Genomic DNA, 72,089 nt, shown 5'->3' on the forward strand with positions numbered 1-72,089 from the left:
CTTAGGCCTAGGTTTGGATTTGGTGGGTTCTTGTTTCTTAGGAACAGAAGGTATGCTCTTGAACTTAAGGTTGGGCTCCACAATTAGTTTTGAATTAGCACAAGGCTTAGGATCAGCAACGGGAGGGGAAATGTTAAGAGTAGATGGGTAGAAGTATTTGGAATGAACTTGTCTTCCTTACCAATATCTCCTTCTTGATCATCAAGATATACCACAACCTCTTTTCCTTCTAGAATCTCAGGTGTTGACACTTCATGTTCAATGAACACATCCATAAGACAATTGTTTTTCTTAGCAAAGAAACACATCTCCCTTAACTCTCCATCATTGTTTAATTTCCTCAGTCCAATCTCTAGACTCCTATCCAGAATAAGCCACCAACATTCCTTCATCTTGTCGTACCCAAGCTCTTTATGGTAATTCCTAATATAGAAAATATCTAATATATCTTCATCAATATCACCCAAATAATTTTTCTTATTAGGAGAATAAACCATCCTTCTTTTTTATTTTTTTCAAAGCTACTCCCGTGATGGAACATGATGTCAAGTAGATTTTTCATCTATATCAGAAATAAAGATTATACAAGTTAACTCAATGATCATGGTGAAATTCCAAAAATCAACAATTTGCATTTCATGTCTGGTAAAAAAAATTAAGCAAAAATAGAGCATTTTTAAAACTCATACCCTAACATAACAATATATGAAACCCTAAACCTTTATCAATGATGAAAACACCCCACCACAAACAAACAGAAAGCCAACTAAACCCTTGGATTAAGTTATAATTACTAAAAAAAATAGCATTGTGTACTTACCTCAATAACAACAACAACGATGCTTTCTCTTGTTCAGATGAACTTAGTGAACTCCACGGCGACACTAGTAGTCCCGTGAAACTGCTAAACTTGCAAATCCTAAACCACCACACTAAGCCTTCACGATTGTCAGAGAAAGAGGAAGACTAAGTGTTTAGTGTTAGAGAAAAGAAGGAGAAGACTGTGAATGATTAAAACACATATGCCTCTAACGTTTTATTTTTTTCATTCACGTAAAATGATGACGTTTTACTCTCAATAGACTCTTAATACCTTAAACGACGTGGTATGGCACATCCACTGTGGCAGTGACTTGCCAGATCAGTATTTCGATTTGCTGACTTAGGTCGAAAATGTGCTTGAGGACTTTTATGGAGCTTGGAGTTCAACCTCGAGGACTAAAATGGTGCAATTGAAAGCTTAGAAGTGAAATTAGTGCAGAGACCCAATCTGAAGGACTATTTTGAGAATTTAATCTAGTTTGAGGTGGACAAAAGTATACACAAAAGATTATAAATATCAAAATACACTTGAAAGATTATTTTGGATAGACAAAAATATCGTACCATTAGTGAATTTGTAAAACCTGAGGTGTACTTTTGTTCTTCGAAATCAATCATCCGAGTGTACTTTTATATTTATGAATTTTGGCATGCACTTTTGTCCATGCCAAACTCTTTTATATATACTTTTATTTATTTACTTTTTATTTTTTTTATATTCACTCTTTCTTAAATTAATTATTTTTTATTGTATAAAATTATTAACAGAAATATTAAATTTTATTAAATATTTATAAATTAAAAGGTAAATATTTTATGATTAATACAAGTATTTTTGTTTAGTTTTTACGTTTAAAGATTAATAAAAGTAAATATTTTATAAAATATTTTTGGTTCACTTTTGAAATTCTACAAAAAATAAACAAAAATATTTTTATTAATCATAAAATATTTTTTAATTTATAGACGTTTAATAAAATTTAATATTTCTTTTAATAATTTTATACAATTAAAAATAATTTATTCAAAAAATAACAAATATAAAATAAAAATTAAATAAACATAATAATAATATTTAATTAAATATTTTAGATTATATATCGGATGTTTTAGATTATATATATTAAATAAAAAATATAATATATGATTATATAATATATTTAAAAGAAAAGCGTAATATATAATAAAAATGGTCAAATATAATTTTGATCTCTAAAGTATAGGTCAAATTTTTTTGTTTCTAACCTTTTTTGTATACGAAATCGTTCATAAAGTTTAAAACCAACTTTTAAAATCGTCATTTTTATTTAAATATTAAAATTTTGGACTAAACTATCCATTACAAAAAATTATAAAATAAAAAAAATAAAAAAAAGAGAGTGTCATGCGAAGGAAAAGGAAAGAAGAAGAAGGGAGAAGGGAAGAAGAAGAAGAAACTGTCAACGATCCACTTTTACTTCTACGTTCACTATCACTTCTGTACGATTTTGGTTTCTAAAGTAAGGATGATTTTAAAACCAAGTTAAACTTCAGGGACGATTTTGTATGTAAAAAAAAATTTAGAAACAAAAAAATTTTCGATCTATACCTTAATGACCAAAACGGTATTTAATCCTAACAAAAAGCAATTTGATTCGGTGGTAGTTAAGATGTTCTTCCTTCTTTAAGTTCTTTATTCAAATCAACTAAAAAAGTTTTTTTTTTTAGTTTTAGAAAATATATAGTATACTTTGAAAAATTTTATTGAAGAGGAAACATGTGTAGTGTGGAGTGACACCCGTATCCAAGATCCAGTCAAGCTTTCAAATCATGTTTAGTTAGAAAAAGGACGTCATATATACTTGCGAATGGTACAAGTACAGTTGGAGTCAAATTTACACTATGAGATAGGAGTTGTTGGTCATGATACTAGAATAAAACCATTAAGCTAAGACTTTTTTTTTTGTCTATCTGAAAATAATCCAATACTAATGAAAAATAGATCCTCTTTATTTTTTTTAACATTTTAAAAAATAAAATATAATCTTTTATTTTTAATTTTATAAGTAAAACAAAAAATAAATTAAAAAAATAAAATATAAGATTAAATATTAGATATCATTTATTTTTTTTCCACCGAAAAAAATCTACTCCTATACTGATGCCGTTCTTTCGTTGAGCTTGATAATTTTGCCGAGTTCACCACTCTCTTTAGCAACTTAGTTGGTGGTGGCAATGTTACTGACAAAAGTATTGTTTGCCTCAAACTTTTTTTGTAGGTGTAGAAGATAACCATTCTTTTAATAATATGCATCTATTGTGTGGTCATTCTTGCCACGGCGTGAATGTCTTTAAAAATTCTACTATATTCTCTTCTTAATCTTCCACCACGCGCTCTTTCTCTCTCTCTATTGTAACTTGTTCAGAGAGTTCAAAATGAAAAAAGAAAAAAAGAAGAGAGTTTAGCAAGAAGTGAAATTTAGAAACTGAGAGAGAGAATTGAAGAATGAGTCTCAAGATCTGAAATTATATCTACAAATTTTATATACATTGTATATTTTTATCTAAGATGCAGATAACTAGCTAAATTAATTTACATAATAATTAATTTTATGCCAGCTTTACAATAATTTAACTAATTTTTTCAATTTGGTTAAGTTTCAGCTTCTAGTTGCTGTGTCTAAATATTATTTGAAAAAGATTTTTTTTAGTTATTATTTTTTATTAAAACATAGTTAAATAAAGAATATATTGAATAAAAAGATGAATATCGACGAATATCATATCTAAAATATATTGAATACACATATATGACAACTCAATAAAATATTTATATTTTATAAATAATAAAAAATTTAATTAGTATTTTTTTAGAAAAAATAATTAGCAAAAATAAAAAATCATATAGGACTTATTTGGACGAGCTTTTAAAAAAAAATTTTTTGAATTAATTTTTTTTAAACAATCTTATGAAAAAATAAAAATAATTTTATATTTAAATATCTTATATAAAATTTTTTTTATTTATCAATTATGTTTGAATATAATGATATAAACGTATTTATTTATTTATTTATTATATAAAAAATATATTTTTAAAAAAATATAAATTATAACTTCTCAAAAAAATAATTTTTTTATTTTTTTAATAATTTTATTTTTACTATTAAAAATTTATCAAATACGTTAAAAAATAAAAAATATTTTATCATTAAAAAAATGTTTTTTATTAAGATAATGGCCATCTTATTCTTATTTAAAAAAAGATTACTCTAAATTCTAAATCAATAAAATCTGAATGGCCGAATCCGCAATGGGAGGCAAGATCGATTTGAGATAGAAAGCATCAGAGTTCAGAGCTGAACCAAGTAAGCATGGCTTCCTCCTCTTCTTCTCGATCGGTAAGTATGAATATGATTATCCTTTTCTTTTTCGTCATAAATCAAAGGCAAAGGCATGGCGAATCGAATTGAATATTGATAATGGATCAGGATCAGGATCAGGAGCGTCCAGGTTTAGGTTTAGGGTTATGTGAAGGAGAAGAAGAGTACGGATCAGAATCGGGTTGGGTGGAAGCTCGAAGTTCATGCGATCATCTGTGTTCCCTCTCCCCTGATCTCAGCCATATTCCAGCCCCTCAGAATACTCCCTGCTACGAGTGAATCACCTTTACCTTCTTTCGTTTTTGCTCGCTCTTCCCTTTTGCAATTAATTAATTAATTAATATTATTTCTGATTTCAGGTGCCAACACCCGTCTGAAAACTGGTTGTGTCTATCGTGTAAGGAGGTGCTGTGCAGCCGTTTTGTGAACAAGCACATGCTGTCCCACTCGCGGCGCACCAACCACTGTGTGGCACTCAGCTTCAGTGATCTATCAGTCTGGTGTTTCTCCTGTGACGCTTACTTGGATGCACAACTCATCCCACAGCTACGCCCCGTTTATCAACTTGCCTATATCTTGAAATTTGGCCAACCTCCGCCACTTCCTCAACACAATTAATACTTCCTCAACTTTTTAATTGTTCATTATTCTCAGTACTGTCTCTGCTTTTAATTTTTTAGTTATCTTTAGCCTCCACTTGGCGTATGCTTCTTGCATTGGATATTTGGAAACTTCAATTCTGTGTATATCTCTAGGATTTAGGTGAATTTTTCCATAAATTTTTAATAAAAAAAAATGAATTCTAGATCTTTTAAGCGATAAAAAATCTAAAATCATGTCATAAAAATACATGAATGAGTATAAGTTTTCTGCTGCATTTCTCTGTGCGTCAATAGCTTTTTATTCTGTAGGTCGACTGCATTTCTCTTCAGCGGCTTGTCATTTCATAGATGATATTTCATGGCCAAAAATCTTGTTAATTATTCCCCTCATAGTTTGCCTCCTGTGTCTCGTTTGCGTAATAAGATACTAATAATTAAGGTAATTTGCATTAATACAGTACAAGATAATGAAGTTTACCCACGAAATTACTAATGAATCATGATCACGAATTAGGACAAAAATATATAATTATTATATTCATTTCAATTACTAAAATTATTCAATTTATAAGGATTTACCAGAGAAAGTATTATCAGCTTGATCAAGTTTTTACAAAGCGATAGACGATAATAATGAATTAATGATCTTCCATAATAAAATCTCAGATCATTTCGTGATCTTGAACGACCAAAAAGGAGAACAATAATTTGAAGGGGTTTTCTCTTTTAAACATATGGTATGTCATATGTTATGGTTGACATACAACTTGGCATTAGAGACCCTTTCATTTAGAACTTGAATAACACTCGTAGAGAAATTTTAGGTAGTAATTTAATAAAGCAGTAAACAAATGGTGATGTATAAGGCCTAGTTCTTGAAAAAATGGGATTTATTTCTGAAGAAACGGAATTTTTTTGGGAATTCACTAAAACAACAAATATCTCCAAACACTTCTATTGCCTTATCAAGCACTTTAATCTATATCATTACTCTATCATCAACAAGCAGGCATTTCTATTAAGTTAAGCTGGTCGATTCAGTCGCGAAAAACCTAGTTTTTGAGCTGCTTTGGCTAGGAATTTTAAAATTCTGATTTTTGTGGTCAGACTCAGTTTAACGAGCCGAACCAAATCTAAAAAAAAAAAAAAAGATATTATAATATTATTATATTATTATTTTATCTGCTTGAGTATTATTATATTATTATTTGACCTGTTTTAATTAAAATAAAAGATAAGATTAATAATATAATAGTTGGACTCAGAATCAACTGGTATAAGTTAATACTAATATTTTCTGATGAATATAGCTATACTAATACTTCATCATATATTTTTTATTCACATGATTATCATGTTACTGGTATTATTTATACTAGCAGCTCATACGTTTATCACTAAATGGGTTGTCACTTGTGTTCTAATAATCTGTAATTATCCGTTTACTGAAATTTTTGCAACAAACTCTGGTGACTAAGCACCTTAGTGACACGGCCTATTGGGAGACATTTCCAGCAGCTTCCACTTTCTTCTTCCAGCCGTGACTTCCTTGGAGAAAAAGAAAGAAAACTTCTATGAAAGCCTAAGCTTCAAGCTTAGATCTTTTACTCTCTTAAACTCCAATAAAAAAAATCCAAACCGATTAAAGTGATCCTCTCTTCCTTATCTTCAAATCCATATCACTTTTCATAGAGCAAAATCAGATATGGTGGTTGTTCTTCCTCCATGTTAAGTTCGGCCAAGGAGCATCATGTTAAACTAGTGCTTTTTTTATGTTTCTTCTTAGATTTCTTGTCGAGTTGACTTGTGAGTCAAGAAATCTCCATTTTCAGCAATATTAAGGTGAGAAAATCCTACTTGACATGCTGCTGAAGGTTTCGTTGGTTATGCATCTTGGTTTTTAAAGTTGTTTTTTATTAAAAACTAGGTGAAAAAGTGAATTAGGAAGATTCTTGGTGCAGCCGGTTTGGAGGCAACAGCAAAGAGGTAAGATTTGGTAAAATTATTTTTGATTAATTTTGTTCTTGTTATGTGATTGCTGGGCTGTTGATTGATACTTGAAATTGAGTGTTATTATGCTTGATTTGTATTGAAAAATTGATGAAAAATGAGCTTAGCAATTTGGTTCACGGAGCAGCATGAAATCCGAATTGTCCAGCCCTGTTTTGATATTATATTTAAGCTGGAATCTTGATGAAAGTGATATGATTTGGCGGCTGAAAAATGGAATTGAAAGTTGAGAAAAATCGATTAACTAAAAAATTGAAAAACTAGTTAAAGATTAAGTGAAAATTTGATGAATTTTGATGTTGTTGGTTCGGTTTCTTGAGGAACAAAAAGCCATCAGCAGCTTTGATTATTCTGAGGTCAAAACATAAATATAAAAAAGTTTGGGACAAATATATTTAAATGAAAATTTGGGAGGCCAAAGTTTAAATTTCAAAAATTAGGTGGTTAAAGTATAATTTTTAAAAAATTTGGGGGTCAAAATAAAAATTTCAAAAGTTTTTAAATGAAATATTATTAAATAAATTTTAATAATAAAATAAAATAGTAAGATATTATTATTTTATTAATAATACTATTTTATTTATAATAATATAATAATAAAGTGATAAAAAGACAAGGTTTTTTAAAAGTCTTAGGAAGACAATTTTATGCTCATAATTTTATATTTCTCTTCATGAAACACTTAAGGAGAGGTAAGAACATGTGAGCAGATAGGAAACGAGTGAGAGTTAGAACATTTAAGGAGAGGTAAAAATAGATTGAGAAAACAAACAAAAGATGACGATAAGAACATTAGTGAGGGGCAAGAACAAAATGAGAAAGTAATGAAGAATAACAGAAAGTGAACGAACATAAAGTATCAATATGAATAATGAGAATAATATGTTAACAATCTATTGCAAGGAGGCAGCCAGATAAATAGTGGTGCGACCACTTCAGATTACTTTCCAGGAATACTAGAAATTTTGTCTTGCCAGTTGAGACTGTAACGTTGCCCACAGAGGTATCATCAGATTACAACACAGTTGTGAATGTTGTTCCTGTAGGACAAAGAAGAATGCCTACAGTTGATTATTATGTTTGGCATACTTTGGCTAGCAAAAGCCTTTCTGTAAGAAAAAAAATGATGCTTGTAGTGGGTATGCTAATTGGAAATCGTATGTAATTATCGGATGTTGTCGAGAGCGGGTGTGTAACTGACAAATGAGCTTAGGACCTACACTAGGACTAGACATGTATGATCTTTATGTGAACATCATTATCTGTTGTGCATTTTTTATGTTTGTGTTCTGCTTCTTGTATTTCTCTGTTTGTACTTTGTTTTTTGTTTTCTCTATGTACCGTATGTTTATGATTCTTGAAATATTTCACTATCTGGTGATAACGACAAAAGCAACTAACTCGGCTAATTGACCTGAGCTTACTAAGAACTCCTAAGTTCTTACTCCTTTTGATAGAAACGGGCATCCTGTTTTACGAGGTTGATCAGCCCTACATATACGAGGACCCAGTGTTTCAAAGCTGCTACACATTAACCTCAGAGCCTCGGATATGACTATACGTACTATGTGACCACCCTTTTCAGCACTCATTAGTTAGTCCTTCCTTTGATCCTGACACTCCTTACGAGTTTTCATTATCATGGCTTTATCCCGATGCACCAGGATATCCATTTCCTGATGGACCCGGACATCCTCACCCAGCACAGCCAGTGAACCAGGCGACACCTAAGCCTGTAGAGTTTGCTGAGCCAATACTAGTTAATGACTATATTCCTGCAATTTCTCCAGAGTGGAATTTCTCTCCATAGCCCATAGTTCCAGATGCACAACCCAACAACCAGCTAGGACTTCCCAAAAAAGTAGTTGCTCCAATATATGCGAACGGATATGTGCTCACCATCAGTCGTGTGAGTAGCGACAGCAGTGCTACTACTGGTAATATTATGGTGATCCCAGATGACGACGAGGAAGAGAATCCGGAGATGGATTTTGAGCAGGAGTTACCATCGTCTAGTAGTGACCAGCCAGTGGGTGAGCCCCATGATAACTTGTCTAATAGTGACACTCTAGCATAGCACTAACTTTTGTATAGACTTTTGTTTGTGTTAGAACACCAGAGAAACTAGGAGCTTTAGTGTTGCTAGGCTAGTGGTGCACGAAATTGTGATCACTACTTTTCACAACTCAAATAATCCCCGATAATGAATCCAAAAACTTGGTGCTCAATACCATGGTATAAACACAACTTCGCACAACTAACCAGCAAGTGCACTGGGTCGTCCAAGTAATAAACCTTACGCGAGTAAGGGTCGATCCCACGGAGATTGTTGGTATGAAGCAAGCTATAGTCACCTTGTAAATCTTAGTCAGGCAGATTCAAATGGTTATGGATGATATATGAATAAAGCATAAAATAAAGATAGAGATACTTATGTAATTCATTGGTGAGAATTTCAGATAAGCGGATGGAGATGCTTTGTCCCTTCCGTCTCTCTGCTTTCCTACTGTCTTCATCCAATCCTTCTTACTCCTTTCCATGGCAAGCTGTATGTTGGGCATCACCGTTGTCAGTGGCTACAGTCCCGTCCTCTCAGTGAAAATGTTCAACGCACCCTATCACGGCACGGCTAATCATCTGTCGGTTCTCAATCAGGTTGGAATAGAATCCATTGATTCTTTTGCGTCTGTCACTAACGCCAAGCCTTCAGGAGTTTGAAGCTCGTCACAGTCATTCAATCATTGAATCCTACTCAGAATACCACAGACAAGGTTTAGACCTTCCGGATTCTCTTGAATGCCGCCATCAATTCTAGCTTATACCACGAAGATTCCGATTAAAGAATCCAAGAGATAAACATTCAAGCCTTGTTTGCTTGTAGAACGGGAGTGGTTGTCAGGCACGCGTTCATAAGTGAGAATGATGATGAGCGTCACATAATCATCACATTCATCAAGTTCTTGAGTGCGAATGAATATCTTGGAATAAGAACAAGCTGAATTGAATAGAAGAACAATAGTAATTGCATTAATACTCGAGGTACAGCAGAGCTCCACACTTAATCTATGGTGTGTAGAAACTCCACCGTTGAAAATACATAAGAACAAGGTTCAAGCATGGCCGAATGGCCAGCCTCCCAATGATCTAAGGACTAGACGTCCAAAGATGATCCTAAGATCGAAAAATGATCCTAAGATACAAAATGATCAAAAGATATATAATACAAAAGCAAAAAGTCCTATTTATAGAGAACTAGTAGCTTAAGGTTTACAAAAATGAGTAAATGACATAAAAATCCACTTTCGGGCCCACTTGGTGTGTGCTTGGGCTGAGCATTGAAGCATTTTCGTGTAGAGACTCTTCTTGGAGTTAAACGCCGGCTTTTGTGCCAGTTTGGGCGTTTAATTCCCATTCTTGTGCCAGTTCCGGCGTTTAACGCCGGGCAGTTTTGAGCTGATTTGGAACGCCGGTTTGGGCCATCAAATCTCGGACAAAGTATGAACTATTATACATTGCTGAAAAGCCCAGGATGTCTACTTTCCAACGCCGTTGAGAGCGCGCCAATTGAGCTTCTGTAGCTCCAGAAAATCCACTTTGAGTGCAGGAAGGTCAGAATCCAACAGCATCTGCAGTCCTTTTTAGTCTCTGAATCAGATTTTTGCTCAGGTCCCTCAATTTCAGCCAGAAAATACCTGAAATCACAGAAAAACACACAAACTCATAGTAAAGTCCAGAAAAGTGAATTTTAACTAAAAACTAATAAAAATATACTAAAAACTATCTAAAACATACTAAAAACATACTAAAAATAATGCCAAAAAGCGTACAAATTATCCGCTCATCACAACACCAAACTTAAATTGTTGCTTGTCCCCAAGCAACTGAAAGCCAAATAAGATAAAAAGAAGAGAGTATGCAATGAATTCCAAAAACATCTATGAAGATCAGTATTAATTAGATGAGCGGGGCTTTTAGCTTTTTGCCTCTGAACAGTTTTGGCATCTCACTTTATCCTTTGAATTTTAGAATGATTGGCTTCTATAGGAACTCAGAATCCAGATAGTGTTATTGATTCTCCTAGTTAAGTATGATGATTCTTGAACACAGCTACTTTATGAGTCTTGGCCGTGGCCCAAAGCACTCTGTCTTCCAGTATTACCACCGGATACATACATGCCACAGACACATAATTGGGTGAACCTTTTCAGATTGTGACTCAGCTTTGCTAGAGTCCCCAATTAGAGGTGTCCAGGGTTCTTAAGCACACTCTTTTTGCCTTGGATCACAACTTTGTTTTTTTCTTTTTCTTTTTCTTATCTTTTTTTTTTTTCGTTTTTCTCCCTTTTTTTTCGCTTATTCTTTTTTTTTTTTTGTATTCACTGCTTTTTCTTGCTTCAAGAATCATTTTTATGATTTTTCAGATCCTCAGTAACATGTCTCCTTTTTCATCATTCTTTCAAGAGCCAATATTCATGAACCACAAATTCAAAAGACATATGCACTGTTTAAGCATACATTCAGAAAACAAAAGTATTGCCACCACATCAAAATAATTAATCTGTTATAAAATTTAAAATTCATGCAATTATTCTCTTTTTCAATTAAGAACATTTTTCATTTAAGAGAGGTGATGGATTCATAGGACATTCATAACTTTAAGGCATAGACACTAAGACACTAATGATCACAAGACACAAACATAGATAAACATAAGCATGATTTTTTGAAAAACAGAAAAATAAAGAACAAGGAAATTAAAGAACGGGTCCACCTTAGTGATGGCGGCTTGTTCTTCCTCTTGAAGATCTTATGGAGTGCTTGAGCTCCTCAATGTCTCTTCCTTGCCTTTGTTGCTCCTCTCTCATGATTCTTTGATCTTCTCTAATTTCATGGAGGAGGATGGAATGTTCTTGGTGCTCCACCCTTAGTTGTCCCATGTTGGAACTCAATTCTCCTAGGGAGGTGTTGATTTGCTCCCAATAGTTTTGTGGAGGAAAGTGCATCCCTTGAGGCATCTCAGGGATTTCATGATGAGTGGGATCTCTTGTTTGCTCCATCCTTTTCTTAATGATGGGCTTGTCCTCATCAATGGGGATGTCTCCCTCTATGTCAACTCCAACTGAATAACAGAGGTGACAAATGAGATGAGGAAAGGCTAACCTTGCCAAGGTAGAGGACTTGTCCGCCACCTTATAAAGTTCTTGGGCTATAACCTCATGAACTTATACTTCTTCTCCAATCATGATGCTATGGATCATGATGGCCCGGTCTAGAGTAACTTCAGACCGGTTGCTAGTGGGAATGATTGAGCGTTGGATAAACTCCAACCATCCCCTAGCCACAGGCTTGAGGTCATGCCTTCTCAGTTGAACCGGCTTTCCTCTTGAATCTCTCTTCCATTGGGCGTCCTCTTCACAGATGTCTATGAGGACTTGGTCCAACCTTTGATCAAAGTTGACCCTTCTAGTGTAAGGGTGTTCATCTCCTTGCATCATGGGCAAGTTAAATGCTAACCTTACATTTTCCGGACTAAAATCTAAGTATTTCTCCCGAACCATTGTAAGCCAATTCTTTGGGTCCGGGTTCACACTTTGATCATGGTTCTTGGTGATCCATGCATTGGCATAGAACTCTTGAACCATTAAGATTCCGACTTATTGAATGGGGTTGGTAAGAACTTCCCAACCTCTTCTTCGAATCTCATGTCGGATCTCCGGATATTCACTCTTTTTGAGTTTGAAAGGGACCTCGGGGATCACCTTCTTCATGGCCACAACTTCATAGAAGTGGTCTTGATGCACCCTTGAGATGAATCTCTCCATCTCCCATGACTCGGAGGTGAAAGATTTTGCCTTTCCTTTCCTCTTTCTAGAGGTTTCTCCGGCCTTGGATGCCATAAATGGTTATGGAAAAACAAAAAGCAATGTTTTTACCACACCAAACTTAAAAGGTTTGCTCGTCCTCGAGCAAAAGAAGAAAGAAGAGAGTAGAAGAAGAAGAAATAGAGGAGATGGAGGTGGCTTTGTGGTTCGGCCAAAGGGGGGAGAAGTAGTGTTTAGGGTGTGTGAAAATGAAGGAGTGAAGATGGGTTTATATAGGGGTGAAGAGAGGGGTAGGGTTCGGCTATGAGAGGGTGGGTTTGGGTGGGAAAGTGGTTTGAATTTGAATGGTGAGGTAGGTGGGATTTTATGAAGGATGGATGTGAGTGGTGAAGAGAAAGATGGGATTTGATAGGTGAAGGGTTTTTGGGGAAGAGGTGTTGAGTTGATTGGTGAATGGGTGAAGAAGAGAGAGAGTGGTGGGGTAGGTGGGGATCCTGTGGGGTCCACAGATCCTGAGGTGTCAAGGAAAAGTCATTCTTGCACCAAGTGGCGAGCAAAATTGCTCTCTGTGCCAATTCTGGCGTTAAACGCCGGGCTGGTGCCCATTTCTGGCGTTTAACGCCAACTTCTTGCCCTTTCCTGGCGTTTAACGCCAGTCTGGTGCCCCTTTCTGGCGTTAAACGCCCAGAATGGTGCCAGACTGGGCGTTAAACGCCCATTTGCTGCTCTTACTGGCGTTTAAACGCCAGCAAGGTCTTCCTCTAGGGTGTGCTATTTTTCTTTCTGTTTTTCATTCTGTTTTTACTTTTTTAATTGATTTTGTGACTTCTCATGATCATCAACCTACAGAAAACATGAAATAACAAAGAAAAATAGATTAAATATAACATTGGGTTGCCTCCCAACAAGCGCTTCTTTAATGTCAGTAGCTTGACAGTGAGCTCTCATGGAGCCTCACAGATATTCAGAGCAATGTTGGAACCTCCCAACATCAAACTTAGAGTTTGAATGTGGGGGTTCAACACCAAACTTAGAAGTTGGTTGTGGCATTCCAACACCAAACTTAGAGTTTGACTGTGGGGGCTCTGTTTGACTCTGTTTTGAGAGAAGCTCTTCATGCTTCCTCTCCATGGTGACAGAGGGATATCCTTGAGTCTTAAACACAAAAGATTTTTCATTCAATTGAATGATCAATTCTCCTCTGTCCACATCAATCACAGCCTTTGCTGTGGCTAAGAAGGGTCTGCCAAGGATGATGGATTCATCCATGCTCTTTCCAGTCTCTAGGACTATGAAATCAGCAGGGATGTAATGGTCTTCAACCTTTACCAGAACATCCTCTACAAGTCCATAAGCTTGTTTCTTTGAATTGTCTGCCATCTCTGGTGAGATTCTTGCAGTTTGTACCTCAAAGATCCCTAGCTTCTCCATTACAGAAAGAGGCATGAGGTTTACACTTGACCCTAAGTCACACAAAGCCTTCTTAAAGGTCATGGTGCCTATGGTGCAAGGTATTGAAAACTTCCCAGGGTCCTGTCTCTTTTGAGGTAATTTCTGTCTAGACAAGTCATCCAGTTCCTTGGTGAGCAAAGGGGATTCATCTTCCCAAGTCTCATTACCAAATAACTTGTCATTTAGCTTCATGATTGCTCCAAGGTATTTAGCAACTTGCTCTTCAGTGACATACTCATCCTCTTCAGAGGAAGAATACTCATCAGAGCTCATGAATGGCAGAAGTAAATCCAATGAAATCTCTATGGTCTCAGTGTGAGCCTCAGATTCCCATGGTTCATCATTAGGGAACTCATTGGAGGTCAGTGGACGCCCATTGAGGTCTTCCTCAGTGGCGTTCACTGCCTCTTCATCCTCTCCAAGTTCGGTCATGTGGGCCATGTTAATGGCCTTGCATTCTCCTTTTGGATTCTCTTCTGTATTGCTTGGAAGAGTACTAGGAGGGAGTTCAGTAATTTTCTTGCTCAGCTGTCCCACTTGTGCCTCCAAATTCCTAATGGAGGACCTTGTTTCGGTCATGAAACTTTGAGTGGTTTTGATTAGATCAGAGACCATGGTTGCTAAGTCAGAGTAGCTCTACTTAGAATTCTCTGTCTGTTGCTGAGAAGATGATGGAAAAGGCTTTGCCATTGCTAAACCTGTTTCTTCCACCATTATTGTTGTTGAAACCTTGTTGAGGTCTCTGTTGATCCTTCCATGAGAAATTTGGATGATTTCTCCATGAAGAATTATAGGTGTTTCCATAGGGTTCTCCCATGTAATTCACCTCTTCCATTGAAGGGTTCTCAGGATCATAAGCTTCTTCTTCAGATGAAGCATCCTTAGTACTGCCTGGTGCAGCTTGCATTCCAGACAGACTTTGAGAAATCAAATTGACTTGCTGAGTCAATATTTTGTTCTGAGCCAATATGGCATTCAGAGTATCAATCTCAAGAACTCATTTCTTCTGATTTGTCCCATTGTTCACAGGATTCCTTTCAGAAGTGTACATGAATTGGTTATTTGCAACCATTTCAATGAGCTCTTGAGCTTCTGTAGGCGTCTTCTTCAGATGAAGAGATCCTCTAGCAGAGCTATCCAAAGACATCTTGGACAGTTCAGACAGACCATCATAGAAAATACCTATGATGCTCCATTCAGAAAGCATGTCAGAGGGGCACTTTCTGATCAATTGTTTGTATCTTTCCCAAGCTTCATAGAGGGATTTACCTTCCTTCTGTCTGAAGGTTTGGACTTCCACTCTAAGCTTACTCAATTTTTGAGGTGGAAAGAACTTTGCCAAGAAGGCATTGACTAGCTTTTCCCAAGAGTTCAGGCTTTCTTTAGGTTGTGAGTCCAACCATATCCTAGCTCTGTCTCTTACAGCAAAAGGGAATAGCATAAGTCTATAGACCTCAGGGTCAACCCCATTAGTCTTGACAGTGTCACAGATTTGCAATAATTCAGCTAAGAACTGATGAGGATCTTCCAATGGAAGTCCATGAAACTTGCAATTCTGTTGCATTAGAGAAACTAATTGAGGTTTAAGCTTAAAATTATTTGCTCCAATGGCAGGGATAGAGATGCTTCTCCCATAGAAGTCGGGAGTAGGTGCAGTAAAGTCACCCAGCACCTTCCTTGCATTGTTGGCATTGTTGTTGTTTTCGGCTGCCATGGGTTCTTCTTCTTTGAAGATTTCTGTTAGGTCCTCTACAGAGATTTGTGCCTTAGCTTCTCTTAGCTTTCGCTTCAAGGTCCTTTCAGGTTCAGGGTCAGCCTCAACAAGAATGCTTTTGTCTTTACTCCTGCTCATATGAAAGAGAAGAGAACAAGAAAATATGGACTCCTCTATGTCATAGTATAGAGATTCCTTGAGGTGTCAGCGGAAAAGAAAAATAGAAGGAAGAAGTAGAAGAATTCGAACTTATCAAGAGAGATAGAGTTCGACTTGTTCCTTGAGGAATAGTGTTAGTCCATAAGTAGAAGGATATGAGAAGAGGGGAAGAAATTTTCGAAAATTAAGTAAAAGATTTTAAAAACATTTTGAAAAACACTAATTAATTTTCGAAAACCAGGAGTGGAAAAGAAATCAAGTGATTTTTGAAAAAGATTTTGAAATTATAAATCAAAAAGATATGATTGAAAAGTTATGGTTTTAAAAAGATGTGATTGAGAAGATATGATTTGAAAAACAATTAAAAAAAGATTTGATTTTTTAAAAATTAATGACTTGGCTAACAAGAAAAGATATGATTCAAACATTAAACCTTTCTCAACAGAAAATGCAACATACTTGAAATGTTGAATCAAATCATTAAATGATAGCAAGTATTTTTGAAAAAGGAAAGAAATTGATTTTGAAAAAGATTTGATTGAAAAGATATGATTTGAAAAAGATTTGATTTTGAAAAATTTTGAAAACTTGAAAAAAAATCTGCATTAAAACAAAATCTTCCCTCTTGTGCCATCCTGGCGTTAAACGCCCAGAATGGTGCACATTCTGGCGTTTAACGCCCAAAGCACTACCCTTTTGGGCGTTAAACGCCCAGCCAGGCACCCTGGCTGGCGTTTAAACGCCAGTTTGCCTTCCTCACTGGGCGTTTTGAACGCCAAGCTTTTTCTGTATAATTCCTCTGCTGTATGTTCTGAATCTTCAATTCTCTGTATTATTGACTTGAAAAGACACAAATAAAAAAAAATTTGGATTTTTTTTTAATAATCAAAATGCAACTGAAATCAAATAACAATGCATGCAAGACACCAAACTTAGAAGTTTGTATACTATTGATACTAACAAATGAGAATGCATATGAGAAACAACAAAACACTCAAGTCAAGAGAATTCAAAAATCAGAGGAAGGCAATCATCAAGAACATCTTGAAGATCACTTAAGACACATGAATGAATGCAAGAAGAACAGAAACATGCAATTGACACCAGACTTAAAATGAGACTCTATACTCAAACAAGAAATATTTTTGGTTTTTATGATTTTGAAATTTTTTTAGTTTTTTTCGAAAATTAAGTGGAAGAAGAAAATAAAGATATCAAAATTCTTAATGAGAATTCCAGGAATCGTGCAATGTTAGTCTAAAGCTTCAGTCTAAAGAAATTAGACATGGCTAGCCAAGCTTCAGCAGGACATTGCATTCAAGAGCTAAATTGATGAGAATCAATCAGCTTTGGTGATGATAAGAACATCACCTTGAAACACTAGAATTCATTCTTAAGAACTCTGAAAAATACCTAATCTAAGCAACAAGATGAACCGTCAGTTGTTCAAACTCAACAATCCCCGGCAACGGCGCCAAAAATTTGGTGCACGAAATTGTGATCACTACTTTTCACAACTCAAATAATCCCCGGTAATGAATCCAAAAACTTGGTGCTCAATACCATGGTATAAACACAACTTCGCACAACTAACCAGCAAGTGCACTGGGTCGTCCAAGTAATAAACCTTACGCGAGTAAGGGTCGATCCCACGGAGATTGTTGGTATGAAGCAAGCTATGGTCACCTTGTAAATCTTAATCAGGCAGATTCAAATGGTTATGGATGATATATGAATAAAGCATAAAATAAAGATAGAGATACTTATGTAATTCATTGGTGAGAATTTCAGATAAGCGTATGGAGATGCTTTGTCCCTTCCATCTCTCTGCTTTCCTACCGTCTTCATCCAATCCTTCTTACTCCTTTCCATGGCAAGCTGTATGTTGGGCATCACCGTTGTCAGTGGCTACAGTCCCGTCCTCTCAGTGAAAATGTTCAACGCACCCTATCACGGCACGGCTAATCATCTGTCGGTTCTCAATCAGGTTGGAATAGAATCCATTGATTCTTTTGCGTCTGTCACTAACGCCCAGCCTTCAGGAGTTTGAAGCTCGTCACAGTCATTCAATCATTGAATCCTACTCAGAATACCACAGACAAGGTTTAGACCTTCCGGATTCTCTTGAATGCCGCCATCAATTCTAGCTTATACCACGAAGATTCCGATTAAAGAATCCAAGAGATAAACATTCAAGCCTTGTTTGCTTGTAGAACGGGAGTGGTTGTCAGGCACGCGTTCATAAGTGAGAATGATGATGAGCGTCACATAATCATCACATTCATCATGTTCTTGAGTGCGAATGAATATCTTGGAATAAGAACAAGCTGAATTGAATAGAAGAACAATAGTAATTGCATTAATACTCGAGGTACAGCAGAGCTCCACACCTTAATCTATGGTTTGTAGAAATTCCACCGTTGAAAATACATAAGAACAAGGTTCAGGCATGGCCGAATGGCCAGCCTCCCAATGATCTAAGGACTAGATGTCCAAAGATGATCCTAAGATCGAAAATGATCCAATCAAAAATGATCCAAAGATACAAAATGATCAAAAGATATATAATACAAAAGCAAAAGGTCCTATTTATAGAGAACTAGTAGCTTAAGGTTTACAAAAATGAGTAAATGACATAAAAATCCACTTCCGGGCCCACTTGGTGTGTGCTTGGGCTGAGCATTGAAGAATTTTCGTGTAGAGACTCTTCTTGGAGTTAAACGCCGGCTTTTGTGCCAGTTTGGGCGTTTAACTCCCATTCTTGTGCCAGTTCCGGCGTTTAACGCCGGGCAGTTTTGAGCTGATTTGGAACGCCGGTTTGGACCATCAAATCTCGGGCAAAGTATGGACTATTATATATTGCTGGAAAGCCCAGGATGTCTACTTTCCAACGCCGTTGAGAGCGCGCCAATTGGGCTTCTGTAGCTCCAGAAAATCCACTTCGAGTGCAGGGAGGTCAGAATCCAACAGCATCTGCAGTCCTTTTCAGTCTCTGAATCAGATTTTTGCTCAGGTCCCTCAATTTCAGCCAGAAAATACCTGAAATCACAGAAAAACACACAAACTCATAGTAAAGTCCAGAAAAGTGAATTTTAACTAAAAACTAATAAAAATATACTAAAAACTAACTAAAACATACTAAAAACATACTAAAAACAATGCCAAAAAGCGTACAAATTATCCGCTCATCAGCTAGCTTGGACGCCAGCTTAGAGACTTTTTATATGAGCCAGACCCTAGAGTGTCGCGTATTATATATGTAAATATTTTTTTAGTAGAGGTTGAAAAAGGGTATACACTGACTAGTTCCTTTGTATAACACTACTTATGATGTATATGATGTATATTATCAATTTGGATATCAGTTACTTCTATTCCTTTATATTTCTGTTCATATATGCTCGGTTATTTATTCTTGTAAACGTTTTAAAAAAATTTACCCATAAAGATAGTGGTGCACGAAATTGCAATCACACTTTTGCAATCCGCACAACTAACCAGCAAGTGCACTGGGTCGTCCAAGTAATACCTTACGTGAGTAAGGGTCGATCCTACAGAGATTATTGGTTTGAAGCAAGCTATGTTTATTTTATTATTCTTAGTCAGGATTTCAATTAAAATTATCAGTTTGAATTATTAGAAAAATAAAAGAGCGTGAATTAATTACTTGTAATGCAGTAATGGAGAATATGTTGGAGTTTTGGAGATGCTTTGTCTTCTGAATTTCTGTAATGTAATATTCCATCCATGGAAAAGTGCAAAGTTCCTTCTATTGCAAGCTGTATGTAGGGTGTCACCATTGTCAGTGGCTACCTCCCATCCTCTCAGTGAAAACGGTTCAGATGCTCTGTCACAGCACGGCTAATCAGCTGTTGGTTCTCGATCATGTTGGAATAGGATCCATTGATCCTTTTGCGTTTGTCATCACGCCCAGCAATCGCGAGTTTGAAGCTCGTCACAGCCATTCAATCCTTGAATCCTACTCGGAATATCATAGACAAGGTTTAGACTTTTCGGATCCTCAAGAGTGGCCGCCATCAATTCTAGCTTATACCATGAAGATTCTGATTAAAGAATCTAAGAGAAGCTCATTCAATCTGATGTAGAACGGAGGTGTTTGTCAGGCACACGTTCATGGGTTGAGGAAGGTGATGAGTGTCACGGATCATCACCCTCTTCATAATTAAGCGCGAATGAACATCTTAGATAGGAACACACACGTTTGAATGGAGAAATAGAAACAATTGCATTAATTCATCGAGACGCTGCAGAGCTCCTCACCCCCAACAATGGAGTTTAGAGACTCATGCCGTCAAAGTGTATAAAATTTAGATCTGAAAATGTCATGAGGTGCAAAATAAGTCTCTAAAAGTTGTTTAAATAGTAAACTAGTAACCTAGGTTTATAGAATATGAGTAAACTAAGATAATTGGTGCAGAAATTCACTTCTGGGGCCCACTTGGTGTGTGCTGGGGCTGAGACTTAAGCCTCTCACGTGCTTGGGCTGTTTCTGGAGTTGAACGCCAGGTTGTAACCTGTTTCTGGCGCTGGACGCCAGACTGCAGCATGGAACTTCCGTTGAACGCCAGTTTACGTCGTCTATATTTGTGCAAAGTATGGACTATTATATATTGCTAAAAAGCCCTGGATGTCTACTTTCTAACCCAATTGAGAGCGCGTCAATTGGACTCCTGTAGCTCCAAAAAATTTATTCCGAGTGCAGGGAGGTCAGGATCCAACAGCATCAGCAGTCCTTTTTCAGCCTAACTCAGATTTTTGCTCAGCTCCCTCAATTTCAGTCAGAAAATACCTGAAATCACAGAAAAACACATAAACTCATAGTAAAGTCCAGAAATATGATTTTTGCCTAAAAACTAATAAAATTATATTAAAAACTAATTAAAACATGCTAAAATCTACATGAAAATACCCCCAAAAAGCGTATAAAATATTCGCTCATCAGATAGCAACACTCTAACATGGTAATAGGCTCATATAATGAATATTAACTATAAATTAAAAAAGTAAGTTGGTGAGCTTCGGCTTTTTGTATGATCATGACATATTAGAAGTTGGGTCGTTACATGATGTCTCTAGTGACTTTAAGGTAGCGTCTGTTTTGAAGTATTGGGACGGGAATTGGGAGACTGGGATTCAGTATCATATTTGTTGGTCTAGAGATTGGTACTAAAATTTTAGTCTTTATCCCAAAAGTTCAGTATTTCAGTACCTCCAAAAAGTGAGGATATAGGGGATTGAAATTTTTTTAAATAGAGACTAAAATTTTAATAATATTTTATATTTAAAATATTTTCATTTCAATTAATTGATTCCAATTTTACTCTTTGTGTAAATTAAATTAGATCTTCATTCTTATTTCAGTTTTTCTCTCATTTTACATTAAAATAATATTGAGATTTATTTCAATTTCTGTCTCTCAGTCCTAATCTCAATCTCTCAGTCTCTGTCCCTTTTCCAAACCCTATCTAAGGGATAGATAGCTAAGGTGGGTAAGATTCATTAACAAATTCGAATTGGACACATGACAAAGTTGGACTTAAATGAATGATAGTTTGACTCAAATAGACATGGTAATTGAACTAATGTCTCACGGTGAAATTTTTGAACCATCAAAAAATGGTAAATAATAATTAACAACTTAAGAGCACGATTGTATCAAAAAGAAGAAATTTTCGAAAATGCAATGCTCGAAAGAGTGCTAGTGTGAAGCCTCAGTGATTAGCTAGGGTTTCATATGTTGTTGGTGGCTAAGTGGCGTAAGACAGTAGGTTGCGATTTCCAGTGTGTAGTTGTCACTGGAACTCTTGCCAGAGCGGCCTCGTTTAGGTTGAAGGGTTGCATTTTTGAAAGGAGCAGAGGAGGAGAACAGACGGTGGTTCAACAAGTTCACAATTGGGGAGAAGAGAAATGTGGGTCGATGGGCGAGAGAAGAAGAGGGGCTACATAGAAGGTGGACAGTGATAAGTGACAACATATGAGTGACGATTAAAGATAAAGGAAAGTTTGGGTAGAGTTGAATGTGGATCGGATTTATGGCCAAAGTTTCGATCCGATCTGCACTAAAAATATAGGATCGGATCTAATATCCGCAGTTTTTAAGTTTGGATCCGATCTGATCCGATCCGCAAATTTGAGGATCGGATTTCGAATATATTCGCAAAACATAAAAATATTTTTAAAAGATTATTTTTATTAAAAAATATCACTAAAATTTATTTTTTCTATTCTTTTAAATATATTTACACTTAAAATAATATTAAACATATTTTTCTTATATAATAAATGAAAATAATACAACATATATGATAATTATTAGTTGAAATAAAACATAAAAAAATATTTATTTCTTTATTTCTTTATTTTTGCGGATACGTGGATATGCGGATACCAACACAAAATTCGCAATCTGATCCTATTCATGCGTAGATCGGATCCGATCCGATCCGATAGCCTTGTAGATCGGATCTATATTCGCAATTTTTGGATCAAATTCAGATAAACATCGCAGATATGCGGATCGGATCTGATCCATGAACACCCCTAAATTTGTGTAACGTATCCTCATTTTTTCCCTTCTAAATAATTATTCTTTCTTTGTCATCTTTTCTCGCAAAACTGTACAAACTAAAATAGGTTTATAATATAGGGTTTTGAGTAATTACCAAAATCAGTTTCCAAGGATTTTAAAAGCGGACATTTTAGTCTCCAAAAAAATTTAATACACAAATCAGTCCCTATAATTTTCCTCCGGCAGACATATCAGTTCCCAGGCTATTTTTCGGCATGACTCACCAACAGAAATTGCTGAATTGGCACGTTAAATCGCACACGTGGCAGTTATAAGTGTCCACGTGTGCGAAGAGGACAACACAGTCCCTGAAGTTTTTGAAAAAATGGCATCGTATTAATACTCCTCTTTCTCGTTCTTCATCATTGAAGGTCGTCCACATGAAACCCTAGTTCGTCATATACCAGTCCCCTGCTTAGTGTATTTATCCAAATTGTTGATTTTGTTTCAAACTTGTCCTTGGCGGGTTGAGATACCATAGATATTGAAAACTAGTTGAAACAGCATATGGTGCAGTAATAGGAGCAAGTGACTGATGGAGAAGTAGTGAGTTAAGGTGCGCAGCACTCCCCTGTTGTCCCATAAAGCTCTGGCCATTAAACTGTGTTGCTTGTGGCATTGGTGAGTGAGACACCATATGGGAAGTAGTGTGGGGACTAGATCCACCATAATCGATGAAGTTCGTGTTTTGTGATAACTGTCCTGTTGGAGCTTGGGGAGCTAAGTGTGAAGGAATAGATGCTATAGATTCTTGTGGCAGGTAGCTCCCACTGTTCATAGCACCATTATACCCATTTTGAGATTGATCAGATGCATGTGGAGCTCTTGAAGTAAAAAATCCATCCTGGGGTGGAATGCACTATACATATGACCATTTGATTGTGCAAGTTGACCACTGATAAACCGCTATTTTACGGTTTATCTTGTGCTTAATTCAGTAGATTTTACCCATTATTCTGACACTTATTCATAGAGATCGCATGTTTTATATTTTCCTTCCTAATTTTGTGTTATGATTGAAAACATGCTTCTTTGGCCTTAAATTTCATATTTTTAATTCTCTCTTATTACCATTCGATGTTGTGATATGTTTGCCGAGTGTTTTCAGGGTTTATAGGACATGAATGGCGTAGAGGATGGAAAGGAAGCATGCAAAAGTGGAAGGAATACAAGAAATTGAAGGAATTGCAAAGTTGTCAAGCCTGACCTCTTCGTATTAAATCGATCATAACTTGAGCTAAAGAGATCCGAATGAGGCGGTTCCAGTTGCATTGGGAACCTAATATCCGGGGCTTCGAAATGATATACAATTTGTTTCAGTTGCCTTGCCGCTAGGCGACGTGTACGTGTGGATGACGCGTACGCGTGGATAGTGTGGCAGACAAGCGACGTGTACGCGTGGGCGACGCGTACACGTGACAGAGTTACGTGCTGTACGTATCAGAAATCATTGAGGGCGATTTCTGGGGTGTTTTTGGCCCAATTTCAAGTCCAAAAACACAGATTAGAGGCTGGGAGTGGAGCAGAATCAAGGATGGACTTCTCCTTATTCACACATTAGATTTTAGATGTAGTTTTCTAGACTCTCCTCTCTCTAGGTTTTAGGTCTTAGTTTTATTCCTTTCCAATTTCTGAATTCTATCTTATTTCAATTTAGTTTTTCTTCTACTTTTAATTGCTCTAGCATTCTAGCTTAATTATTTTCCTTGTTGATTACTTCATGTTGCCAATTTAGTTTATGAATTCTCACGTTAGATTTGATTTCCCTTTTTATGCAATTTGAGGTATTTCATGTTTATTGTTTCTTCCTTTATTTGTTATCATTGATTTTGTAATTATTGGTTTTAGATTTTACATTCTCTTATTGCTTTTCTATGTTTTTATTTTGTGCCCACCAAGTGTTTGATAAAATGCTTGATTGGATTTTAAATTAGCTTTTTATGTTATTAGCTTAGATTGAGTAATTAGAGACTCTTGAATTGTCAAAATTTTTTGTTGGTTGGTGATTGAAACTTGCTAGTTGGCTTGAGCTTCACTAACACTAGTCTTTGACTAGGACTTGTGAACATAAATTAACTTTACTCACTTGACTTTCCTTCATTGTTAGAGGTTAACTAAGTGATGGAAAAAGGTAATTACCATCACAAGTGACTATGATAATAGGGATAGGAATTCTAATTATCAATCCTTGCTAGGACTTTTCTTAATTATTAGTTTATCTTCTTATCATTTACATTTCTTGTTCAACAATTAAAAACCCAAAAAGATACAATCTCATAACCAATTATAAGTACACTTTTCTGCAATTCCTTGAGAGACGATCCGAAGTTTAAATACTTCGGTTGATTTTTATTGGGTTTGCTTAAGTGAAAAATTATTTAAATTTGATTGAGGTTTAATTGTCGGTTTAGATCTATACTTACAACGCGATCAATTTTGTGAAATTCTTTACCCACGATTTTTCCTCCATCAACCACCTTGAGAAGTAAAAGGTGGCAGCATAAAGTGGCTAGTTGATGATGAAAATGCATGCAAATCAGGTTGCTTGGCATGAGATAAAAAGGGTTGTACATATTGACTGGTGGGAGTTGATAAGGTTTGCTGAAAAAATTGATCAGTGGAGACTGAAACAGCATGTGAAGGTTGATTGGGAAAATTTTTGTTCAATATTTGAATGGCATTTTGGTGAATTTGCAAGCACATCCGTAATGTTTTTTTGGATTGAATGGCAGTAAGTTAAAGCAAGTTTTTGCGATATGTATGTTTATTAAAATCAAGAGCAACAAATTGGTTGATGCTATTGAATCATGAGCAATGATTTGGCGTTGAAGTGAGGCTATTAGTAAGGACAAAGGAACGGTGTTGGTTGGACTAAATATGCAATCACAAACATCACGAAAAAAATAAATGGGAACAACATAACACACCGTTGTTTCCAATACTAAGTAAACCACTGTAGATTACATATTTTAGAACTTAGTATAAATGTCTTCAAGAAAACTATTCATGTCATAGTAGCAAGTGAACAAGATACTAGGAAGTGTCAAAACAGAAACTCTTCATGTATACAGTAGCATGAAACATAATGACAACCAAACTGAGAGTTTCCAACATAACAATCTCTCATCCAAAACTAATATGATAATAGAAAAGTAGAGAATTAAAACTCCAAAACACAGTTTAGACTAAGACACCAAAAAGTCTAATGTTATGTCTTCAGCATATAATACTGGTCACTTTTTCCTCGGATGCTTGAAACCAGGATTTGGAATAAATTGGAACATCCTTGATGTAGTACCTTTGCTGGCAGCTGCCATTGTTTCAGCTGAAATCCCTCCAGTTGTTGTTGGTGGTGGAATCAGTGGTGGAGTGCTCGACAGAATGGGGGGTGGTTGATGTGGCCTAATGATAGGTTGCTTGGCTCTAGCACTAGGTGGAATTGGCGCTTGAAAATTGCCAAAACCTTGCGATGATGGTGGTGTCATAATTATCTTCATATAACAAATAACAACTTATTAGATTATAAACCTTTGTATTAGAAGCACAACATATTCACTAAATTTTTAACTTACCACATTAGGCATTCTACCCAAGTTTGCTGTTTTTGAAAGAACCTGATGAGCATTAATATTTGATGAGCGGATAATTTATATGCTTTTTGGCATTGTTTTTAGGTAGTTTTTAGTAAGTTCAAGCTACTTTTAGGGATGTTTTCATTAGTTTTTATGATAAATTCACATTTCTGGACTTTACTATGAGTTTGTGTGTTTTTCTGTGATTTCAGGTAAATTCTGGCTGAAATTGAGGGACTTGAGCAAAACTCTGAGAAGGAGGCTGACAAAGGACTGCTGATGCTGTTGGAATCTGACCTCCCTGCACTCGAAATGGATTTTCTGGAGCTACAGAACTCCAAATGGCGCGCTCTCAACGAAGTTGGAAAGTAGACATCCAGAACTTTCCAGCAATATATAATAGTACATACTTTATTCGGGAATTGATGACGTAAATTGGCGCTCAACGCCAGTTCCATGTTGCTGTTTGGAGTCAAACGCCAGAAACACGTCACGACCCGGAGTTGAACGCCCAAAACACGTTATAACTTGGCGTTCAACTCCAAGAGAAGCCTCAGCTCGTGGATAGAACAAGCTCAGCCCAAACATACACCAAGTGGGCCCCGGAAGTGGATTTATGCATCAATTACTTACTCATGTAAATCCTAATAGCTAGTTTATTATAAATAGGACTTTTTACTAGTGTATTAGACATCTCTGGACGCCTAGTTCTTAGATCATGGGGGCTGGCCATTTGGTCATGCTTGAACCTTTCACTTATGTATTTTCAATGGTGGAGTTTCTACACACCATAGATTAAGGGTGTGGAGCTCTGTTGTACCTCAAGTTTTAATGCAATTACTACTATTTTCTATTCAATTCTCTTTATTCCTATTCTAAGATATTCGTTGCACTTCAACTTGATGAATGTGACGATCCATGACACTCATCACCATTCTCACCAATGAACACGCGTGACTGACAACCACTTCCATTCTACCTTAGGCCGGGCGCATATCTCTTGGATTCCTTAAACAGAATCTTCGTGGTATAAGCTAGAATTGATGGCGGCATTCATGAGAATCCGGAAAGTCTAACCTTATCTGTGGTATTCCGAGTAGGATTCCAGGATTGAATGACTGTGACGAGCTTCAAACTCCTGAAGGCAGGGCGTTAGTGACAGACGCAAAAGAATCAAGGGATTCTATTCCAACCTGATTGAGAACCGACAGATGATTAGCCGTGCTGTGACAGAGCATTTGGACCATTTTCACTGAGAGGATGGGATGTAGCCATTGACAACGGTGATGCTCTATATACAGCTTGCCATAGAAGGGAGTGATAAAATTGGATAAAAGCAGTAGGAAAGCAGAGATTCAGGAGGAGCACAGCATCTCCATACGCCTATCGAAAATTCCCATCATTGGATTACATGAGTAACTTTATCTTTATTTTATGTTTATTATTTATTATTAATTTTCGAAAATCCATAATCAATTATAATCCGCCTGACTGAGATTTACAAGATGACCATAGCTTGCTTCATACCAACAATCTCTGTGGGATCGACCCTTACTCACGTAAGGTATTACTTGGATGACCTAGTACACTTGCTGGTTAGTTGAACGGAGTTGTGTCCACACATAGCAAAGAGCCATAATAATGATTCCATACAATAACAAAGAGTACTACATTGATGTGATCACAATTTCGTCCACTAAGTTTTTGGCGCCGTTGCTGGGGATTGTTCGAGTATGGACAACTGACGGTTCATCTTGTTGCTCAGATTAGGTAATTTTCTTTTCAAAAAATTTTTCAAAAATCTTTTTTAAAATCTTTCATTTCTTTTTCGTTTTTCCAAAAATATTTTCGAAAAAAATTAATAAAAATTTAAAAAAATCATAAAATCATAAAAATAAAAAATATTTTGTGTTTCTTGTTTGAGTCTTGAGTCAATTTTTAAGTTTGGTGTCTTGCATGTTTTCTTTGCATCAAAAATCTTTCAAAAAATATATGTTCTTGATGTTCATCATGATCTTCAAAGTGTTCTTGGTGTTCATCTTGACATTCATAGTGTTCTTGCATGCATCATGTGTTTTGATCCAAAATTTTTATGTTTTGGGTCATAATTGTGCTTTTTTCTCTCATAATTAAAATATTCAAAAATCAAAAAAATATCTTTTCCTTATTTTTCTCATAATTTTCGAAAATTTGAGTTGACTTAGTCAAAAATTTTTTAAAATTAGTTATTTCTTACAAGTCAAGTCAAATTTTCAAAATTTAAAAATCTTATCTTTTCAAAATCTTTTTCAAAAATCATATCTTTTCAATTTTATCTTTGTTTTTCGAAAATTTTCAAAAATCTTTTTCAAATTATTTTCAAAATCTTTTTCTTATCTTTATATCATATTTTCGAAATTACACTAACAATTAATGTGATTGATTCAAAAATTTGAAGTTTGTTACTTTCTTGTTAAGAAAGGTTCAATCTTTAAATTCTAGAATCTTATCTTTTAGTTTCTTATTAGTTAAGTAATTAATTTTAATTTTAAAAATTTAAATCTTTGTCAAAATGCCTTTTTCATAAACATCTTATCTTTTTATCCTATCTTTTTCAAAATTTTATCTTTTTCAAAATTTGATTTCAAAATATCTTATCTAACTTCTTATCTTCTTATCTTTTAAAATTTGATTTTAATATCTTTTCCAACTAACTAATCAACTTTTTGTTTGTTTCTTATCTTTTTCAAGAATACCTAACTACTTTTCCCTCTTCAATTTTCGAAAATATCTCTCTCTTTTTCAAAAATTCTTTTTGATTGTTTTAAATTTCAATTTTAATCATATCTTATCTTTAATTTTCAAAATTACTAACTCCTTTTCAAAAATTAATTTTCGAATTCTCCCTCTCTTTTCTTATTCTATTTAATTATTTATTTACTAACACTTCTCTTCACCTCTCTTCATCCAAAAATCCAAACTCACTCTTCCCCCTGTGTTTGGATTCTTCACTCTTCCTTCTTCTATTCTCTTCTTCTTTTACTAACATAAAGGAATCTCTATACTGTGACATAGAGGATTCCTCTTCTTTTCTTGTTTTCTTCTCTTTCATATGAGCAGGAACAAGGAAAAAGGCACTCTTGTTGAAATTGATCCAGAACCTGAAAGGACTCTGAAGAGGAAACTAAGAGAAGCTAAGCAAACGCCAGAAACACGTCACGACCCGGAGTTGAACGCCCAAAACACGTTATAACTTGGCGTTCAACTCCAAGAGAAGTCTCAGTTCATGGATAGATCAAGCTCAGCCCAAACATACACCAAGTGGGCCCCGGAAGTGGATTTATGCATCAATTACTTACTCATGTAAACCCTAATAGCTAGTTTATTATAAATAGGACTTTTTACTAGTGTATTAGACATCTCTGGACGCCTAGTCCTTAAACCATGGGGGCTGGCCATTCGGCCATGCTTGAACCTTTCACTTATGTATTTTCAACGGTGGAGTTTCTACACACCATAGATTAAGGGTGCGGAGCTCTGCTGTACCTCAAGTTTTAATGCAATTACTACTATTTTCTATTCAATTCTCTTTATTCCTATTCTAAGATATTCGTTGCACTTCAACTTGATGAATGTGATGATCTGTGACACTCATCATCATTTTCACCTATGAACGCGCGTGACTGACAACCACTTCCGTTCTACTGTAGATCGGGCGCATATCTCTTGGATTTCTTAAACAGAATCTTCGTGGTATAAGCTAGAATTGATGGCGGCATTCATGGGAATCCGGAAAGTCTAACCTTGTCTGTGGTATTCCGAGTAGGATTCTGGGATTGAATGACTGTGACGAGCTTCAAACTTCTGAAGGCTGGGCGTTAGTGACAGACGCAAAAGAATCAAGGGATTCTATTCCAACCTGATTGAGAACCGACAGATGATTAGTCGTGCTGTGACAGAGCATTTGGACCATTTTCACTGAGAGGATGGGATGTAGCCATTGACAACGGTGATGCCCTATATACAGCTTGCCATAGAAGGGAGTGATAAAATTGGATAAAAGCAGTAGGAAAGCAGAGATTCAGGAGGAGCACAGCATCTCCATACGCCTATCGAAAATTTCCATCATTGGATTACATGAGTAACTTTATCTTTATTTTATGTTTATTATTTATTATTAATTTTTGAAAATCCATAATCAATTATAATCCGCCTGACTGAGATTTACAAGATGACCATAGCTTGCTTCATACCAACAATCTCTGTGGGATCGACCCTTACTCACGTAAGGTATTACTTGGATGACCCAGTACACTTGCGGTTAGTTGAACGGAGTTGTGTCCACACATAGCAAAGAGCCATAATAATGATTCCATACAATAACAAAGAGTACTACACTGATGTGATCACAATTTCGTCCACTAAGTTTTTGGCGCCGTTGCTGGGGATTGTTCGAGTATGGACAACTGACGGTTCATCTTGTTGCTCAGATTAGGTAATTTTCTTTTCAAAAAATTTTTCAAAAATATTTTTCAAAATCTTTCTTTTCTTTTTCGTTTTTCCAAAAATATTTTCGAAAAAAATTAATAAAAATCCAAAAAAATCATAAAATCATAAAAATAAAAAATATTTTGTGTTTCTTGTTTGAGTCTTAAGTCAATTTTTAAGTTTGGTGTCTTGCATGTTTTCTTTGCATCAAAAATCTTTCAAAAAATATATGTTCTTGATGTTCATCATGATCTTCAAAGTGTTCTTGGTGTTCATCTTGACATTCATAGTGTTCTTGCATGCATCATGTGTTTTAATCCAAAATTTTTATGTTTTGGGTTATAATTGTGCTTTTCTCTCTCATAATTAAAATATTCAAAAATCAATAAAATATCTTTTCCTTATTTTTCTCATAATTTTCGAAAATTTGAGTTGACTTAGTCAAAAAATTTTTAAAATTAGTTATTTCTTACAAGTCAAGTCAAATTTTCAAAATTTAAAAATCTTATCTTTTCAAAATCTTTTTCAAAAATCATATCTTTTCAATTTTATCTTTGTTTTTCGAAAATTTTCAAAAATCTTTTTCAAATTATTTTCAAAATCTTTTTCTTATCTTTATATCATATTTTCGAAATTACACTAACAATTAATGTGATTGATTCAAAAATTTGAAGTTTGTTACTTTCTTGTTAAGAAAGGTTCAATCATTAAATTCTAGAATCTTATCTTTTAGTTTCTTGTTAGTTGAGTAATTAATTTTAATTTTAAAAATTTAAATCTTTGTCAAAATGCCTTTTTCATAAACATCTTATCTTTTTATCCTATCTTTTTCAAAATTTTATCTTTTTCAAAATTTGATTTCAAAATATCTTATCTAACTTCTTATCTTCTTATCTTTTAAAATTTGATTTTAATATCTTTTCCAACTAACTAATCAACTTTTTGTTTGTTTCTTATCTTTTTCAAAAGCACCTAACTACTTTTTCCTCTTCAATTTTCGAAAATATCTCTCTCTTTTTCAAAAATTCTTTTTAATTGTTTTAAATTTTAATTTTAATCATATCTTATCTTTAATTTTCAAAATTACTAACTCCTTTTCAAAAATTAATTTTCGAATTCTCCCTCTCTTTTCTTATTCTATTTAATTATTTATTTACTAACACTTCTCTTCACCTCTCTTCATCCAAAAATCCGAACTCACTCTTCCCCCTGTGTTTGGATTCTTCACTCTTCCTTTTTCTATTCTCTTCTTCTTTTACTAACATAAAGGAATCTCTATACTGTGACATAGAGGATTCCTCTTCTTTTCTTGTTTTCTTCTCTTTCATATGAGCAGGAACAAGGAAAAAGGCACTCTTGTTGAAATTGATCCAGAACCTGAAAGGACTCTGAAGAGGAAACTAAGAGAAGCTAAGCAAACGCCAGAAACACGTCACGACCCGGAGTTGAACGCCCAAAACACGTTATAACTTGGCGTTCAACTCCAAGAGAAGCCTCAGTTCATGGATAGATCAAGCTCAGCCCAAACATACACCAAGTGGGCCCCGGAAGTGGATTTATGCATCAATTACTTACTCATGTAAACCCTAATAGCTAGTTTATTATAAATAGGACTTTTTACTAGTGTATTAGACATCTATGGACGCCTAGTCCTTAGACCATGGGGGCTGGCCATTCGGCCATGCTTGAACCTTTCACTTATGTATTTTCAACGGTGGAGTTTCTACACACCATAGATTAAGGGTGTGGAGCTCTGCTGTACCTCAAGTTTTAATGCAATTACTACTATTTTCTATTCAATTCTCTTTATTCCTATTCTAAGATATTCGTTGCACTTCAACTTGATGAATGTGATGATCTGTGACACTCATCATCATTCTCACCTATGAACGCGCGTGACTGACAACCACTTCCGTTCTACCGTAGACCGGGCGCATATCTCTTGGATTTCTTAAACAGAATCTTCGTGGTATAAGGTAGAATTGATGGCGGCATTCATGGGAATCCGGAAAGTCTAACCTTGTCTGTGGTATTCCGAGTAGGATTCCGGGATTGAATGACTGTGATGAGCTTCAAACTTCTGAAGGCTGGGCGTTAGTGACAGACGCAAAAGAATCAAGGGATTCTATTCCAACCTGATTGAGAACCGACAGATGATTAGTCGTGCTGTGACAGAGCATTTGGACCATTTTCACTGAGAGGATGGGATGTAGCCATTGACAACGGTGATGCCCTACATACAGCTTGCCATAGAAGGGAGTGATAAAATTGGATAAAAGCAGTAAGAAAGCAGAGATTCAGGAGGAGCACAGCATCTCCATACGCCTATCTGAAATCCCATCATTGGATTACATGAGTAACTTTATCTTTATTTTATGTTTATTATTTATTATTAATTTTCGAAAATCCATAATCAATTATAACCCGCCTGACTGAGATTTACAAGATGACCATAGCTTGCTTCATACCAACAATCTCTGTGGGATCGATCCTTACTCACGTAAGGTATTACTTGGATGACCCAGTACACTTGCTGGTTAAGTTGAACGGAGTTGTGTCCACACATAGCAAAGAGCCATAATAATGATTCCATACAATAACAAAGAGTACTACATTGATGTGATCACAATTTCGTCCACCAAGTTTTTGGCGCCGTTGCTGGGGAGAACAATTGATGCTCTGAATGCCATATTGGCTCAGAACAAAGTGTTGACTCAGCAAGTCAACATGATCTCTCAAAGTCTGAATGGATGGCAAAATGCATCCAACAGTACTAAAGAGGCAGCTTCTGAAGAAGCTTATGATCCTGAGAACCCTACAATAGCAGAGGTAAATTACATGGGTGAACTTTATGGAAACACCTATAACTCATCATGGAGAAATCACCCAAATTTCTCATGGAAGGATCAACAAAAGCCTCAACAAGGCTTTAATAATGGTGGAAGAAATAGGCTCAATAATAACAAGTCTTTTCCATCATCTTCTTAGCAACAGACAGAGAATTCTGAACAAAGCTCTTCTAATTTAGCAAATTTAGTCTCTGATCTGTCAAAAGCCACTTTCAATTTCATGAGTGAAACAAGATCCTCCATCAGAAATCTGGAGGCACAAGTGGGCCAGTTGAGTAAGAAAGTCATTGAAACTCCTCCCAATATTCTCCCAAGCAATACAGAAGAGAATCCAAAAGGAGAGTGCAAGGCCATTGATAATCAATATGGCCGAATGCACAAGGGAGGAGGAGGACGAAAATCCTAGTGAGGAAGACCTCCTGGGACGTCTCTCAAGCAAGATGGAGTTTCCTATTAAGGATCCAAAGGAATCTGAGGCTCATATAGAGACCATAGAGATTCCATTAAATCTCCTTCTGCCATTCATGAGCTCTGAAGACTATTCTTCCTCTGAAGAGGATGAAGATGTGACTAAAGAGCAAGTTACTCAATATCTAGGAGCTATCATGAAGCTGAATGTCAAGTTGTTTGGTAATGAGACTTGGGAAAGTGAACTTCCCTTGCTCATTAGTGAACTAGATACCTGGATTCAGCAAATTTTACCTCAAAAGAGACAAGATCTTGGCAAATTCTTAATACCTTGTACCATAGGCACCATGACCTTTGAAAAAGCTCTATGTGATCTGGGGTCAGGGATAAATCTTATGCCACTCTCTGTAATGGAGAAGTTGGGGATCATTGAGGTACAATCTGCTTTGTTTTCATTACAATTGGCAGACAAGTCATTAAGACAAGCTTATGGAGTAGTAGAGGACGTGTTAGTAAAGGTTGAAGGCCTTTACATCCCTGCTGATTTCATAATCTTAGACACTAGAAAGGAAGAGGATGAGTGCATCATCCTTGGAAGACCTTTCCTAACCACAGCAGAAGCTGTGATAGATGTCAACAGAGGTGAATTAGTCCTTCAATTGAATGGGGACTACCTTGTGTTTAAGGCACATGGCCATCCCTCTATGACAAAGGAGAGTAAGCATGAAGAGCTTCTCTCAATACAGAGTCAAGAAGAGCCCCCACAGTCAAACTCTAAGTTTGGTGTTGGGAGGCCACAACCAAACTCTAAGTTTGGTGTTAAGACCCCATATCCAAACTCTAAGTTTGGTGTTGGGACTATACAACATTGACCTGATCACCTTTGTGGCTCCATGAGAGCCCACTGTCAAGCTAATGACATTAAAAGAGCGCTTGTTGGGAGGCAACCCAATTTTTATTTATCTAATTTTTATTTTATTTTATTGTTATTTTGTGTTTTATTAGGTACATGATCATGTAGAGTCATGAAAAAAATATAAAAATTAAAAACAGAATAAAAAACAGCAGAAGAAAAATCACGCCCTGAAGGGAGGACATATTGACGTTCAACGCCAGTAAGGAGCATCTGGCTGGCGTTCAACGCCAGAACAGAGCATGAATCTGGCGCTGAACGCCAGAAACAAGCAACATTCTGGCGTTTGAACGCCAGGAATGTGCCTTGAGGAAAGCTGGCGCTGAACGCCAGTAACAAGCATGGAACTGGCGTTCAACGCCAGAAACATGCTACACATGGGCGTTGAACGCCCAGAGTGTGCATCATCTCGGCATTTAAATGCCAGAATGGTGTGCAAAGGCATTCTACATGCCTAATTGGTGCAGGGATGTAAATCCTTGACACCTCAGGATCTGTGGATCCCACAGGATCATCTCAGGATTTGTGGACCCCACAGGATCCCCACCTAACATATTCCCACCTTACCTCCTAATCCTATAACACTCTTCCCCAAAACACACTTCCCAACAACTTCAATCTCTCTTCCCAATTACCCCCTTCACCACTCACATCCATCCACTCTTCCCCATAAACCCCACCTACCTTCAAAATTCAAAAACACTTTTCCACCCAAACCCACCCTAAATGACCGAAACTACACCCTCTCCCCTCCCTATATATACTCTTCCATTCTACTTCATTTCCACACAACAAAACCCCCTCTTCTATACCTTGGCCGAAACCATCTCCCCTCACTCTCCTCTATATTTTCTTCTTCTTCTTCTTCTCTTCTTTCTTCTCTTTCTCAAGGGCGAGCAATATTTTAAGTTTGGTGTGGTCAAAGCATAATCTTTGTTGTTTTCCATTATCATCAATGGCACCTAAGGCCGGAGAATCCTCTAGAAAAGGAAAAGGGAAGATAAAAGCTTCCACCTCCAAGTCATGGGAGATGGAAAGATTCATCTCCAAAAGCCATCAAGACCACTTCTATGATGTTGTGGCAAAGAAGAAGGTGATCCTGGAGGTCCCTTTCAAGCTCAAAAAAAATGAGTATCCAGAAATCCGACATGAAATCCGAAGAAGAGGTTGGGAAGTCCTAACCAACCCCATGCAACAAGTCGGAATCTTAATGGTTCAAGAATTCTATGCCAATGCATGGATCACTAAGAACCATGATCAAAGTATGAACCCGAGTCCAAAGAATTATCTCACAATGGTTTGGAGGAAATACCTAGATTTTAGTTCGGAAAATGTGAGGTTGGCGTTCCACTTGCCCATGATGCAAGGAGATGAACGCCCCTACACTAGAAGGGTCAACTTTAATCAAAGGTTGGACCAAGTCCTTATGGACATATGTGTGGAAGGAGCTCAATGGAAAAGAGACTCCAAAGGCAAGCCAGTTCAACTAAGAAGACTGGACCTCAAGCCTGTGGCTAGAGGATGGTTGGAGTTCATTCAACGCTCCATCATTCCCACTAGCAACCGATCTGAAGTTACTGTGGATCGGGCCATCATGATTCATAGCATCATGATTGAAGAGAAAGTAGAAGTTCATGAAGTCATCTCCAATGAAATCTACAAAATAGCCGAAAAGCCCTCCACCATGGCAAGGCTAGCTTTTCCTCACCTTATTTGCCATCTATGTTACTCAGCTGGAGTTATCATAGAAGGAGACATCCCCATTGAAGAGGATAAGCCCATCACCAAGAAGAGGATGGAGCAAGCAAGAGAGACCCTCCACGGATCTCAAGAGATGCATGAGGAAGCTCATCATCAAGAAATCCCTGAGATGCCTCAAGGGATGCACTTTCCTCCCAACAACTATTGGGAACAACTCAACACTTCCTTAGAAGATTTGAGCTACAATATGGAACAATTAAGGGTGGAACATCATGAGCACTCCATCATTCTCCATGAAATAAGAGAAGATCAAAGAGCATTGAGGGAGGAGCAACAAAGGCAAGGAAGGGACATAGAAGAGCTTAAGGACATTGTTGGTCCTTCAAGAAGAAGACGCCACTAAGGTGGATTCATTTCTTGTTCTTATTTCTTTCTGCTTTTCGGTTTTTATGTTGTGTTCATTTATGTTTTGTGTCTCTACTTCATGATCATTAGTGTTTAGTAACTATGTCTTAAAGTTATGAATAATTCCATTAATCCTTCACCTCTCTTAAATGAAAAATGTTTTTAAATCAAAAGAACAAGAAGTACATGAATTTCGAATTTATCCTTGAATTTAGTTCAATTATATTGATGTGGTGACAATACTTTTTGTTCTCTGAATGAATGCTTGAATAGTGCATAATTTTGATCTTGTTGTTTATGAATGTTAAAACTGTTGGCTCTTGAAAGAATGATGAACAAAGAGAAATGTTATTGACAATCTGAAAAATCATGAAATTGATTCTTGAAGCAAGAAAAAGCAGTGAAAAAGCAAAAGCTTGCGAAAAAAAATATGGCGAAAAAAAATTTAGAAAGAAAAAGAAAAAGCAAGCAGAAAAAGCCAATAGCCCTTAAAACCAAAAGGCAAGGGTAAAAAGAATCCAAGGCTTTGAGCATCAATGGATAGGAGGGCCCAAGGAAATAAAATCCAGGCCTAAGCGGCTAAATCAAGCTGTCCCTAACCATGTGCTTGTGGCATGCAGGTCCAAGTGAAAAGCTTGAGACTGAGTGGTTAAAGTCGTGATCCAAAGCAAAAAGAGTGTGCTTAAGAGCTCTGGACACCTCTAACTGGGGACTCTAGCAAAGCTAAGTCACAATCTGAAAAGGTTCACCCAGTCATGTGTCTGTGGCATTTATGTATCCGGTGGTAATACTGGAAAACAAAATGCTTAGGGCCACGGCCAAGACTCATAAGTAGTTGTGTTCAAGAATCAACATACTTAACTAGGAAAGTCAATAACACTATCCGAAATTCTAAGTTCCTAGAGAAGCCAATCATTCTGAACTTCAAAGGAAAAAGTGAGATGCCAAAACTGTTCAGAAGCAAAAAGCTACAAGTCCCGCTCATCTAATTAGAATTAATATTCATTGATATTTTGGAATTTATAGTATATTCTCTTCTTTTTATCCTATTTGATTTTCAGTTGCTTGGGGACAAGCAACAATTTAAGTTTGGTGTTGTGATGAGCGAATAATTTATACGCTATTTGGCATTGTTTTTAGGTAGTTTTTAGTAAGTTCAAGCTACTTTTAGGGATGTTTTCATTAGTTTTTATGATAAATTCACATTTCTGGACTTTACTATGAGTTTGTGTGTTTTTCTGTGATTTCAGGTAAATTCTGGCTAAAATTGAGGGACTTGAGCAAAACTCTGAGAAGGAGGCTGACAAAGGACTGCTGATGCTGTTGGAATCTGACCTCCCTGCACTCGAAATGCATTTTCTGGATCTACAAAACTCCAAATGGCGTGCTCTCAACGGAGTTGAAAAGTAGACATCCTGAGCTTTCCAGCAATATATAATAGTCCATACTTTATTCGGGAATTGACGACGTAAACTGGCGCTCAACGCCAGTTCCATGTTGCTGTCTGGAGTCAAACGCCAGAAACACGTCACGACCCGGAGTTGAACGCCCAAAACACGTTATAACTTGGCGTTCAACTCCAAGAGAAGCCTCAGCTCGTGGATAGATCAAGCTCAGTCCAAACATACACCAAGTGGGCCCCGGAAGTGGATTTATGCATCAATTACTTACTCATGTAAACCCTAATAGCTAGTTTATTATAAATAGGACTTTTTACTAGTGTATTAGACATCTCTGGACGCCTAGTCTTTAGACCATGGGGGCTGGCCATTCGGCCATGCTTGAACCTTTCAGTTATGTATTTTCAACGGTGGAGTTTCTACACACCATAGATTAAGGGTGTGGAGCTCTGTTGTACCTCAAGTTTTAATGCAATTACTACTATTTTCTATTCAATTCTCTTTATTCCTATTCTAAGATATTCGTTGCACTTCAACTTGATGAATGTGATGATCCGTGACACTCATCACCATTCTCACCTAAGAACGCGCGTGACTGACAACCACTTCCGTTCTACCTTAAGCCGGGCGCATATCTCTTGGATTCCTTAAACAGAATCTTCGTGGTATAAGCTAGAATTGATGGCGGCATTCATGGGAATCCGGAAAGTCTAACCTTGTCTGTGGTATTCCGAGTAGGATTCCGGGATTGAATGACTGTGACGAGCTTCAAACTCCTGAAGGCTGGGCGTTAGTGACAGACGCAAAAGAATTAAGGGATTCTATTCCAACCTGATTGAGAACCGACAGATGATTAGCCGTGCTGTGACAGAGCATTTGAACCATTTTCACTGAGAGGATGGGATGTAGCCATTGACAACGGTGATGCCCTACATACAGCTTGCCATAGAAGGGAGTGATAAAATTGGATAAAAGCAGTAGGAAAGCAGAGATTCAGGAGGAGCACAGCATCTCCATACGCCTATCGAAAATCCCCATCATTGGATTACATGAGTAACTTTATCTTTATTTTATGTTTATTATTTATTATTAATTTTCGAAAATCCATAATCAATTATAATCCGCCTGACTGAGATTTACAAGATGACCATAGCTTGCTTCATACCAACAATCTCTGTGGGATCGACCCTTACTCACGTAAGGTATTACTTGGATGACCCAGTACACTTGCTGGTTAGTTGAACGGAGTTGTGTCCACACATAGCAAAGAGCCATAATAATGATTCCATACAATAACAAAGAGTACTACATTGATGTGATCACAATTTCGTCCACCAATATTCAAATTCTACAAAAGACCAAACATTAGTTCAAATTGCACTCCAATAAAAAAAATACCAATGCAGTCTCTATAACTTATTAAAAAGCTCAATGTAGTTCCTATAGAAGTTTAAAAAAAGATAATTTTGGTTGGGTTTGGTTTTACCTGTGCTTGTGGAGCTGATTGAGAGACATTGATCTCATCTGCATTATGGTTTGAGGTTCTAGAATTAGAACCAGTTCTCGATGTTGTTCTCCTATTTGGATTGGTTGGCCTTCTAATTATTGTTGCTGGAGCACCTTTACAGATCTTGTAGTTATGGCCAGTCTCTTCACACTTGCAACAGGTGGCCTTAAATATTTTCTTTACTTTGGTGCCATTAGTTCTGCTAGCTTCTAATTCATATGGGTCCTTTCTCCTTCTCTTCACTGGTCTACCTATTGGCCTTTTCAACTTTGGTGGAATCGGATTCATGTATATTGTCTTCTCCTAATATTTCTCCGAATTAACTGGTTGAATACAATGTTGATATGTAGCTAGTGCTGTCCCAATTTTCAGCAGTGGGTGTACATATATTTCAGGTCTGTCTCCTCTTCTAGCAATGACAGCAAGTGCATAAACACATGGGAGACCTATCAAGCAGAAGGCATTCAGTAATAGTAGATAACAATTTCATAAATGAAAATTAAATGATAAAGTCAAGTAATTGTACCAATTAGTTGCCTTTTGAGACAGATTTACAAAAACCATCGTAGATTTTTGTTGCACCTCAAAGATTTGCCTCTCATCGTCACCAACCCAAATTGGGTGCCAATATCTCACACCTTTCATTATGTCATTAAGCCTCTTTTGTTGAGTAGGAGCCACTTGGGTGCCTATGTGTGTCTCCAAGACTTGCTTGTATCTGGTCATTCTCTTCATGATATAGCACCGAAGTTCCTCACACATTGTTAGAATCGGCTTAGAACGATAATTCACTATTTTTCCATTCCAAACCTCGCACATATTGTTGGTGAGGTTGTCACACTTTGGCCCGTGACTGAAATGAGCCTTAGTCTAACATGTCGGCTCAAATTTTGCAAGGTAGCTCCATGCTTCTTCATTAACCCTTTTTCAACTTTTGCATGCTTGCTTGGAATTCAGCGTCAGTAGTACATTTAGCACATTTCCATACAACATTCTTAACATGCTTATCCTTGTATCAATTTATGAAGTTTTTTCATATATACCTCACACAGTTCTGGTGATGAGTGTGAGGCATAACTTTCTTTAATGCAGGCAACAGAACCTAAGCCAAACAATGCAATTAAACAATAAAATTATCAAATCAGCATAATATATCACTAAACTGATCAAGAAATTTCTACATGGTAACTTGTTTTATTTTTTATCCTTTTATATTATTATATTATATTTCAGAACAATTATGTTAAATCAAGTAAATATGCAGATGCAGAATTCACGTTGTTCATAGTTTTAAGATGCAGAATTCACATTGTTCATAGTTTTGAGCACACGCTTCTTTGATTAACCCTTTTATTTCCATTCAATAATATATGCAACTTGAACATTTATATGTAACATACTTTATTCATAATTTTCATTAGTTAATTTTATAATATGATAAAATATTGCAGAAATGTATATATCTCTAGAAATCAAGTTAAATGAATGTGTTACTAATAAAGTAAATAAAATTGTAGTCCTGATATTCATATACTTAGTTCTTTTTAAGCCAATATTATTGAACAATCAAATTGAGGCCTAGAAATGGTTTAATTTTCTGACATCTCTCTTCAAAATTTAAATCAGCCATCAGAACACAATTTCTCTTAAAGTAACTCAATTAATAATTTTCATTCATCAACAATTGTACTTAAAATAATACATAAATCAGCCATTAAAAAATTAAAGTAATTTAAATAATAATTCAATATCAGCCACAGTTGTGCTTAAAGTGAAGCAATTATCAAGTATAAAGCATCCATTTAAAAACTTAAAGTAACTCAGTTAATAATTCTCATTCATCAACAATTGTACTTACAATTTTGAAAAATTAAAGTAATTTAAATAATAATTCAATATCAGCCACAATTGTGCTTAAAGTGAAGCAATTATCAAGTATAAAGCAGCCATTTAAAAACTTAAAGTAACTCGGTTAATAATTCTCATTCATCAACAACTGTACTTACAATTTTAAAAAATTAAAATAATTCAAATAATAATTTAATATCAACTACAATTGTTCTTAAAGTGAGGCAATTATCAAATATAATACAGCCATTTAAAAACTTAAAGTAACTCAATTAATAATCCTTGTTCAGCAACAATTATACTTAGAATAATACATAAATCAGCCATTTGAAAAATTTAAGTAATTCAAATAATAATTTTCAGTCAGCCACAATTGTACTTAAAATAATACATAAATATCAAGTATAAATCAGCCATTTTAATACTTAAAGTAACAAGAAGAATAACAGTTAACAAACAAGAATAACATTTATCTTTTGTTGGTCTGAAATAAAATTTCACCCATGGATATATTGATCTCCAAGATCTTCTTGCAACAGAATGAAGAACCACTTCCAGCTTCTTTAGTTTCACTGTTGATAACAGCATATGCAATCACATAGAAGTGATTGTTTGCATCTTAACCCACAGCTGACAATAGTTGACCCCCAAAGTAACCTTTCAAAAAACATCCGTCAAGCCCGATTAGTTTTCTACACTCAGCTTTGAATCCCCTTTTACAAGCCTCTAAACAAATGTATAACTTGATGAATAATGGAGCTGACTGGGGAATTAGTGTCACATCCAAAATTGTATGGCTTCCTCGGTTACTCCTCAACAGCTCGGCCAGGTATCCCCTCAACTTACTGTACGGTGCCCTTTTATTGCCAATCAAACGCTCCTTAGCTTCTTTTAGAGCCCTATATACCATCTTTCCATTTATTATGACATTGTAATCAATTTTGATGTGCTTATATGCCTCACTAAGAGTCATGTGAGGTTGAGTTCGGAGCTTCTTTTCTAGCTTTTTTGCCACCCATTACTGACTTGCCATGTTGCTGTCGAATTCTCTAGCATAAGTATGTTCCGGAATGTAAGTTTTTATCTGGTAACTCTTCAATTGAGTATTCCATGCACAATATATTAAGTCATGGACAAGGTGACCTCTTTGCAGTCCCACTATTGAGCCCTTCTTCATTTACAATAGCAGCATTGTTGGATTGGACAACATCACTTTCTTTATTAGTTTGGATAGCATAGTTATTCACATTCTCCTTAGCCCCATTATCCTCCTTTGTATCTTTTACATTTGCATCTTCAACATTTTCTTCTTTATTATTCTCTGATTTTTTGGGTTTTTTAATCCTCACAACACCATGTTCACAGTCACACTTAACTCTCCTTTGGTCATTCTTTATGTATCTTGTCTTTCTTCCTTCATATATAACATGATCCTTCAAAGCATTCTTGAAGGTTTCAATGGTTGGAAATTCCATTCCTAACTCGAAATAAACTTCACCAAATCCAGCTCCCTCACTGAACTGTGGAAATTCATATCTCTCCCGCTCATCCTCAGAACTCTCAGGAGTTAATAATGTCTCAGACTCGTAGTCAAATACAGGATCTTTTATCTCTTCCTCACACTCCTCATCCTCTTCATCCTCTATATCAACATTAATGCTATCAACTCCAAAACATGGTGCATCAAAATTATCAATACTAGGCTTAGCAAATCTTGTTGTAATACTTCTAGGCCTACTAGTCTCACTTGTCCCACCAACAACAACACTAGGCCTAGCAGAATCAATTAGCCGAGAACCAATTGGCTGAGAAGTAGCAGTTGGCCTAGTAGCACCACTTGGGCCAGCACCAATAGGCCCATCTTTATTTCTCCCATAAGTTAGCCCACTAGTCTTCTTGCTACTCACTTGAGTATTCTTTGTAGTTATGGTCCTACTTTTGATATCCGTATTTGACTTCTTCTTTTGCACATCTCCTTCATGGTCTATTTTTTTCAGTCCTAACAGTCTTCTTCCTGATCACCACACACTCATCTTCACTACTTTCATCACTAAAAGAACTATTAGATTGATCATGTTCAAAATAAAGGTCTTCATCCTCAAGTGGAGTTAACATTATTAGGTGATCAAAGTATAGCTCAAATTCTGGACTCTCCTTGTTCTTTTCTTTGTACGCACGTAACTCATTGATTTGAGTATTTCCTTCGATGGGATGTAATCCAGACTCGAGGTCAGATGCAGAAGAATCAAACCAAAACATAGCTTTGTAATTATGATATTCCAAACCTTTGAACAGAGTTTTCAGATAAAAGAAACACAGCAAGTCAATGTCTATTTCAGAAAATTTGTCCACTTTTTCATCAATATACAGCAACACACCCTTATTATCTCGCACAAAGCGACCTCCATGGTGAAAAATAGGAACCACAAATACTCCATCTACAAACAGAATTAAAATAGACCAAAATCAACAAAACTAAAACTAAAAAACACAAATATTGCATTATTTGTTGCTTATAACTACTAAACTTGAAATATATTCTTGCAAAAAAAATCCATACACGCATGACACCATTACAACCCAGAAGTTTCTACAGCCACTAAACTCTAACCATCCAACAAAATTAATTGATTAATCAAGTAACGTAACCTCTAACAAACTATTTTAGCCTAACGAAGATTATGTGTTCACCTGCTTAAATGTGAGTATTGGAGTTGATGCGTCGTTGCAATCGTTGGCATCCACGTCGACGCTTCGTGCGACTCGAAGGTAACGAAAGTCAGTGGCCGAGAAGATGATGAACGAAATTCTAATGTTGACGTTGACGGTGACGTTGGTGATGTAGGAGATGAGGTTGCAGAGGGTTTCTATGTAAAAAGGGGATGGATGGTGGGGTTTGATGTCTTTTCAAGAGGCTGAAGACATATGGAAGGAAGCAAAGAGGTGAGAAGCGTTTCTATTAATACGACAACGTTTTATTTAAAATCTTTAGGGACTGTTTTGTCCTCTTCACACACGTGGACACTTAACTGCCACGTGTGCAATTTAACGTGCCAACTCAGCAATTTCCGTTGATGAGTCATGCCGGAAAATAGCCTGGGGACTGATATATATGACGGAGGAAAATTATGGGGACTGATTTGTGTATTAATTTTCTTTGGGGACTAAAATGTCCGCTTTTAAAATCCTTGGGGACAGATTTGGGTAATTACTGTAGGTTTTTTTGGCAATTAAATTCAATCAAATTAGTTCAAACTCAATAAAAATAAGTGAAAGCGTGAATACACGTCTTAACTATCATCACTAATATGAACGTTCGTATCCTGTGTTCTTCCTCCTCATTCTTCTTTTTTTCGCATTCCTCCTTTTTCTTCGTGTTTTTTCTTTTTTTGCGTGTTTTCTCCTCATCATCGTTCTTTTATTGCTGTTGTTATTGCTGTATTTTTTTCTTATTCTCCTCTTATTTTAGGTGATTTTGTAGCATTATGTATTTTTTATTTTATTTTTTGTTTTTATTATTCTTATTAAAAGAGTAAAATAAAAAAATATAAAAAGGTAAAACAAGAAAGAGAAGATGAATAAGAAAAGAAGAAGAAGAAGATAATGATGATGATAAAGAAAAAGAAGAGGAAGAAGAGTTTTGAGTTATATAAAATTTATCAGGAAATAACACCAAAATTTTTTAACCGTTACACAAAAATTTCTCAATTTTGACATCAAATTTTTTTATCGTAACATAAGTTCTTGTTAAAAGAGTGAAACAAAAATTATGAGCAACAAATTGATGACTTTTCTAGATTTAAAATTTACATGCAAGTATTTTTGTGGTGGATTGAGTCTTGTTTATGTACTTGTTCTGAACTGATCAGTTTGTTTATGTATTATTATCATTAAATAATTTCAGTGTATTTTAGATTTAAATAAGGTGTACTTGGTCTGTACTTGTTCTGAACTGAGTTTATTTGTGAGTCATTATCATTAAGTATTTTCGGTATATTCATGATGTAAATAAGATGTACTTGGTCTTATTGACTAGGATTTGGTGTAATTAGTTCATGCAAGATAATTGTAGTATTTCTGGTGTTATTTAAGTCATATTAATGACTTTTCTGGATTTAAAATTTACATGTATGTATTTTTGTGGATGATTGAATCTAGTTTATGTGCAAGTTTTGAACTGAGTTTGCTTGTGTGTCGGCATCATTAATTAATTTCGGTGAATTCTGAATTTAAATAAGGTGTACTTGGTTTGTACTTGTTTTGAACTAAATTTATTTGTGCGTCGTCATCATTAAGTAATTTCAATGCATTTTGAATTTAAATATAGTACATTTAGTCTCATTGACTTGGATTTGGTGTAATTAGTTCATGCATGATAATTGTAGTTCTTCTGGTGTTATTTAGCACACAAATACTAAAAAACACAGAAATATTATTATACGTATAAGAAGAAGACGACAATGATGACAATAACGATAACAGTGATGATGAAGATGGATGAGAAGGAGGAGGAAAATGAATGAGAAGAAGAAATTCAAATGAAAAAAGAAGAAAAGGGAGGAGGAGGTGGTGGTAGTAGTGACGACGGCGACAATAATGAAAAAGAAAGATGAGAGAAAAATAAGAAGAGAAGAAGAAAAAAAAGTAGAAGTGTATGTAAAAAGAAGAAAAAGCGTATAAAGACAGAATATAAAATACGTTAATAATTTAGTTAGATTTGATTAACTATTTTGCTTTGTTGTAAAACTTTTCTCAATTTAAAATTGAGTGTAAGGAGAAGTTAGGAAGGTGGTTCACAGTAAAGAACACATAATATTTAACATTATCCAAAAAAAACACTCACATAATTAAGTTTATATTTTTGTGAATGAGATGTTCTTCTAGTTAAGACCATATGAAAAAATTATTGTTATCAATTAAAAAAAAACTCATATACTTAATTTATTCCTTTAATTTTTCGAGCATTCTACCTAAATTCATATTTATTATTAGGAAAGTTAAAATTAAGAGTAACTTTAAAAATTTCTAATAAAAATTAATTAACAATAAAGAAAGAGAATAATAACATATTTCTGAATAGACTTACTGATTGGTACGACTATAATTTATTTATAAATAGTGCATAAAAAAATGAGAGTAAAAGATATTACGAAACATAAAAGAAAAAAGAAAGAGTTCAAGTCACAAATAAAAAATAATGTGGAAAAATATACGATTTAATTTAATACATTTTTTGAAAATAAATATTTTTTGTTTAATCAAGAATCTTAATAAAAAACTACTATGGTTTAAGTAGCATTTTGAATATTCCATAAAAAGTTCATGGTTAAATTTTCATATTTAGTAAAAATAATTTTTTAAAGTTTAATTTTGATTAATTATTCTTAAAATTAATAATTAACTAATTTATATAATTTACATACACTAACTTATAATTTAAAATTATACACTATTTAATTTAAATTAATTAGTATGGTTCTAAATATAAATGCTAAAATTTAAAATTTATTTGTTCTAACTACATCTAACAGGTTATATTTAAAATAAACTTAAAAACTTTAAAATAATATTTAATTTAATATAGTTTCAAATAATAATTTTTTTATGAAAAATATTAGGAAGTCATCACTTAATCATCAATTTAATTCTTTTAGTCTAGTTTTTTTAATCTAATAATCTAACATATTTTATTTTATACTTTTAAACATTGATGGCTAACTGATGGTCAAAAATAATAAATTCTGATGGTCTTCTAATATTTTTTATTTTATTTTCAAATGACTGTAAATTTACGGCTAAAATTTTTACATATAGATAATTTTAGTGTGAAACATGAGAATATTTGATCATTTTAGTGATGTTTTTGTAAAAAAATATTTCTTTTTAATTATTAAAAGACAAAACATCATTGACATTTGTAAAAAAAAAGTATTTCAATTATAAAAAATAAAATATTATTGATATTTTATAAAAAATATTATTTTAATTATAAAAAGATAAAATGTTATTAACATTTTGTAAAAATCTACAACAATGTATAACACATAGTGTAAATCTCGCAAAAATTAATGAATAATTATCCAATAAATTAATTATTATTCACAGAAATTAGAAAAATGAATTTTTATAATTTAGAAGAGTAGAAATGTTAAAAATAAGAATTTTGACACTAATGATTTTGGCCTAAAACCGGATTAACGGGCCGAACTGGTTGGATCATGCCTAAACTAGCCCAAAGTCCAACCCATAAAATACCATACAAAGCTTTCTCTTTCATTTTGACCCAGGAGATGCGCTGAATGAGAGGAGAAGAGCTTCGATGCCAAAACCCTCGTCTCAATTTTAATTTCACGTAACTTTCAATCTGGAGCTCCGATTGATGAGATGTCAGCAGCCACGTGTTCGTCTCGAAATTCTCTTTAATTCTATCGGAACAAAGTGGTAAGAAATTGGCGTTTCTCTTCCAGTTCTCCCTCTCCCCAATTTCGTGATTTTAGGGTTTGGATATTGAGGAATTGAATGATTTTGATGGTTTAGGTGAACTCTAGCAGCGGATAATTACTAAGTTTTGTCCAATAGATCCATGGGTAAGGTAAGAAACTGTTAAACCCTTGTGAATCATTGACTTAGTGAACTTTATGATGATTATAGTGATATTGTGTGAAATAGATTGTGTTTTGTTTGATTTGGAGTTCAATTGGGCGGTTTGGAACGAAATTCAAATAAATAAGTTTGAGGAATTGACGTTTGGAGGCTTGGAACTTGTGAAAGGAGAGGTTTTTGAGGTGTTCCAAGTTTAGAGGGGAATCGACAAAGGTATGGTTTTGGTTTTCTCGTAGTTAATGCTTAATGTCACGTGAAAACTTAGGCTAGAAGACCTTAAGATAGGAATGAACTGAATGAATTATTGATGGATTGTGAAAGTGGTATATGATGCGTGATTTTATTTTTTGAACGATTTGTTATTAGAGTTGGTTGATTTTTTTAGAAAAGATTTAATATTGGAATTAGTTTAGTTTTGAAATAATTTGATACTAAAAATGATTTGAATAACTGAGAGGTGTTTAGTGTGGTGCTTGGGACCCTTGAAGGGTGACAAAAGTCCGAGTTTTAGAGGAGGTACTGCCGAAGTTTTTATGAAAATTGGAGATTTTGTTTGAAGTGGTTATTTAGAAATATTTGGGTTTAAGAATTTTATGATTTGATTTTGAGTTATTAAGAAAATAATTACGTTTTGAGTTTGATTTATTTAGAAGAGTATGAATTAAGTTTTGAGTATGAATTCTTGATGAATGATGATGATATTAAGACTATTTGTTGACCCTTTGTCGCAAGATGTGACCAGGCACTATAACTCCCCGGGTTCTCCCATGTGCTTGCATATATATATATACATGGATATTGAATATTATATTTGAGTTTGGAGTTTGACTCCATGGAATATTATTGAGCTTGGAGTTTGACTCAATGGAATATTATATTAGTGAGTTTGGAGTTTGACTCAATGGATATTATTTTTGAGCTTGGGGATGCGCGTACAGAGGGACTGTGCAATGGTTAACTATCAGGACATGTCGGGTTGTCTGTATAACCGACATATGAGACTCATCAGCCATAGGACATGCATACATCATGTGCATTTGTATGTTTTACTTGGGTGTGGATTGTTTTGGTTTGCTTAATTGTTTAATTCTGCTTATCTGCTACTTGTTCTACTTGCTGTAATTGTATCTCTATCTGTGTTTTCTTTGTTTGATTTGTATGTGTATGCCTATGAAAACCCTCTCTTGGCGGAGGGGTGAATGAGGGTTGTTCTACCGGTGATTCAGAGGGTTGAAGGAGACAAAAAGTGAAGTGTTAAGTTAAAGTTAGATTTAGAACTCGAATACTTTAGATAACTTACCTAATTTCTGGTTTAGTTGGGTCTTTAAGCTAAAATCTGAGTGTCGGAGTTCTAGAAATGCTTCTGGTTTTTCCGGGGCCTTTTATATTAACTATGTGGGCACCTTTACCATACTGAGAACCTTTGGTTCTCATTCCATATATATTTTGTTGTTTTTCAGATGCAGGTCGAAAGGCACCTTGTTGAGCGTCTGAAGACTCTCCTTACAAGCGAAGAACTATCTTTTGGACTGTTATACTTTGTTTTAGGCTATGTATATATGTTTATAGAATCTCCGTATGTATATTTTGTGTTTTGTCCCTCTTAGAGATTGACTTGGAGATACATGTGTTTATTTTGTAGTTTGAGTTTTATTTCGGGTTATATATATATATATATACTTTGGCCGGCCTTAGCTTCACAAGTCGAGTCTGGGGCTTGATATCTGTGTTTTGGAACTCTGATATGTATATATGTTTTCAGCTTTCTTTTGATCTTACCTATCCATTTTACGAATATCCATGCGAGTGTGATACAATTTTCTGTTTATCGTTTTTGTTTAGCTAACTCTTCAAGGTTCCTAGATATGATTTCTTTCAACTATATTTATGTAAGTATCTTTTCTTTTAGATGTCGTAACACCTTGCCACTTCTACTTTACGACTTAAGCGTAAGACTTTGTGTGGTAGGGTGTTACACATAATTTAAGTCATTTTTAAAGAATTTATCACTCATAATCCAATATATAAAAAACATTTGAACTCACATGTTATTATACAATTTGAAAGAACTAATATATATTAAACAAAACTTATCGAAACAAGGACCATGACACTTTTTAATTTTGAAACGGGGTTTAAAATAGTGTAGGACGGTGTTGTTGGAGAGTTGGATGCTTTACGCCGTTGTGATGTCAAGGTAACAGTAATCGGATCGTCCAATTTTTGTGATGCCATCCACGTGTCGGCATGCAAGCCCCTCCTCTTCTATTAACTCCAGCGCTAGCTCTCTCTCACACATCACTCTCTTTGAATTCACTCTCTCTCAAGTCTCTCTTTGCTCTAGAAACTCCAACATTTATTTTTTTCTATTCTATTCTTCATCGACCTCCTTCAATCTTCCATAAAAACAACACAATGTTAAGAAAAATAAAACACTAAAGATGTAAATCGTTCTAGAGCTTCATATTATTAATTATCTCAGCTATTCTGATTATTTAAGTTATTATTTTAAATTTTTGAATTTAACAAAAATATTAATAATAATGTTAGGGATTAATAATATTGTTAATGTAGATTAAATAATAGTTGCTGTGGTAGTTAAAAATGTATTGTTGAATTTAGCCGGTGAATATTTTATTTAGTAATGATGTTAATATTACTGTTAGGTTATTAGAAAAAAATATTTTTAGGGTATTATTTAGTAATAATTATTAGAATTATATTTAAATTTTATTAATTATTATTAGAAGTTAAATTATTATTGTGGAGTTTCTATAAAATAGATTTAATAGATATTATATTTTTTGAATTTTAATAATTAATTGATTATTGTTAGATATTTAATTAATAAATTTATTGTAGTTAAGTTTTTAAATTTTTTAATACTATTAGTTAAATCATTTGTAGGTTTGCCGTACGTATACATGCTAGTTAATTAATTAATTAATTAACACCAAATTTAGTATTATTTTAATAAATTAGTTATTATTAGTAGTAGTAAGTTATTAATTATTATTAGTAAATTATTAATTATTACTTAATAAATTATTTGATAAATTTTTTAACATTAATAATAATATCAGAGTTTTTCTAAGGAGCGGTTCAAAATTTTTAATATGTTATTAGTTAGTTATTTTAAGTCGTTAATTATTATTATAATAATATAAATTGTATTAGCTTTGTGTTATTATGTATTGTTAATGTATGTATTATTAGAATAGAATAGAATAGAATAGAATATTAGTATTATTAAAATTATAATTAATTATAATTTTTAAAAATTATTTGGGTAAGTAATGGTAGTTTGTTGAACATAACTAAATTATGTTTTTATTGTTATAAATTGTCATAAAATAATTAGTTAGGGTTTATGGATAATTTTGTTTGATGTAACATTTGGCTATATTTTTGTAGAGTTTATGGGTGTTGACATAGGATTTGGATTATCTAAAGTTTGAATTTCACTTTAGACAGTAAAGTGTAATCTTTCACCATTGATTTCATAGGTGGGATCAAGAATAAATATAAAAGAGAAACTATTCAAGGGTAGAAGATCACACTTTACTCTCTAAAGTAGAATTCAAATTTTAAAGGATCCAAATCCGTTGACATATAACCACCTACTACTGTCGGATCCGTACAATCTTATTGTGGATGAGCATTTATGACAGACTGATTTTTATCACGTTTTTCAAATTGGAATTATTCAATGTCAATCGATAATGGTAAATACTCTAATCGAGAGGTGGCACCATGACATACATACATTTCACCTTCCAGTTGATGAATGTGTTGTGACATTAGAAGATGTGGCTATTATTCTTGGTCTTCTAACAAATGGTCTTCCAGTGACAGGAGTGACTATAAGTAATCACGATATCTTAGATGCTGAGTGTTTTCACCAGTTTGGAGTTGCACTTAAAAAGGCAGATTGTAGAGGAAGCGTCATAAAATTGACGTGACGTTGGAATCTAAAAGATCATTTAGATTTGATTGATGAAAACAGCATTTAGAGGTACCTGAAGTGCTACATATATTATTATTTGGTACAATCATTTTTGGAGGCAAGTTTGGGACAGTTATGCAATGAAATTTTTTGCCTTTGCTTCGCGACTTTGCCAGTATTAGAGAATTTAGTTGGGGATTGGCATGTCTAGTACACTTGTACAGAATGCTATGTAGAGCATCTCGTTTCGACCGCAAGAAAATCGGTGGTCCACTAACACTTTTGCTAACTTGGGCTTGGATCCGTCTACCATTTCTTGCGCCAATTTCTAGTCACCCTATTAACGAAATAAATAGGGGTGTTCGCAGTGCAGTTTGGATCGATTTTGAGTCATCTGATTCGAATACTAATTTTACTTGCAGTGCGGTTTAGATTGGACGAGTTTTTAAAATAATCTAAGCTAATTTCAAGCGGTTTAGATTGGATTGAATTTGCAGTTTTGTAAATTAAAAAATTAAATATACATAACAAGTCTTAACATCAAATTTTAAATAACCAACAATGATATAACAAGCCTTAACAATATCTAGAAAAACAAAAAATAACATAACAATAGAAATAAAATTATAGGTTAGTTAAAATAAATAAATAAATCTCATATTGAACATAAAATAAATTAAATAACAATAATACATGAATAATATAAAAATATATAACAAATTAAACATATTATAAGTAAACTTATAAATATAATAATAAAATAATAATATTATACCATATTATGTGGTTTGGATTTGATTGGATCGGTTTTGAGAAGTAGATCCGAAATTTGATCCGATCCATGTGGTTTGCAGAAAATAGAACCCAATCAAATCCAAATTAATGCGGTTTTAATTGATTTTTGATTTAGATTGGATCAGATTAGCAGTATAATTTGGATCGATTTGGATTAGATTAGCAGTATAATTTGGATCGATTTGGATTTGAACACCCCTAGAAATAAATGATGTATGGTGGCATAACTGGGAGCGTGCTGACCGACGCTATAGATTTCATTTTCTTGCCCACTTTAGGAAGTCATTAGATAAGCTATGGGAAGACCAAGTATGTTTTCATGGTATAAGTATTTATTTTTGGTTAAATATTATTATTATTTGGTGCATAATCATTTGTTTCTTTTAATGTATCCAATTTATATGGGAGGTTTATGGTGTTAATCGCATTGAGTCAGATGTAATTCTTGTAGACATCCGTTAGCACTCAGTTGTGTGGAGTGCTACGATTCTACTTATATCATTCGAATGCATTGAGTGGCATACAATTAATAGATTTAGGTGACACTTTAATTTCATTTAGGGAGTTCCTCATCAGAAACAGTGTTTAGATAAAGCACACAGAAAAGTCATGACTGGCCCTAAAAATCTTGACTGATCCTCCATCATCACCACTCATTCATTTTGGATGATATAGTGGACGAATAAGTATAGTCACGTTCTTATTGAACTTTTCGTGCCTCTACATCATCCCCTAGAGATTTACATGTATTGGTACTGCGCAAAATATGGCAACTCCTTGAACTTGTCGAATCTTGTGGTGCAAGAGAACCAAGAGAAAAATTCTGTTGGTGATGATGAGAATCAAGAGCAGCAGCCATAGTCACCGCCATCGCCACCACCACCACCACAGCCACAACAACAACCACATGCTACATTGAGCCAGGAATCACAGTATTTCTTGATCCCCTATATTCCTCAACAGCTTATCCTGTCATACCCATTACATCAGTAGTATTGGAGTGTTTCACAGTTTGACACAAGAGAATAAGCTTCATTTAGCAGCTGCTTTGATTCATGACTTCAGATCCAGGCCAATCACAATCTAGGCATCAACTTTTATGATGTCGGGTAGGTATTTCTTGGATCGAGGCATCCATGCCGCACTTCTTTAGAAAATTTTGGAGGGAGAGTATCTGGTGATTCGAGTAGGAGTGACGGAGTCGAGGGACTTTACACAGCAAGAACTGATGACCACCTAAGGGAGTTGATCAATGGGTCTCGTTAAAGAAAGCACTAAGGGAGTTGATCACAAAACTGATGACTACCTAGTAGAACCCCAGATGGTGATGATGAGAATGAGGATACGGATGAGGATGCCGATCAGGAATCCCACAACAACTATTACAATCGTGGTGATGATCTAGGGTCTAGTGCAGGTAATGTATTTTGTTGGTTGATAACCTAGCAGACTATTTGATTTTTTTAGTTGGTAGATGCAATGTTATTTCTTAGTTTCAAGTAATTTGGTTGATGTATATGATGTATTTATATGTTTATGTATGTAGTACATGTACAGGGACAAGTGAGGCATCAATTTCAGCTGATAGAGGTAAAGACTATAATCTTAGAACTGATTTTTCACATCGTAGCGCTAATCGACTCACCCCGTTTGCGTTCAACACGGTAGCCAAGAAGTGCAAAATTTTTTGTTAAAGATGTAAAGTGGACAATGAGAAAGTAGTATGTTTTTAGAATTATGTTTCATAACTATGTTAATTCATTTGGTGTGGATGTTGTTAAGTTAACTTTTCTATGTAGAATTAATGCGAATGTCATAGAATACCTGGATACAATATAAACCAATGCAAATGTCCTATTGTACTTGGATACAAAATATAAAAATGAAAATGTCAGAGTACTTGGATAAAATATAAAAGTGCAAACGTCATAGAGTACTTGGATAAAATATAACCCAATGCAACTGTCATATAACTCTATTGAGTAGAAGGACCGGCACTTGGACACCGCGTTGATGTGGCACTCGCCACCACATTTCCTACGTCGCCTAGGACCAAACAACATTCAAGTGTCCATCTCATTCAAGAAGCGCGTCATCTTTGGTCGACCTTTCGTAACTCGTTTGAGGAATGGATTTGGTACGAATTGAGGTCCGTGGTAAGCAGACCTTGTAGTGAAATTTCCTAGTAGCCTAAACCTAGCTCTATACACCCTTTGAACTTGGTCAATCTTATAAACATCATGAACGTATAGTTGTCAATGTAGCTACTAATTCACACAATATGCAAATACATGTCGACATGGAATCTGGTCCACTTGAAATTCACCACAGCCATAACATTGTCAACGTAGGTCAACTATATACTCCACTCCACTTGACATCTCACGTACTTCAAAAACCTCATTTTGCCTATCGAAATAATTAACCTGGATGTTTCTTGATGCACGCTGATTTCATGCAATTTCACACAAGCTTAGAAAAAATATGTCCAGCATTAATGCGAGCCTCAGCCTCGACTCTTTTCCGGGTGAACAACTCATTAAGCTTGTAAAATGTTTCCTTGACAAGTGCAATGACAGGGAGACTGCGTGCATCCTTCAAGACTGAATTGATGCACTCCATTAGATTCGTGGTAATATAACCACATCGGTAACCGCCATCGAATGCCAATGCATACTGTTTGCGTGGGATTCAGTTTAACCAGTTAGTGTAAGCATCACCCCGTTCTCGTAAATGCTGATAATGCCATATCGTATTTGCGAACCGTCCTTGAATATCCTGCGATATAAAAAAAATAAGTACAAACATCAAGTATAAATTAGATTCATAATAATGGTAACTCTGATAATAACAAACTTTAATTTATTCAAACTTACCTATATTGACGATAAGCTTTTTAAGTATGGTGTCTTGAATTTTCTCAAGAAGTTTGACTCTATATGCCTGATGCAAAAGATATGAAAAGTTTTAGGAGGCAACCAAGCTCTGTTACTACGGATAATAGCTTAATTGATGGATTCATGTCCATCAGAGATAAGTCACACACCATCCCGAGTCACCACATGTTGTCACAAGTTACTAAGGAAAATGTGCCATGCATCGGAAGCCTCTCCCTCCACAATAACAAATGCAATAGGCATGATATTATTGTTGCCATCCTGTGAAACTACAATCAACAAATAACCCTTGTATTTTTCATACAAGTGAGTCACATCCACCTGGACAACTATTTTGTAATGTCTGAATGCTCTAATGCAAGGGTAATATCTTTAGAAAACTCGATGTAATACTCGAATATTAGTTACCAAGTCATCGCCCTGATATGCATGCATAGTTTTAAAATAGACGGCTGTTGATGGCTCCTTGTGACACATGGCTTCAAACCATATGGGCAAAGTTTCGTACGATGCTTTCCAACCTCCAAAAAATTTTTCTACTAACTCTTGCTTTGCCAACCATGCTTTGTGATAGCTGATGGTGTAATTAAACTTCGACTGTACTTCCGCAATAATTGATTTCACCTTTATAGAGGGTCAACCTTTACTAACAGCTTTATTGCTTCTGCAATTATGTTAGAATCCAACTTTGAATGGTCCTGAGAAATGATGGCTCTAGTACAAGTGTGACTACCATTGTACCTCCTTATAATCCAACAGTACTTTCTGCAAATCATGCTAATCCTGATCAGCTAATCACTGCCTGAGCCATATTCTGTACATTTGGGATAAAATGTCATCGGTTCTGACTCATACATTTGGGATGAGATGGTATAATATTTTATTGCCATAGTAACAGCTTCCATAGAACTGAATTCCATTTCTTCGGTAAATTCACCGTCCGTGGCAATAGGAAGTTTTGCTACAATGACACCATGAATTAAATATTTAGGGTTAAGTACGATTTTGGTCTCTAAAGTTTTGACCAAAAATTAAAATCGTCCTTAAGATTTTTTTAAATTCAAAATCGTCTTTAATGTTGAATTTTGTTTTAAAATCATCTTCTTTTTACCTAAATCTTAAATTTTTGAACCAAATTATCCCTAAAAAATAATTATAAAATTTAAAAAAAGAAAAAGAACAGAGAAAGAGAGAGAGAATATATTCTTCTCAATCACCACAACATCATCATCATCGACATGTTCCTGACACCGCGAGCCACCACCACCCTCACTCTTAGACATGTTCTCAATCACCACTTCATCATGATCATCGACATGTTCCCTACATGTTATTCTCGATCCAGCCCTACACCCTTCGAGATGATGGCCAGCGATCCCGACACCGCGAGTCACCACTGCCCTCACTCTTACAGTCAGATCCAACCACCTAAACCCCATGTTCTTGCAAGCCCAGCAACCAGTTCAATGATGTTGTTTCTAGTGACATCAAGCTCACTCTCACCTCCAAGAATGGATGGCTTTAGTCTCTCCACAAATATTCATTGCCAAATTCTTGGTGCCAAATTCATCGTCGGTTGGAAGGATGAGGAGGTGCAGGTCCGGCGATAGGGGTTGGGCATGGGCAGCAGCTGTAACACCTTTATTATCAGAATATCACTCTTTCGACTGCGTCACTCTAATAGCGAGAAGTATTACGACAACTTCATATACTTAATAATAAAATAGAAGTCTTTCACCCGAAAGCATATCACTATTTTCTTTAAAAAAATTAAAATACTTTTTCTTGAAAAGAAACAAAAATATACATACATACAAAACTTCTTACTCAAGCAACTTACAAATATTATATACATACATGTCATTACAGTCATGACTCTTATCGCTCTTACAAGAATATAAAAATAAAGGTGAGAAAAATCTATAAAATATGTATACAACACAAAAAAATAGCATATCTAAGAACTTAACAAAAATTTCGCAAGTATCCTCGTCTGTCCTGAAAAGAGAAGTCTATAGGGGTTGAGAACATCGTCCTCGCAGGTTCTCAGTAGAGGGTTTAAGAATTATTATAAGAAGATATTTTAAATAAAACTATTTTCAGTTACAGTGATCGTCAGTTCATTATCCAAATCTAAAACTCATATTTTTCTTAAAAAAAATTCACGCAAAATAACATTCCATACATTTTACCACTTACTAAGAAATAATTTTAATCAAAACTTACTACTGATCCAACCAATCACGGCCTCTGGCCTAAATTAGATCAACTCGGCCTCTGGCCCAAATCAAATCAACTCGGCCTCCGGTCCAAATAAAATAAAATCACCATCAAAACTTAAATCCGAAACAGAATCAATCATAGACACAAATAATACAAGACAAACACAATCAGAGAACAATTACAACAAGTACAACAAATAACAATTTGACAGAAATTATTAGATAGGCAAACCAAAACACTTAAGCACCCAGACAAAGCAAACAAATGTAGTATGATGCATGCCTGTCCTACTGGCCGTGAGTTCATGTGTCCATTAAACTGCCAGAACCCGACACATCCACTAGCTAATCCAGACATTGTTTCTAGGTTGCGCATCCCCATGAGGAACACAAATGAAGAAGAGCGGCTTTCCACCTTCTCTTGGAGGAATTACAAAGGAGAGTGCTTTTCCACATCGAAGGAGTGTGCCTTTCCACCTTACAACTAAAGAAAGATGTGGGGGACAATAATACGAAGGAGAGTGCCTTTCCACCTTCTCCACATCCATACCACGATAAGAAAGGGAATCCTTCAGCCTCAACTTGCCAAATCCATGAGTAAGACAAAACCACCATTCTCACAACATCTATCATAATTTCATTCCATTTACATTCACCATCAAACATAATCGAATTAGAATTAAAACCAAATCATGTAAACCAAAACCAATTTCAGTTTTATTCTTACTTAAAACATTTCCAAGAGGCTCAGAAATCATTCTGTTTCTATAAATCAAATTCAAATACTTCATCTTTTCTAAAATGTCTCAAAATTTTTCTTCAAAGACTTAAAAAGTCCTCCATTCTTAAATACACATTTACATCACTTTATTTTTCGCTTAGAACACCCCAAAATATAAATTCTTTTCAAAGTTAACTAAACCAAAACAAGTTAAATCTCCAATTCACCTCCAATACTTTAGTTTTCTCTAAAATTACTCAAAAAATAAATTTTAAACAAAAATTATTGTAGAAAAAAAGCACTAATCTCTAAACATACTTCCTCCCTCAAATTCTTCTTAAATATATTGTTGATTGTTGATTGAGTACTAATGCGCGTTTTCTTGAATATGTTGCCCTCCAACTCTTTTTCCTTTCTTTTTTCAGTAGTAGTGTCACCTTCCGCAGCAGTTCCAGCTGGGCTTGCTCCACCCATATTTATTTTCGTGATCAAATTCACTTGCAACCTACTCACAACATCCCACATCTGCTTTTTAACTTCATCGGTAACAGATGTACAAGCTTCAACATCTTTTTGAGTTCCCGCTAAGTGGTGTTTCAATCTATAAATTCCTTATTTGCATTGTATTTTTTTCCATCTTCTCTAACAGATATCCCATGCTCCCATCCTACATCAGTTTTCCTTCCAAGAGTATTCTTAACAACTTTCTTTTACTAGCAATAGTTGGATTTTCACCTACATTAGCTTGATTCGCCGCTATTTCTGTTTTAAAAAAAATAAACAAAATAGAGCATTCAATTAAAAGAAATTTAACAAAAAATTCAATAAAATATTTTAAGTAATTCAAAATAAAATAGAGCAAAGCAAATTCTTTTCTAAAAGATTTAATTAGTTATTTCAGTTTAATTCAACTCATAATTCATCAAGTTTTAGTATTAGCAATACTATACATACAACAGGGAAACTAATCGAATAAAAGAGTAACAATTTACAAATTCTTAGCATGTAGAGCAATATTCACACAGTACCTTTTAAATTTGACACCTCATGTCTTTTTATGTGTGGATATAAAACTCCATCATGATAGTAGAATTTCTCTTAATGAAATTTCTCTTTAGATTACTAAATCTGTTCGTGGTTTTCTTACTCCTGTTTCTTCTTATCTTGGAAACAAACAATATGTGAATTATTGGTAATTAACAATAACATAAAAGTTTTGCATATTTTTAAAGGAATTTCTTTCTCGTATCTTGTACTAGCTAAGTCCCACTTCACATGATGCCATGTTACTTGTTTAAGGACACTTTTAGTTTCTGAATCTAAGGATTAATTTAATTTTAAAAAAGGGGATTCTAGGTTATTGAATTGGAAATAAAGGATACTGTATTTAGTGGATCTAAAAAGTTTTGATCTCATGGATTTTAGTTGAATATTTCATATATGGCTCTGTTAAGATTAGGATACTTTAATTCAGAATCAGATAGTTACTGACATATATATAAGAGGCTGTGAAGAACAATATGATTCCCTTGTTAACTAAATTATTTTTATAGAAATTGAAAGAAATTTATCTTTAAAAATGTTGCCATCACCAATTTGGTCCAGAACAACACTTCATCAATATGGTGACATAAAATTAACCAATTTGTAATTCACATTTGTAATGCCTTACAAAAAATTCAAGTAAAGAATGAAAGGTTGCTTGTACGGTGATATGAAATACATGCTTGCAATAAACATGAACAGATAAGTTAACCTCAATTTGAAAACCTACAATAATTCGTATAAAATCATAATCTAATATAAATTGAACAATATAATCAATCAGCAATATAATCAGTAAACCAATAAAGATAGACAATAGCAATTCAACCTGCAATATAATCAATAATAAACAAGCACAACAATAGATTGAACTGACATTGAAGAGGATAAAAATTAAAAAAGTCTTAACATACTTGTACTATCAGTGAAGGGGAAAGAAGAGCAGCAGCAATCCAGATTCCTGAAATAGAGAGGTAGAGCCAGAGAACCAGAGATAAAGAGGTAGAGCCAGAGAGTCTCGCAAATCACAATCGCAAATTGACGCTCACACAGTCCAGTCACCACTAGTCTAATTCCACAACAACGGTAGCAAACCTTACGGCAAGGCTGTGACACACCAAATTGGGGATTTTGGTCGTGCAAAATTCAAACTTCAGAGGGATAGAGAGATAGAGTCAAAGAGAGTCAGATATTGAAAGACTTGAGAAAGGTAAAATTTTGAAATTTTGTCCATGGAGATAAACTATAAAGTGAGGAAGGTAAAGAGATTAGAGAATTTACTGCTAGTCTGCTAGGGCTCCTCCATCTTCCATGGTCTTCTATTTAGATTGGGCCATTGGGTTGGACTGGACTACAATCAGGATCAAGAAAAGAGCCTCTTTAATCTTGAATGCAACATCGGGGCAGAAACGCGATTCCGGTGGCTCTGCGTTTTTGTGCGGCAATTTCACACGATGAAGCTTGGTTCTGGACGAAAAGCAAAATCGAGACGGAGAGAGGATGCAAAAACGTGAAATCTTGTATTTCCATGAGTTGAAACGTGATTTTGACTACTTTGTATATAAGGATAAATATATATCAGTTACTAATATAAATGACATTAGTAACATAATGATGAAAGATATACGATGAAGCGTTAGCAAAACTAAGTTCACCGAAGAGTATCGATATATACTTATACCAGCAGATTTTGAATTTAATAATAATATTAACTAAATTTTATTTTAATTAAAGTGGGTAAAAAAAATAATAATAATAATTTTATCCTTTCTCAAAATATCTCGTTATAATAAAAAATTATACATAAATCATAATTAATTTAAACTTTAACAATCATAAAATCAATTTAATTATTCTTAGTAAATTAGTTTCTAAAAATAAGGAGCTCCAATTAATAAAATAAACTATAACTTATTTATATTTAGATTTTTTCACTTTACAAAAATTTTCATCCTCAAAAATTGATACAAGATGGAAGAAATTTAAACTAACTTTATTTTTTAACACATTAGGAATAAAGACAAAAGGTTTTGGCATATATAGTCTTCAAATACCAAGAACTCATATGATTTGAATATAAGAGAAAAGTGTGATGTGAAGTAGAAGTTACAAGATGATTCGAGGATCGTTTTGTTACGCCAGAGTGAGTTCAAGATCATATCATAGAGTACAAGGTTCATAAAAAGAAGTAAAAATAACAACAAAGAGAGATAGTCCAAAAGATTCAAGCAAATATTTACAAATAAGGTCAAGCAAGGATACATGCAATCAAAGGATTAAGATTGGAAAATAAGCAAATCACTTTCGAGAAAAGAAATCCGAACAAAGGACTTCAATACAATTATAAAAGAAAGGAGTCACATGATACAAATAGGTATTGCAATTCAAAAATGAGTTAATCGTGAAAATCACTTTTAATGTTCTCAAAACCTGTTATTTGCATCACCTATTAATTCTATTTCATCTATGACAATCCATTAGTATTTTCGTATACACAAATCATCAGTATTAAGTTAGCCTGACCTAATACCATGAGAGATGCAACGGTTGACTAACAGCATTAATCACTCGATATTCATGCATGTGAAACTCACACTCTTATCATTAGAACAAGTCACACTGCATAATAGACACTTAGAGTATACAGTGAAGCATAGTCAGTCCATTCTCAAGGCTCTAACAGGAATGAACTGCTTTGATACCATAATATAACACTCTTACTATCAAAATTTCACGCTTTCGGCTGCATCACTCTGATAGCGAGAAATATTATGACAACTTCATATACTTAATAATAAAATAGGAGCCTTTAACTCGAAACCGTATCCCTATTTTCTTAAAAAAAACAAAAATATTTTTCTTAAAAATAAACAAGCATATACATATATATAAAACTTTTTACTTAAGCAACTTACAAATATTATATACGTACATGTCATTACAGTCACGAATCTTATCCCTCTTACAAGAATATAATAATAAAGGCGAGAAAAATTTATAACATATGTATACAACACAAAAAAATAGCATATCTAAGAACTTAACAAAAACTTCGTAAGTTTTCTCGTCTGTCCTAAAAAGAAAAGTCTGTAAGGGGTGAGAACATCGTCCTCACTGGTTCTCAGTAGATGGTTTAAGAATTGTTATAAGAAGATATTTTAAATAAAACTGTTTTCAGTTGCAGTTATCATCAGTATATCATCCAAATCTAAAACTATTTTTTTAAGAAAAAAAATTTCACGCAAAATAACATTCCATATATTTCACCGCTTACTAAGAAACTATTTTAATCAAAATTTACCACTGACCTAACCAATCACGGCCTCTGGCCCAAATCAGATCAACTCGGCCTTCGGCCCAAATAAAAACAAATCACTATCAAAACTCAAACCCAAAACAAAATCAATCACATGCACAAACAATGCAAGACAAACACAATCAGGGAGCAATTACAACTAGTACAACAAATAATAATTAAATAAAAATTATCAGATAGGCAATCCAAAACACTTAAGCACACCCAGACAAAGCAAACAAATGTAGTATGATGCATGTCTGTCCTACTGGCCGTGAGCTCATGTGTCGATTAAACTACCAGAAACCAACACATCTGGTTGCTATTCCGGATATTGTTACTAGGTTGTACACCCCCAGGAAGAACACAAATGAAGGAGAGTGCCTTTTCACCTTCTCCTAGTGAAATTACAAAGAAGAGTGCCTTTCCACATCGAAGGAGTGTGCCTTTCCACCTTATAACCAGAGAAAGATGTGGAAGAAAATAATACGAAGGGGAATGTATTTTCACCTTCTCCACATCTATACCACGACAAGAGAGGGAATCCTTCATCCCCAACTTGCCAAATCCATAAGCAGGATAAACCACCGTCCTCACAACATCCATCATAATCTCATTCCATTCACATTCACCATCAAATATGATCAAATCGGAATCAAAACCAAATCATGTAAACCAAAATCAAATCAGTTGAACCAAAACCAATTTCAGTTTCATTCTTACTTAAAACATTCCCAAAAAGCTCGAAAATCATTCCGTTTTTCTAAATCAAATTCAAATACTTCATCTTTTCTAAAACGCCTCAAAACCTTTCTTCAAAGATTCGAAAACTCCTTCATTCTTAAATACATATTTACATCACTTTATTTTTTGCTTAAGACGCTCCAAAACATATATCCTTTTCAAAGTTAACCAAACCAAAACAAGTTAAATCTCCAATTCACCTCCAATAATTTAGTTTTCTCCAAAATTACTCAAAACATAAATTTTAAACCAAAATTAATCAAATAAACTCATTTCATTTCCCCGATCAATTTCAATGGTTCAAATTCATTTAAATGCTTATAAAAATTACGACAACATCTCCTATAAAACTCGAACTTTGCCACCCTTTAGGTCCCATCTAAATAATTCTCAAATCATTTTCAACGAATTTCAAACCAAATCATTTTTCAAATAAATACAAAATTTAGATTTTCAACTATCAATTCATTTTCAATGTCAAACCATTTCGAAATCCAACCAATTTTAATATGCAACGCCAAATCAAGAAATCAACATACAAAATGTCAATACCCAATCAATTACAGTAAATCAAGAAACCAATTTAACAATCACCAATTCAACAAAATTAATCAATTAAACAGGATATACAACCTTCTCAATAATTATAATATCCATCAAACAAGCAACTCTATTAATCCAGAATAGCTCAATTTCATCCATAAGACTTACAAACATATAAAATTATATTTTTCAAAACAATATCGACTTGTAACAATTCTTGAAAGTAAAATAAGTTTAAGAAAAGCGCCCCCTACCTCAAATAGGCGAACTAAACGCGTATAAAAACCTTATTTCTCTTATCCAGCAACAGCGACAGCTTGACGGCGATGCTCTTCACGGCTGCAGCTATGAAAGGTTCAGCAGCTTTTTTTGGCGACTTCTTTCAAACAAAAATAACGTCAACGTAAAGCAGGGGCGGAGCTAGAAATATTTTTGGGAGGGACCAACATGAAAAATATAAGTTAAGAAAAAAGGAAAATTAAAAATTAAAAAAAAACTAAACTAAAAAATTGAGACTTATATATACATATTATTTATTTTGGGGGGCTAATGCCCCCCTTTTTTATAACGTGGCTCCGCCACTGACGTAAAGAGCAAAAAGATATGAATACTTTAATCGGATTAGATTTTTTATTAGAGTTACAAATCACAATAAATTAAATGCCGAAAGTCAAGGTTCCATGGTTTCCATTTTCTTCTCTCACGGTGTTTCTCTCTTTCTTTTTTCTTGTTTTGGGTTTGGTCACATTAAATGTAAATGATATAAGAGGATGATGGTGATTAGTTGATAATTATATGAATGAATGAATGTTAGGTGTCAAGGTTATATATACATATAAGTCACGTTTTCTTTCTTTTTCTTTTGTTTTCTTAATGGCTTCGGCTAAAATGAATGAAACTAAGAAAATGCTGATGATTAATGATGATTTAATGGCTAGGTGTCATGGTTCATTAAATGGAAGGGTTGGGTGTCAAATTTTGGAACTGCTGAGATAGTGATTCTAGTTATAAATATCTTAAATGAATAATTATAAAAGTTAGATATATTAAAATACAAGTAATAATATATATATAAAGATGGATTTGAATTCTTTAAATTTTAAATTTTACTTTAGAGAATAAAGTATAATCTTTACTATTTATTTTATAAGTAGGATAAAAAAACATGAAAGAAAAAATATTTAAAGGTAAAAGATCACACTGTACCCTCTAAAATGAAAATTCAAAATTTAGAAAATTCAAATTCTATAAGAATAAATATATATGATGAATTACTAATATAAATGACATTAGTAATATAATGATAAAAGATATACGATGAAACATTAACAAAGTTAAGTTCACCGAAGAATACTGATATTCACTCATACGACAAATTTTAAACTTAATAATAATGTTAACTAAATTCTATTTTAATCAAAGCGGGTAAAAATATTAATATTATTAATAATAATAATTTTATCTTTTCTCGAAATATTTTGTTATAATAAAAAATTATATGTAAATCATAATTAATTTAAACTTTAACAATTATAAAATTAATTTAATTATTCTTAGTAAATTAATTTCTAAAAATAAGGAGTTCTAATTAATAAAATAAATTATAACTTATTTATATTTAATTTTTTTTAAAATTACGGGTTGTTATAGCAGGAGAGAGAGAAAGAAAGATAAAGAGAGAGAGAACAAATGTGATGGCAGTCGTGAGATGTGGAAAGAGGAGAGAGATCTGGCAAGTGGGATGTGGGAAGAGGAGAGAGATCTAGCAAATACGGAGAGTAACAGAGGATGTGAAAAGAGAAGAAAGCTTTCAGTAGAAGAGCTTGATAAGGAAAGAGAGCAACAAACATAAGGGTATTTTTGTTCGAAGGACAATTTTAAAACTAAGTTCAATGTTAGGAACAATTTTGAATGTAAAAAATCCTTAGGGACGATTTTTATTTTCGGCCAAAAGTAGCCCAAAACTATATAAACAAAAATCGTACTTAACCCAAATATTTAATAAATAAATATTAAATAAGTAAAATTTAAATCCACCTATCTATTATAAATCATAAATAAATATTTATAAATTTATATCAAAATTATACACTATAAATAAATTTTTATAATATTAACATTAATATAAATATTTTCTCTTATATATTTTAACTCACATTGAAAATATTCAAACTTACAGTAAATTTTTGAAGCAAAAGAGGAGAGTATAACAGGAGGGAGAGTTTTGAAGAGGTGAGCGACGATGAAATGAAGAAAAAGAGAGAATTCTACCAACTGGAATAAGGGGTATATATATAAGGAAACAAATCAGAAGGTTTGATTTGTATTTAAACATTTAAATTTTTTTTACTCATACAAATCAGACAATCCGATTTAGTGCGGCTCGAAATAAAAAAAAATTAAAAACACTCAAATTGGACCTATCAATTACAGTATCTCAAAAATTTCAATTTTTTTTTCTTTATACAAATCAGACCGTCCAATTTGTATCAAAATTTCAACAACAAAAAAATCGAACATCCGATTTCTAACCTATCAATTTACAAACAGTAGCTGCTATCTCAATGTATAACACACCCTATATCCATATCGAAGCATAACATATACATAACATTCATATAAAAAATATTAGCCGAGTTATGACCTAATTAGAGTTATCGTCCTTTACGTAACAGCATCATTAATTAGCCTTATGAATAACGCCTTTTTTGCGATGACCAGTATCAGGTATCAAGAAAAATACTTGTTGGTCAATGAAAAGCCACCATTAACCACCACAGGACATAGGTTACACCACTAGAAATTTCCTTTAAATATGAAAATAAATCTTTTCAATTTTTTTTCAATTGAAAGAGGAAAGCGTGATTTTTAGCATTTTAATATTTTTGTTTTTATGTTTTTTTTATCCTATCACAAAATATACATTAAAAAATTATACTTTATCCTTTCAAATGAAATAAAAAATTGAAAAAATCTATTTTTTCAATATATTGTGTCATTTATAAATTAGAGTTAACTTTCAATGGTAAAAATTGAAACGTAACAAAGTAACATGAGATAATACTTCATAATATGTCTATTTGACGATGTAAACCAATCAATCAAGGAAGACTTAGAAACTTGGGTTTATTATATTACTTATATACTAGAAAAGGATCGGTGTAGAAAAAGAGATGGCATGGCATAATGGCATAATAATTTTATTTTTTGCAAGGACATGTGCGCTCTGAACACGTTTATTTAAAGGACAATGGTAGAACAAGTTCCAAAACAAGAACTTGACAGCATCATACTGAAGCAGCAAAGATGCAGGACAAGTCAAGTTGTTCCACCTAGTCCGCTACTCTCTCATCTCAACATAGGATCGAAAGGAAGGTACTTCCATCTGCTCTTCCGGTTTATGTTATTGATTTGATATTGAAATGATTTTAATCTAATCTGCACTTGAGGCATATGTAATGTATGTAAGATATGTATGTTTAATTTGGCTGTGGCTGGGGGTGTCTATCTCACTCTTACAAAGTTGTAAACTTGATGAGTGAACAAGAAGAAGAGGGAATGGGTAGTTATGCGAAGAACAAATCGAATCCAAAGCTAACACTGTTGCCTCTGATAGCTCTGATATTCTACGAAGTGTCTGGGGGTCCTTTTGGAGTAGAAGATTCTGTGAGGGCAGGAGCAGGCCCTCTCTTGTCCTTGCTTGGTTTCTTCATTTTCCCACTTATCTGGAGCATTCCGGAAGCCCTCCTGACCGCTGAACTGGCCACCAGCTTCCCTGAAAATGGTGGATATGTTATCTGGATATCATCTGCTTTTAGCCCTTTCTGGGGTTTCCAGGAAGGATTCTGGAAATGGCTCAGTGGAGTCATGGACAATGCCCTTTACCCGGTTTTGTTCCTCGATTACTTGAAACATTCCTTGCCCATCTTTCACCAAATGATTGCTCGAGTCCCTGCTCTTTTAGGGATCACTCTCTCACTAACTTACTTGAATTATCGAGGACTTCACATTGTTGGCTTTTCCGCTGTTGTGCTCGCTGCCTTCTCTCTTTTACCGTTCCTCATAATGGGAATTCTCTCCATTCCCAAAATTAGGCCTAGCCGGTGGCTTCTTGTGGATTTTAACAAGGTGGACTGGCGAGGTTACTTCAATAGTATGTTATGGAATTTAAATTATTGGGATAAGGCAAGTACTCTTGCAGGGGAGGTTGAAGATCCCAGTAAAACGTTCCCAAAAGCTCTTCTTGGCGGACTTGTTTTGGTCATGTCTTCCTATTTGATCCCACTACTAGCCGCAACGGGTGCTTTGGGATCCTCCCCTAGTGAGTGGACAGATGGTTATTTTGCAGAAGTAGGGATGTTAATTGGTGGCTTTTGGTTGAAACTCTGGATTCAGGCGGCTGCTGCCGTGTCTAACCTCGGCTTGTTCGAAGCAGAAATGTGTAGTGATTCTTTTCAACTGCTTGGGATGAGCAAACTCGGAATGCTTCCATCTGTATTTGCTGTAAGGTCAGAGTTATTTCTTCTCTTAGCTTTCTTTTCTTTTCCTCTTTTCTTTGTCAATGGAAAAACTTAGATGGCATACAGTAGAGACATCTTAAATTCTTAACTTCTATAGCTTCACTCTGTCCTAATTAGAAGTGTTTGTGGTATCTTCCCTTTAATTAGCTCATACATAAAAGCTATTTTTGGTAGAAATGTTATTTGTAGAAATAGCTGTGACCTGTGAGCACAATGTGAACATTTTCTGTAGATATATTAATTGCGTGAGTGGGAAGTTTCAACGGTTTAATAATTTTATGTGGCGCGCTATATATCTTGTAGGTCTAGGTATGGAACGCCCACTGTTAGCATTTTGTTATCTGCCACTGGAGTTATCTTCTTGTCATGGATGAGCTTTCAGGAAATCATGGAGTTTCTCAATTTCTTATATGCTGTAGGAATGCTTCTCGAGGTTGCAGCTTTTATAACTTTGAGAGTGAAGAGGCCAGATCTTCATAGACCTTACAGGGTTCCACTGCAAACATTTTGGGTGGGCATGATTTGTGTGCCTCCTTCCTTGCTGCTTATTCTTGTGATGTGCTTGGCTTCTCGGAGAACGTCCGTGGTGAGTGGGGCGGTGATTCTGGTGGGGTTTGTATTGTACCCTGCTTTGCTTCATGCCAAGAGTAAGAATTGGATGCTGTTTGAGGCAGAACTTCCTCCTTCATCTTCCAATGGTTGGCAGCAGCAACTTTCAGAAAACAAGGAGGTTGAGCTTGTGGAAGAAGAACAGTCCTTAATGCAAGATAATTCTAAACCAGACCAACAGGATCTCGATTTGACATGACAATCTTCAGGTTCACAATTCAGATAAGCAGCTTAAACATTATGCACTACTGAGGTAGCAGCAAGAAAGGGATGAGATTTTGTGTTATGTTGAAACTAATTTGTTTTAGTACCTGGAATGGATTAAAAAATTTTTAATAAATAGAGGTTGGATTGCAGCATAGCTTTCGTGCCTGGTGCCTCTCATGACCGCATGTTGTGTGTTTGTGTTGTACCTTAATTTGGTTATTTATTTATTCCGCGGATTACCAAAAAGATATAACATTGTTATATAACTTGATGATAATTTAAAATAAAATTGACTTTTATATAAAAACAAAAACATATTAAAGATATTAATAATCTTCTCTTAGTAATTAAGAATATTTTGTATTTAGTGAGAAATATTTGATTCAACGTACCCGCGAATAGGGTGCATATTACCACCGCTAATAGAAACACAATCACACACTTCTATCGTTGGAGTAGTGGATGTGACTAACAGAACATATGATTTTGTCCATTCTTCCTAGAAAATGCATGTAATTCTGTCTTAAATAAAAAATGTCAAAATTCTGGGAAGCAAATATATCAATGGTCAATTGATTTTGTTAAGATATTACGTTGGTGATTTCACCAGTTGATCACGGTTGCATGAACAAATGTTATTCAATAGTAAAACATTGGGCAATTTACGTAAATAAATAAAGTGGGAGAGTTATTTACGTAAATGTGCAAATCTGTTTGTTGTTACGATTTTGTGCAAAATGAATTTATATGTAAACCGTGGCAACCCACCACGGTTTCTAAACATGCATAAACCGTGGGAGGTCACCACGGATTAGGAGCAAATTTTTGTAGGAGGAAACCGTGGTAGGTCACCACGGTTTATGAAGGAAATATGGCAAGCATAAACCGTGGGGAGTCACCACGGTTTTTGTAGGAGGAAACCGTGGTAGGTCACCACGGTTTATGAAGGAAATATGGCAAGCATAAACCGTGGGGAGTCACCACGGTTTATGAAGAAACTTGTTTGCACATAAAACCTTGTGGGTCACCACGGTTTATATGTGGTAAATAATGGCCAGAAAATCTTGTTAATTTTATGTCCAAGAGACATAAAGCTGTTTATTATAAAAATCATTATTTTTATAATAGAAAGAGTACAATAAAAAAATCAGATAATACTAAGAAAATGATTTTTATAGTGCTTAAAAAATTGATGTCTATTTACTAAAAAATAAAAAATTAATATTTAATTTAAGATGATGAAATTTAATAAATTTAAAATATTTAAAATTTGTTATGTAAAATAAATTAGAAAAAAATTAGACTCTAATAATAAACACCATGAAATTTTTGGATTTTTTTCTATTATAAAATAAAAAAATATTTTTAAAAATAAATTACACTAACATTAATGTTTGGAATCTGTGTTTTTATTTTTTATTTTGAGTTTTTATGAAGTTTTCAAAATCTTAGGCGAACTTATAAAAACTACTCAAAAGTTCGTTTAAGCTTAAGGTGACCTCTCTCATTATATACATCTTTATTTTTTCATTTATAAAATAAAGATTTATTACACTATAACATATTAATGAGTACAATAAAATAATTACTTGTTAATATTGGTATATTAATATTCATTAACATGCTTATTGATTAAATCTTTTATATAGATTTAATAAATTCACATATAAGTGTATATTGATACATTAGTATTTGTTAAATTTAAAATAAAAAATATTTATTATATTTTAAGAATATTAATGAGTACTCTAAAAATATTAATAAGTAATTATTTTATTATGTTCATTAATATTTTTTATAGTATAATAAATATTTAAATATAGTGTAAAATGAAAAATAGGAATAAACATAATGAAAAACTAATTGATAATACATGTAAAAATTTTATAGTATATATTAGTCAATAATACATAAAGAGAACGAAAAAATTTTATTATAAATATTCAATAGAAATAGATGATTTTTTTCTTTATAAAATGTACTATATAGTGTGTATTTATTAGGCTGCCTTTGTTTTCAACAACAAAATAGGATAAGACACTGAAAATAGGACAGGACAAGACACTGATGGATAGAGACACAAAATTTTGTGTTCTTGTAATTCTGCTTGGTGATAAACTAGAACAAATTATGAAAATCTAATTTATTCTCATTTTTTTCATTAAAAAATTTGAGATGAAAAATAATAATAAAAAATATAATTATAAAAAATTTAACAAGAATAATAAAAAAATAAAAAATAAGTTGTGTCTCTTGGACATAAAATTAACAAGGTTTTCTGGCCATTATTTACCACACATAAACCGTGGTGACCCACAAGGTTTTATGTGCAAACAAGTTT

The 72,089-nt window shown here is 34.4% G+C and overlaps 2 protein-coding genes and 1 long non-coding RNA gene across 4 annotated transcripts; all 3 read left to right on the forward strand.

Annotated features, from left to right (window-relative positions):
• The first annotated feature begins 4,073 nt into the window (after positions 1 to 4,073).
• On the forward strand, positions 4,074 to 5,235 carry LOC130956270 (uncharacterized). Of its 2 annotated transcripts, none has more exons than XM_057883313.1 (3): positions 4,074 to 4,202; positions 4,299 to 4,459; positions 4,544 to 5,235. In XM_057883313.1, exons 1-3 carry the CDS (start codon positions 4,176 to 4,178, stop codon positions 4,800 to 4,802), a joined length of 447 nt encoding a protein of 148 aa, XP_057739296.1. In that variant the 5' UTR covers positions 4,074 to 4,175; the 3' UTR covers positions 4,803 to 5,235. The 2 variants fall into 2 exon arrangements, with proteins under 2 accessions (XP_057739296.1, XP_057739295.1); XM_057883312.1 differs by having other exon boundaries at positions 4,293 to 4,459; positions 4,544 to 5,218.
• A 967-nt stretch (positions 5,236 to 6,202) lies between these two features.
• On the forward strand, positions 6,203 to 26,684 carry LOC130954981 (uncharacterized). The gene is made up of 3 exons (XR_009076537.1): positions 6,203 to 6,628; positions 6,714 to 6,772; positions 26,317 to 26,684. It is a non-coding gene; the product is annotated as an uncharacterized LOC130954981 (long non-coding RNA).
• A 40,926-nt stretch (positions 26,685 to 67,610) lies between these two features.
• LOC130954748 (probable polyamine transporter At3g19553) lies at positions 67,611 to 70,010 on the forward strand. Its single transcript, XM_057881510.1, has 2 exons — positions 67,611 to 68,920; positions 69,236 to 70,010. The coding sequence occupies exons 1-2, from the start codon at positions 67,947 to 67,949 to the stop codon at positions 69,738 to 69,740; spliced, it is 1,479 nt and encodes a 492-aa protein (XP_057737493.1). The 5' UTR covers positions 67,611 to 67,946; the 3' UTR covers positions 69,741 to 70,010.
• Positions 70,011 to 72,089: the final 2,079 nt, after the last annotated feature.

Source organism: Arachis stenosperma, chromosome 10 (genome assembly GCF_014773155.1).
Source record: "Arachis stenosperma cultivar V10309 chromosome 10, arast.V10309.gnm1.PFL2, whole genome shotgun sequence".
Classification (NCBI taxonomy): Eukaryota; Viridiplantae; Streptophyta; class Magnoliopsida; order Fabales; family Fabaceae; genus Arachis; species Arachis stenosperma.

Coding starts and splice junctions, on each gene's coding strand:
- LOC130954748 (XM_057881510.1), top strand. CDS start 67,947: ATGAGTGAACAAGAAGAAGAGGGAATGGGTAGTTATGCGAAGAACAAA. Junction 68,921..69,235: donor CCATCTGTATTTGCTGTAAG/GTCAGAGTTATT, acceptor TATATCTTGTAG/GTCTAGGTATGGAACGCCCA.
- LOC130956270 (XM_057883312.1), top strand. CDS start 4,176: ATGGCTTCCTCCTCTTCTTCTCGATCG. Junction 4,203..4,292: donor CCTCCTCTTCTTCTCGATCG/GTAAGTATGAAT, acceptor ATAATGGATCAG/GATCAGGATCAGGAGCGTCC. Junction 4,460..4,543: donor CAGAATACTCCCTGCTACGA/GTGAATCACCTT, acceptor TTCTGATTTCAG/GTGCCAACACCCGTCTGAAA.